This window comes from Abramis brama (assembly GCF_963993115.1).
Source record: "Abramis brama genome assembly, chromosome: 18".
Taxonomy (NCBI): Eukaryota; Metazoa; Chordata; class Actinopteri; order Cypriniformes; family Leuciscidae; genus Abramis; species Abramis brama.
In genome coordinates, this window is record NC_139980.1 from 28,251,445 (window position 1) to 28,323,533 (window position 72,089).

General features: G+C 37.0%; 1 protein-coding gene across 1 annotated transcript in view; it reads left to right on the forward strand.

The window, feature by feature from the left end:
* The window catches only part of man1a1 (mannosidase, alpha, class 1A, member 1), a 104,122-nt gene extending 102,646 nt beyond the window's left edge, over nucleotides 1-1,476 (forward strand). The window contains exon 12 of the mRNA XM_084090961.1: nucleotides 1-1,476. This exon is cut by the window's left edge and continues 1,308 nt beyond it. The gene's annotated coding sequence lies outside the window, so the exon portion shown is untranslated.
* The last annotated feature ends 70,613 nt before the right edge of the window (nucleotides 1,477-72,089 follow it).

Consider the following 72,089-nt stretch of genomic DNA (forward strand, 5'->3'; position numbering starts at 1 on the left):
TTTTAAAGCGAATGCAAATGTTTTGCAAGAGAACTGAAGAATTGAAATTTCATCCCATCTCTTTATTTTTTTTCTTTTTACCATCACCATGTCCCTTTAGGGGATCTGTAGTAAACGGTGATGAAGCTGCTCAAATCCATTGGGAAAGTGTTCTATTAGGACAAGGGCAGCGTCAGTCAAAAAGGGGAGTGAATGTTTGTATGAATGTACCACCAAATGTGAATTGAACATATTTTGGCCTAGTTGTTGTGATTTTATCATTTTATCTGTTAGTGTCTTCTGATTTAACATGAAAGCACAAAGTTGTGAATCAGTATGTTCGGGTTCTCCATGTAGAAAAGAATAGGAATATTACTGTAGGACAATGTGACAGCACAAGTGAAGATTTTCGATGGAAAATGATGCAAACCAATGAATGCAAAGCAGTCCACGGCACTGGATACAACACACACACATACACAGGAGACTAATAAGAAAAATATCTGACACATTGGCGTGCATAGACATCGCTACATCTATTACACATTACATAGCCACATTCCAATTCTAGGAGGAACGGTCCAGTTCCCATCTTATTAATATGTTTTTTGGAAATTGACACCTCAAACTTGAGGTTTGAACAGCAGGACGTGCTCGACAGGTTTGTTCCTAGTGTCTACATTTAGGCAGTGTTTCCAAAATTAAGAAAAGAAAACCCTGAACCACTCTGCTTAACTAGTATGGTGTGGTGCTTTAACCAATATATTATACTGGTGGAAAACCTTTCTACATGGAAAAAAAAAATACCTCACAGAGGTTCCTCTCTTGAGGCCAGCGACTGCAACACTTGACTTGGTATTTCTCTGCTGAATGTGTGCTAGCGAGTAATATATGAAAGTAACGTCACCTCGAGGGAGGCCCGTCATAAAACACTGTGACACTGTAGATAAGACATCGCGTTCACTGTATTCATGATACTGCGAATCTAAACGATGTTTAGCACTGCCGCGGCTTAGCGCGGACTAGCGCTTCGTGCTGTCTCTTTAGTGAAAGTGATTCCTCAAGCTGTGACTAAGAACAGTCTGGAACAGGAATAGGAGTTGTGCTTTTCAGATTAAAATTTGTCGTTTAAATATTGTGTTGATGATCTTGCATAGAAAATGCCTTTTTTCGTTTGTGATTCTTGTCGTTTGTTATTTCTTCATGAGACAACCTCAGAAATGTAACTGTACTATATTGCTGATAATCATTCCATTGCACATAATCTGATTTGATTTTGTTTTTCTTTAATATATATGCAATTAATTTTGTGGGAAATTGTTTGGTTTTATTTCTTTTTCATTAATTTGTTTTTTAATTGTACATATTTCATTCTGGCAAACTGCATTTATATAAATCTTATGATCTTATCATGTAATAAATTATATTAAAGCAAAAGTTTTTGATAAACTATATTTGTTACACTTCAATTGTGAATAAAACAATCTTTTAATATAATATTGAGTTGTTCTTTTTAATGGGGATTTCCATCCATCCATCCATCCATCTTCTACCGCTTATCCGGGACCGGGTCGCGGGGGCAGCAGTCTAAGCAGGGATGCCCAGACTTCCCTCTCCCTAGACACTTCCTCCAGCTCTTCCTTGGGGACACAGAGGCGTTCCCAGGCCAGCCAGGAGACATAGTCTCTCCAGCGTGTCCTAGGTCTACCCCGGGGTCTCCTCCCGGTGGGACATGCCCGGAACACCTTCCCGGGAAGGCGTCCAGGAGGCATCCGGAAAAGATGCCCGAGCCACCTCAACTGACCCCTCTCGATGTGGAGGAGCAGCGGCTCTACTCTGAGCTCCTCCCGAGTGACCGAGCTTCTCACCCTATCTCTAAGGGATCGCCCAGCCACCCTGCGGAGAAAGCTCATTTCGGCCGCTTGTATCCGGGATCTTGTCCTCTTGGTCATGACCCAAAGCTCATGACCATAGGTGAGAGTAGGAACGTAGATTGACCGGTAAATCGAGAGCTTCGCCTTGCGGCTCAGCTCTTTCTTTACCACGACAGACCGGTACATCGACCACATTACTGCAGAAGCTGCACCGATCCGCCTGTCAATCTCCCTTTCCATCCTTCCCTCACTCGTGAACAAGACCCCAAGATACTTGAACTCCTCCACTTGAGGCAGGAGCTCTCCACCAACCTGAAGCGGGCAAACCACCCTTTTCCGACTGAGAACCATGGCCTCGGATTTGGAGGTGCTGATTCTCATCCCAGCCGCTTCACACTCGGCTGCAAACCGTCCCAGTGCATGCTGGAGGTCCTGGTTTGATGAGGCCAGCACGACAACATCATCCGCAAAGAGCAGAGATGAAATCGTGTGGTCCCCAAACCTGACCCCCTCCGGCCATTTTTTTAAAAATAAAAATTATGAACAGAACCGGCGACAAAGGGCAGCCCTGCCGGAGTCCAACATGCACCGGGAACAAGTCTGACTTACTGCCGGCAATGCGAACCAAGCTCCTGCTCCGGTCGTACAGGGACCGGATAGCCCTTAGCTAAGGGCCCCGAACCCCATACTCCCAGAGCACCCTCCACAAGATGCCGCGAGGGACACAGTCGAATGCCTTCTCCAAATCCACAAAGCACATGTGGATTTGTTGGGCAAACTCCCATGAGCCCTCCAGCACCCTGTAGAGGGTATAGAGCTGGTCCAGTGTTCCACGACCGGGCCGAAAACCACACTGTTCCTCCTGAATCCGAGGTTCTACTATCCGCCGGATACTATAGGGGGATCACACTTCTCAGCCTCCCTGGGAAAGTCTATGCCAGGGTACTGGAGAGGAGAATCCGGCCGATAGTAGAAACTCGGATTCAGGAGGAACAGTGTGGGGTTTTCTTGATTTAAAAAAACAACAACAAAAAAAACTATTCAAATTATACATTTTACAGAACATTCATGCTTGCGGGCGGATCTGACTCATACAAGGCTGACACTGCAAGAGAAACAACAACTCATTTTATTTTTCATTTTTAATTGCCGACCATAAAGATGCATCCAACAGGTCAGATGGTTGGCATTCTCAAACTGTTGAATTAAAATGAATCATCTCTGGATTCCATCCATAAATTGTCTTGTCTGTCTCTTTATCATCTATCTGTATATCTGTCTGTCTGTCTATCCGTCTGTCTGTCTTCCTGAATATCTGTCTAACTGTCTATCCGTCCGTCTGTCTATCTATCTATCGGTCCGTCCGTCTGTCTAACTATCTATATCTGTGTATCTACCTATCATCTATCTGTCTATCTATCATCTATCTGTCTATCTATCATCTATCTGTCTATCCATCATCTGTCTGTCTGTATATCTGTCTGCCTATATATCGATAGATAAATCGATAGATGGATGGACGGGCAGACGGATGGATAGATGGATAGACAGATAGATGGACAGACAGATCTAATGTATCTGAAAGATCTGTCTACCTACCTGTCCGTCTTTCCATCCATCCAATATAAACATGCTGATTTTGCTGGATTTTTTTCTCTCCCTATTTGCATTATAGAAAGTTTTGTTTACAGCTGGAACAGTCCGAGGAAGTGTATAAAGAAGACGTAATGGATTCATAAATAAACCATGATAACCAAAAAGGTATAAATATAGACTATGAATAAATAAAACAACTGGACAACCACATGAAGAGAGAAAATGTGTTTTATCAATTTAAAACCAACGACAAGAGACAGTTGAAGCGGAATTGGAAAGGAAACGCCATAGCCACTGGGTAAAGTAAAACTGATATAGACAAAAGTGAGAAGAAATAGGAAATAGAGATAGAAAAAAATTGGAACAGATTTGCTGTTCACACAGAACATTAGAGGAAATGATGTCACAAGGCATGATAAAGCTGTTCAGACATGTCAGTTTGAAGGCTGACACAAAAAGCTAATTTGTCATGGGTTCCCTCGTGAAATCCTAATTAGTTTTCAGAATATCTTCGATGAATAAAACGTATTTTACATATGTTGCATATACCTTTGTTTCCAAAACAAGTCTCTTCGATTATGATTAACCGCAGACCTTATTTTCCCGTCATGAATGATGCAGGGTTTGAGCTTTTGTTAATTGTGTTTTTTGTTAACACCACATTACAATGTTCATGTTACACAAATTGGACAATGAATCAAATAAATTACAAATGCAATGTGTAATTGCAAGCTGCTACACAAACTAATAGCATATTAAGTACATTATGTTCATTAGTATTTCTCATTAATCACACAATTACTTGCATGGTAACATGAACACTAATGTTAAGTAGAATTGTATATTGTTTTTGCATTTTTTTTTTCTCTTTCTCTAGTCATTCTGCAAAAACAAACCACTCTTCACACGGCCAAGTCCAATGATAATGACACTTCATCTGAGCGGTGCGAGGCCTGAGGTATACAGGAGATCATGGCATAGATCAGGGGCGCAGCTGTGTGCCAGAAGCACAGCAAACACCGGAAATGACAATCTAGTCTATCTTTCATTACTTCTCTCTCGCCTGGGGAGAAATCTGAATGGAAGGCATTGTTCTCTTCTGTGACACAGCAAAGGAGAAATGATACAGCACTACAGGCGGTTTCTTCGCTCTGCCTGTCTTATACAGTGTTCGAATTATGTCAAAGCCCTTAGTGGGGACCCCCTAACACCTAACACCCAACACCACAGCTCATCCGCGTTACTGAAGTCAGCAGTGCTATGCGCTTGCTAAGAAAGTTTTTTTCTTTGTGGAAGTTTTGCATGTGGTGAGCTAATAAAATATTAAAACTCAGTCAAATCAATATTTTGAGTACAGTTTTTTAATTATGCCATGCAGTATCGTGGATTCGCTCTCTCTTGTTTCATACAAGCGCAGCTGCTGCCATTTTGCAACTGTAGTTTTGTAACGTTACACTGATTATAAGATACAAATAGGTACGATTTTAAACCGGTTTCATCTCAAATCAATATCTCTTATCCCCTTAATTATTTACAGTGGGTACGGAGAGTATTCAGACCCCCTTACATTTTTCACTCTTTGTTATATTGCAGCCATTTGCTAAAATCATTTAAGTTCTTTTTTTTCCTCATTATTGTACACACAGCACCCCATATTGACAGAAAAACACAGAATTGTTGACATTTTTGCACATTTATTAAAAAAGACAAACTGAAATATCACATGGTCCTAAGTATTCAGACCCTTTGCTGTGACACTCATATATTTAACTCAGGTGCTGTCCATTTCTTCTGATCATCCTTGAGATGGTTCTATACATTCATTTGAGTCCAGCTGTGTTTGATTATACTGATTGGACTTGATTAGGAAAGCCACACACCTGTCTATATAAGACCTTATAGCTCACAGTGCATGTCAGAGCAAATGAGAATCATGAGGTCAAAGGAACTGCCTGAAGAGCTCAGAGACAGAATTGTGGCAAGGCACAGATCTGGCCAAGGTTACAAAAAAAAATTCTGCTGCACTTAAGGTTCCTAAGAGCACAGTGGCCTCCATAATCCTTAAATGGAAGACGTTTGGGACGACCGGAACCCTTCCTAGAGCTGGCTGTCCGGCCAAACTGAGCTATTGGGGGAGAAGAGCCTTGGTGAGAGAGGTAAAGAAGAACCCAAAGACCACTGTGGCTGAGCTCCAGAGATGCAGTCGGGAGATGGGAGAAAGTTGTAGTAAGTCAACCATCACTGCAGCCATCCACCAGTCGGGGCTTTATGGCAGAGTGGCCCGACGGAAGCCTCTCCTCAGTGCAAGACACATGAAAGCACACCTGAAGGACTCCAAGATGGTGATAAATAAGATTCTCTGGTCTGATGAGACCAAGATAGAACTTTTTGGCCTTAATTCTAAGCGGTATGTGTGGAGAAAACCAGGCACTGCTCATCACCTGTCCAATACAGTCTCAACAGTGAAGCGTGGTGGGAGCATCATGCTGTGGGGGTGTTTTTCAGCTGCAGGGACAGGACGACTGGTTGCAATCGAGGGAAAGGTGAATGCGGCTAAGTACAGGGATATCCTGGACGAAAACCTTCTCCAGAGTGCTCTGGACCTCAGACTGGGCCGAAGGTTCACCTTCCAACAAGACGATGACCCTAAGCACACAGCTAAAATAACGAAGGAGTGGCTTCACAACAACTCCGTGACTGTTCTTGAATGGCCCAGCCAGAGCCCTGACTTAAACCCAATTGAGCATCTGAGACCTGAAAATGGCTGTCCACCAACGTTTACCATCCAACCTGACAGAACTGGAGAGGATCTGCAAGGAGGAATGGCAGAGGATACCCAAATCCAGGTGTGAAAAACTTGTTGCATCTTTCCCAAAAAGACTCATGGCTGTATTAGATCAAAAGGGTGCTTCTACTAAATACTGAGCAAGGGGTCTGAATGCTTAGGACCATGTGATATTTCAGTTTTTCTTTAATAAATGTGCAAAAATGTCAACAATTCTGTGTTTTTCTGTCAATATGGGGTGCTGTGTGTACAATGAGGAAAAAAAAGAACTTAAATGATTTTAGCAAATGGCTGCAATATAACAAATGAAAAATTTAAGGGGGTCTGAATACTTTCCGTACCCACTGTATGTGGTGAAATGCTGTGTAATAAGTGGTATGACTGTACCATATCCCTTAAATATCCTTCTCGTTTGAACTTGCCGCGCTAGCAACTGCTCTCTCTGCGGAAGCTTTGCATTTAAAGACCTAATAAGATATTTAGACTCGGATCAATATTTCGTGTCTAATTATTTACTTCTGTGGAAAGTAGCTTCACGTTGGGTCCTGATCACCCTGTCGGGGTTTATTTTGAGATGACAACCGGATGTACATTATCCCTTACTTTTTGACCGGAGCATTAACCGAGGCAGTCCAAAATAGCTTGCATCTTGATGCAGGGCAATCTCTCTCTCTCTCGTTTAAATTGTGTAATTATCGGCATTTATATTTTTCATCTTGTCTTCATTATTGTTGACAAAATCAACAAACATTCTCTTCAGTAATGTGGTTCATGAAATTAACGCTGTTATTGAGTAGGTTGCTAGATTTAAAATTGCGTAGTTTAATTCAGAATGGGTTACAACTTACAAATAACTGTCTGATAGTGATCTAACATTGCGTAAGATACAGAAAGACTACTTGCATATCAAAATTGTAAGTGTCTGTTCGATTGTAAGATAAATGCTTATTCACTAACGTTACCGGTAAATTAGATGTACCAAACAATCATAGAACAAAGAAAAATTATATCTTACCCAGGGCTGGATTTACCTCATATTGTGACACAGGCTAAATAAATGTTTAACTTAATTTAGACCCAAACACACTCATAATATGCTGAAGAAAAAAGTTACTACCACCTGTTACAGTACATCCTAACATGTTTCGACCAGAGATGGAGAAAGTTGAGTGTCATGCAGTGAAACCTGCTCACTCTCTGACTGGTTGATTGTGCTAGTCTCCGCCCAATCCTCCACCAATGAGAACACAACAGTGCTCATTATTCAGTCTTTTCTTCCATATTGTGACATATCTGAGTGACACGACTTTTCGAACAAGAAAAAAATTATAGGATGGAATTTTGTCCATGTGGAATTGACTGGATCATTGGATGGTTGTGGTTTGCCACTGCTGTGATGTCATGATGTGAGTGACAGGTTGTCCCGCCCTCGTGCCGGTAAATACTCAATCAGAGAAGAGATGTCAATGCAAGACGGAGAAGTTATGTTGATTAAAGATTGTGAGGAAACATGACATTTAAAAAAATATATACAATGCATGGATGAATCATTTATAATAAATACTGAAATATTCCATAAATAAGATTCGTTCATTTTGATTTCATGGTGACTTTTTCCTCTCTGCGGTATGGTAATGTAATGTTTCCTGTGTTGATCCCAATTTCTTCTGTGTTGTTTATCTTCTGTGTTGTTTTCTTTATTAGTTTGGTCCTCTTTTGGGGTTCTCCAGGGGGTTTTGTTCTCACATCACCTTTTGGGAGAATGTGTTTCTGTTACATCTGTTTCCTCCAACTGAAGTGTTTTTCCAGGAAAGAGTGGGCTCAATGCATAAAAAAAAAAATTCTCCCTTTGAATTTTATCAAAAGCCCTGTTTATTATCATACCAAATCACCAAGTCATCTTCAAAATACATGTTAGCTTCTCATTGATGAATTTTTGTGTGGGCATACGGGATTGTAGACATGTGAATATCTCTGAGTGTGTTTTGCGGGCGGTGAGTAACCTGTGTATCATCACACATTAAGTATGCACACTCTCCAGGGACTAAATGATGCAGGAGGTGAAGATGAAATGGGAAAGATGAGAGGCTTGTCAGAGCGGCTGTGCTGGTAAACGGTTGTCAGCAGGAACACTGCTTCGGGAACCGCTGCTCCTGCTGTCTGGCCTGCTGCGTGACACTCCGGACTTTGTTCATGAATGTTCTCGCTGCAAGAAAAAACATCTGATATTAACCTCCCAGATCCTAGTTCCGAAACCCCATTAAATCATCTTGCTCGTTTCATCCAGGTCAGAATGAGTCAAAATCTGCTAAGGGGTAATTAAATGTAACAACTCATGAAAAAAATTTATAATCTTTTACTGGAAAATTAAACAAAAATTTAATCAAACTTTGATAATTTGTACTTTTAAACAGGTGAGATGATAGTGATCAAACTACATTTTTAAAAATCACCTGTCAAGTTTATATAGGCCTATACAGTGTATTAGGCTACATCAGCATATGAGAGTCAAATTGGACGACTACAGGGACATCTCAAGATAACTCATTTAACAGTTCATCTACTGCCAAAATTATGAAAAAATATCAGTCAGGAATAGAAAATTATTTAAAATATTCATATCAGGAATGTCAGAATCAGAATGTGAAGTTCGTTCATAAAATAAAAAAAAAGTATGTCAAAAACAACACAAGTTGAATGATGTTTGCTAAACCAGCGAAGTTTTTCATTTTTTATGTTTAGCATGCAGTGTGAAGTATTTTACTCAGTTTCCTGATTCCGATTCAATTTCAGTGAGTGAAGAAGAAAGTTATACTCACATGCGTTATGTATTAAGTACTTTTTTTCAGCATATTGAAGCCGCTCAGGCCACGATTTTTTTCTCCCTCTTCTCGGAAAGCGATTGGTAGTGTTTTCTAGAATAAAATGCGTGCCGTGCAATCGCTGGAGCTCTGCTTCTGATAAACATTACTGTGTATTGTGCACGTTATTTTTTGACAGACATCAATGTTTTGATATTCAAATGATGTGGATTTGAAAACAGATGGATCGTAAGTAACACTTATTTATTTCTTAGCCGGCAAGTATTCAGTGAAGTGATTGATGCCTCTGAGTGTGTTATGCATGTTTTTATTTCTAATATTTCAACTGACAGTTTTTGACAGAATTGAAATAACGTGAGCGAGGGGTGGCTAATCATAAAACGTGTTAGAGCGTTGTTCATTATACTTATTTTACGGAATGAAGTTTATTTCGTGGCTTGAATAAATTATGTTACTCAGAGACTGATGTTTGGTTTGTCAAAAATGTTACATTCAGCTGTCGCAAATTCGTTGACTTTAGAAAATCAAGTGAATTTTTTTTACATGTAGGCCTAGGAAAGTTGTTTTGATTCACAAGTTTGTTGTGATGCAAGATTTGACAGTACATGGCCCCGTCCATCGGCCCCTCAATACAGTGAAGTCGTCCTGTACCCTTAGCAGAGAAACAGCCCAAAAGCATGATGTTTCCATCTTGGGGTTCTTGGGGTCATAGTCAGCATTTCTCTCCCTCCAAACACAGCGAGGTGAGTTGATGCCAAAGAGCTCAATTTTGGTCTCATCTGACCACAGCACTTTCTTCCAAGCCTTCTCTGAATCATTAGATGTTTATTGGCAAACTTCAGACGGGCTTCTGCATGTGCCTTCTTGAGCAGGGAGACCTTACCGGCGCTGTGGGATTTCAGTCCATTGTGGCGTAGTGTGTTACCAATGGTTTGCTTGGTGACTGTGGTCCCAACTGCTTTGAGATCATTAACAAGCTCCTCCCGTGTAGTTATGGGCTGATCCCTCACCTTTCTCATGATCGTCCTTACCTCGTCAAGCCAGATCTTGCATGGATTTACAGACTGAGGGCGACTGATTTTTCATTTTGTGTTTTTCCATTTCTGAATAATCACACCAACAAAAGTCTCCTTCTCACCAAACTTCTTGCTGTTGGTCTTGTAGCCCATTCCAGACTTGTGCAGGTCTACAATCTGGTCCCTGACGTTTGACAGCTCTTTGTTATTGCCCATGGTGGTGGAGAGGTTGGAATGAAAGATCAAATGAGATCAAATAATTATTACTTGCTGTGTTGGAAATAAACCTGAACCTTGAGAACCTTGAGAACCGGTAAAGAATGGCTTGAAGTGATGGAAACACACGGGAAGCCACACAAGCTGTGGACATTTAATTCTCATCCAGCTCGCTGACCCTCATATATGGTTACATGACTGTGACCTAACACAAGGACATCTCGTGTTACGCTTTAGGATACGCTTCTAATTTTAATGCAAAACCATATAATCAGACCCCCTGCCTACGGCCAAGCTGCCATCTCAAATCAAAGTCAGCTTTCATTTCATGAAAAACTTCCATCTAGCCTACAATAATAATGGGAAACACCTCCAAAAAGATGTGATTTATTTCTGTGCTCTCATAATAGGTTAAAATTGCTAGTCTCAATGCTCTGGGCTGTCAGAGAGCTCCAGCATTGTCAGTAAAAATGATAAGAGGTGAGAGTATGGGATGAACTGTAGGGTTCATTGTGAATAAGAATTAATTTGTTCCCTCCATACCGCCTGTTGGACACAAACCTCAGCCCTCTGATTGGTTGACTCCTTCTTTAGTTTAAATTAACCTTTAGCGAGCGATCTGTCCCCATCGCTGTTCTTCACAATGGCAGTTAATGTCATCATTTTTGAGACGGCTCCGATTGCAAAATAATGAACATGAAGTGTGGAGTTTCTAAATCATGCATGCGTGCGATGTCACATCAGGGTCGCCCAGTGACCTTTCTGAAGAGTCCAAAGCATCTTATTGAAAACTCCCTATTTTTTACCTAATCATCAAGTTGATGAGTTTAATCTTTTATGCAGCCTTTCGAAAGGTCACAAGCAGGAATGCCCTCATCTGTCTAGAACGATTCAGGACGCTAGTAGCTTTTTCTGCACCTCTTCTCTATATACAGTGGTTCAACAGATCACAAAACTCACGGTTCGGATCATATTACGTTTTTTGAGTCACGGATTGGATCATTTTTTCAGATCAGCAAGAAAAAATGTATTGTGGGGGTACTTTAAGTATACCACAGCAAAAACTACTTGCCTAACTAATAAAGTTCAAACATTATTAAAGGCAACTTTATTTTTAAGAATGTTGAGGTAAAGTGGGTTTGAACCTTGCAGCTTAGTTCTGTGGCTAAGATTAGGTAAACATTTGGGTTTAAAGGCCTTATTTTTCCAAGTGCATTTGGTAATTACTAGTATTGCAGAAATTACACACATTTGTTCTTTTGGTTAGGTTCCTTCTTACAGTGCATGAATAGTGATGCCGTCGACATAATAGATCATCTGTTGTACTGTGTGGGTTTAGAGCTTTCTGTCTTTATGTCTGAGAGCATTCTGTCTTGTACAGTGTGAAAGCTGACTGAAGCTGAACTCTGACCTTAAAATGGCGGCCACTGGGATGCCAAGCTTCCTGTCCGACTGTAATTACCATGCCAACATCACCTAGCAGGCCGCCCTGATTGGGTCTTTGTGCCAGTGCCAATTATAAAGACAAATTACTGCTTGTCTGTGCGGTAATGGTACATAATCACAGACCTCCAATGACCAGCTAATATCACTTTGCTTTTTAAAGCTTTAGTCGGAAACAGTCGTGCACGTAGAGCGAATTTTTTTCTAGCTTTAAATCAAATGGAACTATATTAAGGTTTGGAAAATGTAGTAAAAATAACTAAATGATCTTGAAGCGTGTTCATTCGTTTGATTCAAAAATATACTGGCTATGTTGCTAACATTGTCGTCACGTGTCACGCCACCGTGATCTGCCTCTGGTTGTTGCTCCTGTGTGTGCGTTTGTCATTCATGATGAACTGCATAGTTCATGATACATAAAAGAGAATGGAAAGAATGTGAGATGAAATTATAAAGAACAGCTGAGCATGACAAAGCCTCTGTATTTACACAGACACTCATGCATGCTGTGCCAAAGCAATTTGTTTTCCATTTTAAGCTGATTAAATCATGTAATGTGAATTAAGGGAAATTAAGGGGAATAACACTGAAAGTACGCCAAAACCTCCCTCTAATCTCAGGGTCAGCAGTATATTTACTGCCCGTTAAACTGAGTGCTCAGACTTACTGTAAATGTTGCGGATAGTCACAAAAAGTTAGTAGTAAACTGGGACGAGTGATCATAATTGGAGGATTTTGGGGTGACCATACCCCCCCCAAAAAAACATTTGAATTTGAGCATCATTTTATTTGAAAATAGAAGAAATGGGCTAAATTAGGGAGCTTTTTAATGATTCACATGGGATGGAAATAGAATAAGGTTTTTTGGTCACACTTTAGATTAGTGTCAAATTATCTCTATTAACTAACTATTAACTATGACTTTTGCCTGCTTATTAATAGTTATTTAGGTAGTTGTTTTAGTTTAGTTATTGGGTAGGATTAAAGGGATGTAGTAGAATATGATCATGCAGAATACAGCATTAATATGTGCTTTATAAGTACTAATAAACAGCCAATATCCTAGTAATATGCATGCTAATATCCATTTTAAAGGCTTTTAGTCATTTAAATAGTTATGAGTTATGGTATTTATCCCATGCAATATAGTGGCAATTCGTAAGTATTTTACGTTTTGGTGAATAGGTGGCTAATTCGTACACTCTCAGAAAAAAAAAGTACAAAAGCTGTTACTGGGATGATACCCTTTAAAAAGGGTCTAATATGTACATTTGAGGTACTTATATGCACTTTAGGTACAAATATAAAGGGGAGCTGCCGTACTTTTTCTTCTTGAGAGTGTATGAAATCTCATTTATACGTTTTCATGCGATCTGCTTATGCCCGATGGTCAGGAAGGCTTCTAATCAACTGAGCAATATTTGGTCAAAAGGATTGATTCTCTCATAATGTAGTTCCCTGTTTTTTATTTTTACCATATGAAGCTGAAAACTCTTTGGTAATATTAAAGGCTATTTATATGTTTAAATATTTTTTGAAAACTGTACATTATAAAGGAAATGTACAGTATAAAGTGATAGAAATTGCTGCAGGTCTCTCTATACCAATGCTAGGTCACGTCTAGATCTATCACAGACATACATGCATTTAGGGTATGTGGGGCCCTTAGACCATGGACCCTTCTGCTTTAAAAACTGTCACAACAGCATCATTTGAACTAATTTAATATGGGTTCAATCTAGTTCTGCTTTAAGCAAGTTTTGTACCCCCACAGCGTCAACAGTTAGCCAAAATGTGAAATGTGTTAAGTCATTTTATACTAGATATCATTTAGCATTATTGTTAATGAAGCTACAGGCTGTCAGTGAAAAATGTGAAAGTGACACTTCTCGCTCTGTCCCTCTCGGGAAGGATATGCGTGATTGTAACTGAGTTGTTTTCACAATAGCTGACTGAAAAGTGATTTTGTCAAAGCTGACAAACTACATTTTCACTACCAGACGAAACACGGGGAGTGGCAGAGGATCATGCAATTCTTGTTTTCATAATCGAAAACAAAGTTCAGTTAACTGTTTAACATAATTACACTCTAAAAAATGCTGGGTTGTTTTAACCCATGTTTGGGTCAAATATGGACAAACCCAACCATTGGGTTTAAAATTTTATTAAAACATTTAAATCATCGATTTGGTTTGTCCATATTTGATCCAAACATGCATAGGTTGAAATAACCCAGAGTGTATGAGAGTGTATGTTTACGATATTAATTACACTTCCCTAAGCTTTTTAAGCCTTTTTGTTGAAGTTTTGTTGCTATGGGAAACTTGCATCTTCTATATTCAAGTGTGGTTGCTTCAAATCACCCCCCAAACCAATGCATAATGCATTATTAAAACAGGCCGGATTACGCTACGTCTATAGTACACCTAAATAATATTAAAATTGATGGCCATCTATTTGGCCATATCTGAAAACTAATTGGTTCATGTAATTAGTCCCACTTGAATCATAAGCATATTCATCAAAGCTCATTCATTCCTGAGATCTTCTGAAAACCATCAGATAGCTGAAGCGTGGGCTCAAAGAGCATGACAGCTCGCTGCCTTTTTGGAAATCGAAATGTGTAGCAAGGTTTAAGCTCACTTTAGTGAAGGACATTCCTTTGAGAATTATCTTCGGGTTGAAATGAGAGATGCTAATTGTATTGTATTGCTAACTGTATGGATTTAAGAAAGGACTCCTGAAGACATGGATCAAACTGAGCTGTTGATGTGTGAGTAACGTGATTTGATAATTCTTACTTTCATTGCTTGCTCTTCTGGCTGCAGTAAATACAAGTTACTTGAATGGTGAAAGTAAATTTAGAAAAATATAAGCTAGTGGAATATTGCGAATGTAAATAACTACACAAAATGCCTGAACCTGTGACATAACCGGGTTGAATTGCTCTAATAGCATATTGCAATTACTGCTGATCTTTAAGAGGGAATTAAACAAAGGTTGTTCTCATAAGATATTCAGTGTGGAAATCAAGACAGGAACAAATAACTGAATCCAAGGGCTTTGGAGAAAGAAAAACATTGCAACACTGCGCTCTCCATAACCCACTGTCACGAATGGATGAAGTTCACACTCTCAGCACAAACTTTTGATTACTTTCTGCAAGGTGTTTAAAACTTTAATCAGTTCTTGAAAATAAGGAACTGACTACAGGGTTGATAAAATGTAGCTTACATTCACCAAGGTGATTGTGGTTTATTTTGCCATCGGTCTTTATTTTACCAGAGGTTTGAATGTAGAATGTTCTGGTTGCTGGTTTTACATGGTTTACATGGATTTTAGCTGTCTTAAACAGGATTAATCTAAATTAAGTTTTTGGTCTGCTACAAGCAACAGAATGGAATTGGAATTTGAATGACAGGAAGAGGAATTGCAGGAATTGCAATTCAAAGAAATATGTCAGTCACACAAAAGTTTTGCACATTATTTATTTTCACTGTTTACGCTTATTTATTTATTCCCTGCATGCTACATAGATTTTTTTTTTCATTTTACTTTTTTTTTCTAAAATTAGTTAAATAATTTAGAGCTTTTTATTTTATTTTATTTTATTTTATTTTATTTTATTTTATTTTATTTTATTTCTTTGATTTTCATTCTATTTTAATACCCTGCATATTATGTTCATGTTGTGTTGTTTCACAGGCACGTTTTTAAAAAAGTTACTTAAATGTCCTAAATAAACTAAGGCCTAATCCTGGCTTAATCTAAGCCCTGTCTGTTAAATCAGGCCAAAATATATTTATTTTAATTTAAATAATTATATTTTTCTTAATAAATTTGTTCATTATAATAGACACTTGGCTTCCACTGATTGCAAACCAAACTTAATTAAACTTAATTTCGGCGTACTGAAAAAATAAGTAAAATAAAATAAAAATTCATTTGAACCATTTAAAGAAACAACAACAAATATATCATCTTATAATCATAACATTGTAGTATATGTTACCCAACTAAAGGAAAAAAGGAAAAGGAAAGCAACAGTATAAAGAAATTTAACTCAATGTAGGACAAGGTCACGGTGATCACGGTTTAAAATTCTGCTTCTCGCTGTTTTGTCTCTTTCTCCTTGCGCTCAAGGGATCATCTCAGAGACGCTGTATAATGAGGTATGAAGCAGGCAGACTGTTCAATATACACATAGCTCGACCACTTCCATGTCTAATGCATTCAATGAACACTCTCTGTGATTTTCAGCCGGCGAAAGTTTCAGGCGGTCTGATGATGACATTTCTGTGACATTCTGCCACTCGTCTCCTCCCGAGACCTCCCGGTACACGGGAAAGTGGGTTAATGCTAATATCAGAGAGTGATCTGATGAAACTAAGAAAGCTAACTGTGAAAGTGGGTCGTGAAGTTCTGATATTGATGATGCTGGTATGGTTTTTAAGGTTAGACATTTGGGTCTTTAAATCAGAAGAAGTTTTATGTACCAGATGCGCTTTGCAGGTTGGGACGCCAAGAGACCGAGCACTTGAAGGGGTGACTTCAAATGCGATGTAAAAAAGGACCAATATTCTGTGAACTTGGCCCAATATTTTCTTCCCTGGGCCAAAGTAAAGGTCCTGGGACCTAATGATGACAGTAGAAATCTTGATATTTGCTGCCAGTGAAAGAAACACAACACCAATCAATGCAGCAAACTCATGAATTGTCCAACACTTCTTTTAGCAATTACCAAAATATCAGTAATTGCCAAATATATATATTAACTCTTTCCTTGGCAGCATTTTTTTTTTTAAATCATTTTCACTAAATTTTCATGGCCCCCAGAATATTTTGTCATGTGAATATCTGAACATGTAGAGTCTATGCTTTAAAAAAAAAAACTTTTTATTCTAGCTTCATGCACTTGAATGTGGGTAAGTTTCACAAAAAGAGCAACATTTTAAGCAAAAGCTGAGAAAAATCGTGTTTTTGTCAAAGACTACATCCAGATAGGATTCAGAATGATGATCAACACATAGATGGAGTAGACTGAGTTCATCAACTTCACAGTCGCTCATCCTGGGTCGACATTTCATTCAGTAACATATTGTGGCAGTTTTGATTTATATGCTGTTTAATGTTGATGATCGCGTTATTTTACATATGCATCTGCTAACATGCTATCGCTTGTTACTGCTTCTTCTTCACGTCTTTTGATCCGGAGATTCAGTACTCTTTCAGAAGATGTGTCATAGCGCCCCCTACCTTATGACTGTGAAATCATGTAAAGCCAGAAATTGCTGTTAATGGTGGGGAAAGAGTTAAGACTTTAATGGTTTTTAATGGTTTCTCCATGGGCATTGCTCATGTGGGTAATGGTTGTCATGGGAAACAGCAACTTGAACTGTTTTCAATAACCGTATGATGATGGAGGCCTATTAAGTTGCCACCACTGAATAAAACGAATTTGTTATGTAGCCTACTTGTAATTTGTTACTCTCCAGCATGACTCTCTCCATGACAACCTGGGATTTAATTAATATCTGATGATGGCTCAACAGTGCAGAGGCAGTTGAACAACCGCGCTCACTGTGATCGGCTTGCAGTTAGACAGCAAGGTTTATGTTTGTCGTCAGTGAAGCAGACAAAAGCAGGTTAGAGTCGAGTGAGAGACATTGAGACTAATAATAGCATTAATGAAGGAGAAATGGTCAGAGGAGCTCATACTGACACATACCTGATGTTGAGACATGATGAAAAGATCATGTTTGAAAGCTCAATAGAGTTCTATCTATAGATCTATCTATAGTTCTATCTATCTATCTATCTATCTATCTATCTATCTATCTATCTATCTATCTATCTATCTATCTATCTATCTATCTATCTATCTATCTATCTATCTATCTATCTATCTATCTGTCTGTCTGTATCTATCAATAAAAAAAATCATATTGATCTTTCATTATTTTTATATATTTTGTTAAAAATAACTTCATTTATACAGCTTGATATTTAAAATATTATATTGATTAGTATATGTATAAATTAATGTTAAGCATGATTAACAAATATTGTAAAGGTGTCAGTTTTTCTTCTAAGTTCATGACACTTAATGCATTAACTAATGTCAAAGATTTGAATTTCAAAAATATATAAAAAAAGATTAAATCTAAACTCAGGTACAGGTCAGCAGGTGTGTGTTGGTGTAACTCTCTCAGTCGAAGTTCAAGTCCCGTGTAAGATGGAAAGAAACAAACCTCATCAGTCATCCAGCAAGTATGAAATTTATCTTAGTCAGGCAATACCTCAACTTTCCCACCTCCCCATCGCTCACGAAGCGTCGCATCCATTTGAAATCACTCCAATTTCAGTTTATAGCTGATATTACTCTTCATTCTTGAACTATTATCATCCACTACACCAGGCTCAGTTCCTGCCTTCAAACGTCTCCCTATCTGGTCAATAAAACTGTCTGGTTGCATAAATATAATGGCTTATCTTCAGGCATAATGCAAAAAATAACTCAAGCCCTGGACGAGACAGGTAATTCATCATTATTATTATGAATACGAGTTTGATTTTGTCAATGCACAGCGTTACCGTTAAAGATCATGTTGGTGCCGTGACCCGAGTCCTCGACGTGCCGCTCGTCTAACAGAAGAGGCTCAGTTTCTTATTTCCTATCAAACAAACTGATATTGACAAGAGCGGAGCGATAGAAGAAAGATTGCCATTGTTAGAGTGAGATTTAATCTTGTTCATCATCATTCCAGAGCAGAAGTGTCTGCTGGCGTGATAGAACTGTCACTCCATCTCTGAAGCACAGCAATGTGGCGTCCTATGAACCAGCCTTGTCGGTGTTCACAGAGCCAATCACTTTAAAGCAGTGCCAATCGGGTTTGTCAGCAAAGACGCTACAAAAGCTGCATGCAAATTGGAGACTCTGAGAGCAGGATTTATTCAAGACCTCCTTATAATCCATCCAGTGTGTCAGAAATGCAGCACAGAAAGCTAAAGTCCCTTGAGGATGACCAGTGAGGAATAGAAGTGTCTGAAGAACTCAAGGCTGTGAGAGGGGAAAAATGCTTGTCAAAATAAGGCAGAATGCAAGAGACGGTTCATCTGAAATGTATCAGAGAGAGAAATAGCAGCAAGGTCATGATATGAAAATGATAAACATACAGAAGGCTGCTAAAGAGAACAACATTTTTCTTTTACATCATTATCAACTTGCATACCAACAGCATGAAGGGTCAACAGCAGTCTTAAAAATTATTTGGAAGCTTGCTCTACAGTTGATGTATAAATGTCACTGCATTCATAACAAATATACAGTGCAATGCATAAGTGAATACACCCATGCTAAAGTTGACTAAAAAGAGGAATAAAAAATCATATTTTGGAAATTGAACTTAATGCCTTAATTTAAAAAATTAGGAAAAATCCAACCTTTAAGGACACCAATTTTCTTTGTGAATGAATAATGTATCGTAAATAAATAAATGTTCTTCCTTAAAATACATGGTGCATAAGTGAGTACACCCCTATGTTAAATTCCCATAGAGGCAGGCAGATTTTTATTTTTAAGTATTTAAAAAAAAAAAATTGTAGGATACTATGCATCCTGATAAAGTTCCCTTGGCCTTTGGAATTAAAATAGCCCCACATCATCACATAGCCTTCACCATACCTAGAGATTGGCATGGGGTACTTTCCATAAGATCATCTCTCAATGCAAATCAAACTAGCTTTTAGGCTAACTGAAATAAAATCATGCCAGTCTCTAGGTATGGTGAAAGCTATGTGATGATGTGGGGCTATTTTAATTCCAAAGGCCAAGGGAACTTTATCAGGATGCATAGTATCAAAAAAAAAAAAAAAAAAAAAAAAACTTAAAAATAAAAATCTGCCTGCCTCTATGGGAATTTAACATAGTGGTGTACTCACTTATGCACCATGTATTTTAAGGAAGAACATTTATTTATTTACGATACATTATTCATTCACAAAGAAAATTGGTGTCCTTAAAGGTTGGATTTTTCCTAATTTTTTAAATTAAGGCATTAAGTTCAATTTCCAAAATATGATTTTTTATTCCTCTTTTTAGTCAACTTTAGCATGGGTGTATTCACTTATGCATTGCACTATATATATATATATATATATATATATATATATATATATATATATATATATATATATATATATATATAAACATTTAATTAAATGGAAGAGGCACAGTTTTTAAATAAAATAAAAAAAAATAAAAAAAATTTTTTTACAAAAGGATAAAACAATAGTAAGACTCTTAAGACAAATATTTTGGCACTTCCTTCACAAACTTGGTGGATTGTGTCCATAGATAATCAAAACGTTTTCTATATGATTCTGCTGCTTCTATTGAATGAATATACAGTACACTTGTACAAAAGTTTGGAGTCTGTAAGTTTTTTTTTTTTTTTTTTTACGTCTATTATGCTCATCAAGACATTATATTAAAAACAGTAATATTGTGAAATATTATTACTTGCTGAATTTTCAGCATCATTACTCCAGTCTTCAGTGTCACATGATCCTTCAGAAATCATTCTAATATGCTGATTTGCTGCTCAAGAAACATTTTTTATTATTATCAATGTTAAAAACAGTTGTGCTGCTTCATACTTTTGTGGAAATGTTAGTAGTATAGAATGTGCGCCAGAATCTAGTATTCCACAGAACTTTATCAAATATACTGTATATATATATGCGTATAAATAGTTTAGTATGTGTCTTTCAGTATCTGTAATCTAATATAGATGTGAGCTCTACATATGTTTCATCTTTACACAAACACTCATATGCATTTGAAAACGAATGTTTTCTCCATACGGTTGATCGATCCTATGTGATAACACTTATATGTAGCCTATTAAGTCAATCCGATATGTTTGATGTAGTAACATGAGCTAGTTCAGAGATGTTTTCGCCAATACATTGAGAAACCATGGAATTCATTGCCTTTCTTGATCTCCATAAAGTTTTTCAGTTTTATGCATGCATGCATAATCCCATGAGATGCAGTTCATGTGATCGTTTATGCATTTATTTTTAATGCTGACTCCTCAGGGATGATGTTTTGAGCACTTGAAATCTCTGCGAGCAGCACTCTGTGTTTTTCCCCCAGTACTGAGACTCGATACTCAACGTCTGTGCTGTGTGCTTGTCCTTGGTGTTTCAACACAAGGTGAGCTGTTAACCTGTCCCAGTAAATTCACTCCTGTGTTCCCTCGCCTGCCACTTAGTCCTCACTCCAGAGCTCTGGGCCCGTCTGTTGTGTTTTTTTCCCCAGCTGGAATCGGTGTCGCTGCCGCCTCTAGCCCAATACTTTCATTAAATTAGTCATTTATGGCAACTTGCAGAGGTGATGAGGGATGCAATATGGGTACCCCAGAGCTTGTAAGCCCCCATTACATATTATTACATCGACAGCACATGCACAACTTGGGATTATGGGTGAGCCGATCACTCAAAGCGTGCCATCACTTTGATCAATGTCTGTAATAAAACCCCTGCGCCCAGAGTAAATAAACTTCTCTCAACGAAGTCATCAAATAAACTGTGTACAGTAGAAATCTAATAAGCTTATATTTCAAGCTCATGCATCAACGTTAAACATCGACTCGTATATCGTGCTCAAGATGGATGCGTGAATATGAATGATGATGAATGGTAGAGAATAGGCAGAACAATGATTGACAGATAATCAGAACACAACAGGACTGTACTAATACAAATGCCTGGTGTATAGTCTTATAGTTCTTTCTTTCTTTCTTTCTTTCTTTCTTTCTTTCTTTCTTTCTTTCTTTCTTTCTTTCTTTCTTTCTTTCTTTCTTTCTTTCTTTCTTTCTTTCTTTCTTTCTTTCTTTCTCTTTCTCTCTCTCTCTCTCTCTCTCTCTCTCTCTCTTGCACTGTAGAAAATGAGTCCATTTTATGCTTTTAAGAGTTCTCCAGAAAGAAATATGTCACTGGTAAAACACATATTGCTTGAAAATTTTATTTTGTCAGAATAACCTTGACTTTTTTTTAAACAGTGCACGGATGTTCCTTTGCAAGTGTTCCTCAGAATTAATACTTTTATTCAGTAAGCATGCATTAAATTGATCAAAAGTGACAGTAAAGACATTTATAATCTTAAAGAAGGTTTGTATTTTAAATAAATGCTGTTCTTGTTTTAACATTACATTCATCAAAGAATGTGGTATCAGAATTACCACAAAAATATTAAGCAGCACAACTGTTTTCAACATTGATAAAAATAAGAAAAATAAGGAATGATTCTTGAGCTGCAAATCAGCATATTAGAATTATTTCTGAAGGATCGTGTGACACTGAAGACTGGAGTAATGATGCTGAAAATTATTTGACATTACAGAAATAAATTACATTTTAAAATATATTTAAACAGAAAACAGTATTTACTGTTTTTGCTGTATTATTATTTTATTTTTTTTGATAAAAAAAGAAGAACTGTCCTCTAACTTTCGAACGGTAGTCTTTTTCTGACATGTAATAATATATTATTGAGCACAGACAGAAGAGTTTCTGTGCAAACCTCTGATGGTCGGTAGCATATAATATTCATTATGCAGGCTGAAGTGAAGACATCTACAGGAATCCTCAGAAGTCTGTTGAATGTGCCACCAGGGTGAGCACAGTCAGACCTGAAATGACAACTATAGGCTTCTTTAATGAACAATAAAAGAGGTTTATTAAGCTTAATTGCCTCTACAATAAGTGTTGTTATTAAACTACCGTACCTGGCAAACACGTTCTTAGGTTAGCCGTTAGCATAATTTACGGCTACTTAAGCATGATGCTGATACTTTGTATTTAAAAGCCCGGCACAATAGATCACGCACCAGAAGTATCAGGAGACACCTTTGAAAAGGCCATTTCACAGCAATTACCCTGCTCATTTTGTAAGGATTTATCTGAAGTCAGCAAACTGCAACTGCTGTAGGGAGAGAGCTTCGTCTTTGCACTTCTTTAAAGGGATGGTTCGGAGTAATTTCAACCTAGGGTCCTTTGCACCATGACCCCGAGCCAAACACCCCCCCAGAAGCCTTGTTTTCCCTTGGTCCAACATTATTAAAGTTAGAGCTTATTTAGAGATATCAGCCGGATGGCTTAGTGCAGGCGCTAACGGATCCAAGGATGTATCCCGTAAATTACCCCACTGATAATGCCCAGAATGGTACCAAACTTATACAGTAGTAAAATGTTAAGTGTCCATCCGAGTCCGAGTCCGAGTCATAATTGCAGTCCAAGTCCAAGTATCCCAGCTCTACCAGTTGCGAATGACACATTTTTACTGCGGTTCAACCAAGCCGCATAGATATCTGATCGTAAGGGAGGCGAAAACAAATAAAATTGCAAACTGAAACTTGTGATGCGCTTCATCTGTGAATAAAGAAAAGGTCTGTATTGCTCAGATTTTCAAACCTTCATTTGTACAGAGAGGCCAGACAAGGTTATTTTATAATTCCTTGAGCTTTTACTGCTTTGCCTTATTGCTCCTATTGATCTGTTTTTCGAGGGTTTGGAAAGGTGGCTCTTAAATACAAAATGTAGCGTAACTGACATCAAATTGATTTCTTTCACTACTGGACAGGTATCCTTTTTTCTTTCTTTTTTTTTTTTTTTTTGATACGTTGCAGTAAACATAGTGATAGGAGCTAAGTTTGCTCTGTCCATTTGTGAAAGGGGAATATTTCCCAAACTTTATTTTACCATGGAGAATGCATTCAGGCACAGCTAGATTTTTACTTTCGGTGAAGAAATGTTGTGCTTGTCTGTAAAACTGATGCTAGGGTGTTGTGGGTGGTTGCTAAAGGTTGTTTTGAAGTATCGAGGCTGTGCTTTGGAGTTCTAGAGTATTGATAGATGGTTGCCAGGGTGTTTTGACTGATATTCTGACTCATGTAACTCTTTCAGTTACTGAATTTAAGGACATTGAGTTAAAAATGTTGTAGGCTATAGAAAATGCAAATGAGAAACGTTTACACTAGTTTAAAGATAGACATTTTTTTTATTAAGTAAGAAGACATGAGCTTAAAGTATGATGGGAACACATTTAGTGAATACATTTTTAGATGTAAATAAAAACATTACATGACTTTGTCATGTATTCATTTCATTCAATATAAAAAAACACAATGGCTTCCCAAGTGACTACAACTTTTATTGCCATTTCTAATTTGCACCAGCTTCCCTGGAAGTGATGGATTTTGTTGATTTTTAAAAAAAAATTTTTTTTTTTTTTTTTACATGTTCTGTGAATCATTTTTGCAATATTCTGACTGTTTTGATTATATGCACTACCATTCAAAAGTTTGGGGTTAGTAAGACTTTTTTAAACGACTTTTTTATTCAGCAAGGATGCATTAAATTGATCCAAAGTGATAGTAAAGACAAAACATGTCTGATTCAAATAAATGCTGTTCTTTTAAACTCTTATATTCATCAAATAATCCTGAAAGAAGTTGAATGGTTACAAATGTCACTTGAGCAGCAAATCAGCATTGAAACTGACTGAAGTAATGGCTGCTGAAAATTTAGCTTTGTCATCACAGGAATAAATGACATTTTAAAATATATTTTGAAATGTGTTTTAGTACAGTAAGTTTAGTGTAATAGTACAGTTTTTACTGTACAAGTATATGCAACCTTAGTGAGCATAAGATAATTGCTTACAGAAAAACTTACAAAACATGCTATTTGAATGGCATGGTTGGGAACATAATTTCTATGTTTCATATTCCAGCCAAGCACCTGTTCTTGGTGAGATGGCAGTAGCAACACATGGGTTATTCTCATAGGAAACACTTCAAAATGTGATATTTCTCTAGCGATCTACTGCCCGAAGCCTCGTCCAGCTCGACTGTGAGGCTAAAATGAGTCTGATTCTTCCATCAGTCCATCTCAGCACAGCAGTTGAGCCTGACCTTAAATCCCAACACTGCCGCCTGTAGAGCTGATACACGATAACAATACACCATACCAAGCACAGGAGGACCGTCATACAGACCCAATTTACCCACTGTGGAGCGACGAGTTGCAAGTTGAGGAAAACACATTTCTTTTTTCTTTTTTTATATCAAGTCTTGAATGAATATAAATTGGGACATTTGTTGGCCTTTAGGGCTTGGCACCATTGCAATGTTTTCCATCCCATTGGCAATTTGGCCCAGATGTGGGCATATAAGTGCCAATGTTAATTGTGCCCTTATTATAGAGCCCTAGGGTCAATGATTGCAATGGACAAAGGATTTCAGGGACGTGGCGAAATATCCAAAAATCTCTCGAGCTATTAAAACCATTTATAACTGTAAACAAAGCATTGGCAACACACTTTCCATTTCAGCACAGAACGGGGTCTTGTTTGTCACAGCAAGATTTCTTTTCAATATGAGGCCAACACAAAGCATCATATTTGTTTTCATATCCTTCGATATTGTGATCGCTGACTGATGTAAGGTAATGAAACTGTCTCCAGCAGCTGTACCTCTTCCCGCTGTCACTTTCTATTTGTTTCCATTCAAACGCTAGACAAGTCAAAGAAGACTGAAATGATAACACACTGCGTTTGATTTCATGCTTGTTTCCAGGAACGACAGTTTTAATTTTATCTAGCCAAAAATAGGATGCGTCTTATCAGGTATAATAGAAAGCAATTTTTGTCTTGCTCTATAAGTGCATGGTGTAAACATAAGAGACCTGTTTTGATGACTGATAAGTGTAGATTCAATGCATATTTATAATTTGTGGATGGAAAGCCATCTGAACTGTGTAAATTGACTTTTAATTGCACTTGTTGACATGTTGGCTTCCGATTAGATTAGCTTCTACCAAGTGAAAGATGAACTACTGTAGTTAAATGTTTAATGTGCAATCTTATGCGGAAAAAATGTGACCACAGTTGCATAAATAATTACAAAATGTTAATGATTTGTTTCAAAAGCATTAGTCCTGCCACTGCGCGTCAACATGCTAGTTATTGTGCAGCCTAATTGGAGGCACAGGGGGGCTCTTATGTTTACAGTAGAGTTATCTCCTGACAGAAACAAACGACTGCGGGCCCAGGGTGAAGATGATTAATTTATTTTCCAACTCGCTGAAAATGAACAATATTTTTTTCTCCCATGGACGAAAACAGTAATAAACATAAGTTAACAAGCTCTTGGCCCAGTGTTTGCTAATGAGCTGCTAATGAAGGATCTGTGTATTTGGTGATCAGAAGCCACCTGGTGAAGAGTCAGAGAAACAGTCAATGAACAGCACTCAGTAAAACACTTAAAGGAACAGTGCCCACATAAATGAATATTCTGTAATCATTTATTGTTTATACATTTATGTTCATTACGTTGTTTGTGTACATCATTCGGAATTTCGGCCATTTTTGTTCCACAAGAATTTCACACAAAAAATTACACCGAACGTTTATTTTTAGGTTAAATACTAGATAGGCTACTTAAATTTTACAAATGTAACGATATCAGCCTTTTTGAAGTACCGGTACCTGCTGATAGACGGCTGCTTTTGTGAGATATTTGTGAGAGCATCAAAGGTTTGTATTTACAACATGTTTTGTAACGTTGCGCATTGTAGCCAATCAGAGACATATTTGTTGAACTTGTGAAGGCAATGGCCAATCAGAGCTATTTAAGTTCCACTCGATACAACAGATTTTGTTCAGCATGAGCTCTGCACACTCGTGAATCTTTATAATCAACAATGTACACTGCCCAGAAAAAAAAAAACATGAAGGGAGCATGAAGAATCATTTTCACACATGAATTGGCACCTCTGAGTCCAGACTTAAATTCATTCAAAGTAATTGGGATGTGCTGGAGGAGACTTTACAGAGTGCTTGTACAATTTACATTGTCAATAAAAAAGTAATCTGATCTTAAATGATCAATTTTGAAAGTAATGCCGTTTCTCACTTGAAAATCAGGCAGTGAATAAGGAAACATGCTGACAAAATGCCTGGTCATGAGCAGCATAGATTACATACACAAAAGAGAGATGCATGAAGTGCTTCTGTGCATTTATCATTTTGATAGAGTGTGTTAATCCAGCTCTGAAAGCCCACACAGAAATAGCAACCATCCACATCATTACAACCGCTTCAGCTGTTGCAGGCGTACCATGAAGATAAGAAACATGGCCCACTCTTACTGTAACTGACAAAGAGATCAAACATTCACCCAGCAGATTTCCCTGTGTTCCCCATTTACCGCATTACAGTAGTTATTTATGTAAAGCCATTTATACACTGTGCAGTATTTTTTTCTGTCTTTTTAGAATGGTTGCTTCTTTTTTTCTTTTTTTTTATGTGTCATGTGACCCAAGTTTGAAGTTGTTTTGAGTCTTGAATTGTCTGGTCCTGTTGACTCTCTTTCTCATTCGTCCTGGTTAATTTAAACAATAAATCTAAACATAAAAGGCATTTGAAAGATAGAAGAAATAAATGAAGGCATGGTCATGACAGTTTTACTGTGACCTTATCTGATAGTTTTAATAAAATAAACCACTGGGACATGAAAGTGCCTGAAGTTGAAGAAATATCCTTTTATTTGTTATAGTGTCGTATCGTATTTCCAAAACTGTGTGTGTGTGTGTGTGTGTGTGTGTGTGTGTGTGTGTGTGTGTGTGTGTGTGTGTGTGTGTGTGTGTGTGTGTGTGTGTGTGTGTGTGTGTGTGTGTGTGTGTGTGTGTGTGTTTGTGTGTGTGTGTGTGTCTGTCTGTGTGTCTGTCTGTGTGTGTGTGTGTGTGTCTGTGTCTGTGTGTGTGTCTGTGTCTGTGTGTGTGTGTGTGTGTCATACCATACATGTGACGGCCAAATTACTCAAAATATTCTCACATATATTACATAGACACTTAAATGTTTATAAAGATATATTGCTCTTGCCTGTGTGACTGCATTCGCTGAGTTTTGTTTAAGTTTAGAGACGTGCTTCAGAAAAAAAGTTCACGGAGACGGAGAGGCAGAAAGCAAACCTGGTTTATTTTCTTTATTTTAAAAAAGTTCATAAAGTTTATAAATGTTCTCTTTCGATTGTAAGTGGACACATAAAAAAGTAGATATTTTACAGTTTATTTTTTCATATTTCTTATGCCTGTACAACCATAAATGACAGAGTATTTTAAGTCTATTTTGCTGCTATGTGAAGAAAATCCAGCAAAACACGCCGACGTGTTTGTCGACCCCAGAGGGTTAAACCTCTTAAAACACTTTGTGAGGACGTCCCTCAGTAGTGAAACAGGTTCGTAAATGGGCAAAATAATGTCTTAATTAAAATCTAAACATGGCAGAATGTGTAAGGAAAGTGCTATGGGTAAGATTAAGGTGTAGTTACATAATTACTCTCATTAAGAGTGTGTATTGACTTGGTGAATAGTGATTCATTTTAATAATAAGGGCTGTTTCAGCACAGCACAAAGTGGGTGTCATTTTCCTGTGGCTCATGTGGGTTTTTTTACAGCTCAGATGATAAGCTCAGAATCAGTGCTAATGCTAATTTCCAGATTTAAGTTGTCTAACATAGTTCAAGTATTACTACTTGTTTCAGAATGTTTGGAGAACATTTAAAAGTAACATTCTAATGAAGTTTGAAGAATGATTAATTGGAATTTTCCCTTAACATTTGCATTACCAATGAATAAAACTGAATGCTTTAAATGTTCAGAGAACATTCAGAAATAACATTTTCACAACTGAATAGAAATATTGGCAAAACATTCTTAGTACATATTTTTGTTAGCTGGCTTGATCCAGTCAGACTGTGTTTGGCAACACTTTTGCTCTGGTCTTTGTAGTAACAGCCTCTCACTGGTCTGGATGAAAAGAATCTGAAGTGGAAGTGTTAAAGATTGACTGAAACAAAAGCACAGCCACTGGATGTTTATATAGTTCACAAGCCAACAGAAAAAACTGCATTGATTCATACGTGTGTGGAAGGCTAATAAAAATCTCAACTCTGAACACGTCAAACCAGTGTTTGTTCTGGTCTCGGTCATATAGATATTCCTATAAACATATCTACGGAAGCGAGCCCACTCACCATCCACATATGTGCCTTGCAAGCAGTTATATAAAATGAATTATGGTACAGAAATCGATATGTGATCCATCTAGGAGTTAAAGTGCTGGTTTGTGTAACACGGCTCCATCCCAGGCTGCCCACGTCAGTGACTGAAACCCAGCCTGTGTAAATAACATTAGACTAGATCTGTTCGAGATTCCTTCTCTCATCGTTCAAAAGAAGAAAACAAGGCAGGGACTCAAACCTTTACTTTTTTCAAATCTGAAGAAACTTAATCGGATTGCTCATTTCTAATGTGCTTTCAAGAGCTCAGTGGACTGAAAGATTATTAGCAAATTACAGTTTAAATTTCAATCTGTTACTCAATTAGATACATTAATTGTTACTTAATATCTCAGGAAACGTCCCGTGAAGAAGTGTGGCTGGGCAAGCAGAGGGAGTGAAGACACACAATAGCTGGCACTCAGACTGTGGCACACGGGGCCCTTTCAGACCCACCTGAATGCTGGATGGGAAACAATACGTTGTGCTTTGAGCCTGTGGGCACTTGGGATTGCCAGACTCTGCCAAAATGGCTTTCAGTGTAACCTGCTGAAAAAGACCCACACGCCTTTTTGTTGTGAGGACAAAGACTTTGTATTTGCAGTCTTCTGGAGTATGGTTGAAGCAGAAATTTGTTTCACTTTAATTTGATGGCCCCTTTAACACATTCTGTTGACTATGAGTAACGCTGCACCTACATGTCTACTAACTCTCATTAGAGTGTGAGTTGAGTATTAGTAGACTATAGGGTTAAAATAAGTTGACATGTACTTGCAAAGTTACTTATAGTCAGTCAAATGTCTGTTGGAGGACCATCACAATAAAGAGTTAGCAGATATTAGCCTACAGTCTACTGATTCTCTAATGACAGTTAGATGACATATAGGTGCAAATTTGCTTATAGTCAACAACATTTTCAAAAGGGACCATCAAAATAAGTCCATTTCAAATTTGTGAAAATTGAATTGTAAAAACATCTTTATGCATAAACATGTACCCTGAGGTCATCATCCCCATCCTATCAATAGCCACTTTTCTACTATCGGGCCAGTGCGATCCAGGGCTAACAGCGTGCCGGGCAGGGCCAATAGCCTTTCACCGCAAGGCCAAAATCAGTAGCCCCGCAGGGCTACCCTAAAACCTAACACCCCTCCATAGAACAATGTCATACAATCCCACAATTTCCCCAGCATGGGGAAGCTAGGTAAATGAAAACTAGCTATATGCTAAATGAAAATGACAGACTTAAGACTCCAGCAGCTATATTTAACCAAAGATTTATGATAAAAATGTTAAAGTGACAGTCATTTGTTTGGGAAAATGGTGTACATCAATCATTCTGAATCAAACTGGTATTTGTCAGTATTTCACATAAAAAGAGAACACGCATACTTATTCTGCTTCCATTTATTTCTGATCACAGGAATGCACAAAACAACTCAATTAAGGCTTTTAATTACAAAGGTTTACACATTTAGAACAATTTTGATAAAATATCATATGTTTACATCACAATTCTTTAGAAAGAATGAGCATTTCTATTATTTTTTTCCAAGGAATTATGTGATCTGAGGAGGTATCGGCGATCTCTCCCGTCTCACCAGTGTTGTCCTTTCAGCAGAGCAACAGAGGGAGTTCACAAACAGAAAACAAGAGTTAAATTATAATTAACCGGAGAATATGTCATTTATGACGTATGTGGATGCAGAAGTCCGGTATCAACCAAGGCATAGGGAAGAGACAGATGAAATAAATATAAATATACAATTATAATCATATATGATTTGTCTGAGTTATTCAAGCAGTCTCTGGTATTTTCCATAATCATGTGTATTCATTATGGCATTGGTTAGCATAGCCTTTAGCATCGCAAATAGGCCTAAATATATTTCTGCCTTATACAGCGAACAGATTGCAGTCTGAAGTTCTTTTTGAGACTCTCGCTGGTGTCTGAAAGTGTGTTTTGAGCTGAAAATGGTTTAAATGTTTATGTTAGCCTGATATGATAACCCTGGAAATGAACAGGGGTTATGACCCTATCCTAACTCACGACTGGCCCTGTCACGCTAGCTGTGGAAATCCGTTTTTTGTGTTTTGTTTTTTGGGATTTCTCAAATTTTCTCAAAGTTAATTGTATTATTTGTTACACCTCCACTGAATAATTCCCACAAATATCTTTTACCGTGCATAAATGTGTCTGGGTTCATAATCATCAACAGCTGAATTTTAATAATGTTTTATAGATTTGTCTCTTAAGCTGCATGATTATATCTCAATTTGTAGTTTTTCTCTAAAGTTATAAATGGTGATGTCTTCAGAGAGCACAGGACTAGGTTTTTCGTAAAACAAATGTTATAATAAACCTTTTTGAAGTCTATTTAGACATTAAGATATTTACATATTTTTTTATGTTTCTCACAACAAAATATAAAAGTGTCCAAACTATTCACTGTACAATCTTTCAGTTATCAGCCCATATAATTAAGCACTAAGCTAAACCACCGTGTACACTGCAACATCCCACCCAACTGAGAAACCCCATAGAAATCCACCAACATCCACACCTCATCCCTGAAAGATTGTGACTGCCAGAATCTGTGACAGATGCTCATGAAGCTCCAACCAGCTGGATTACCATTCAACAAGCAGGAGAGTGAGTGGGCAAAAGTGGGAGATTCATTATCCGGGGTTTCGTGTCAGAGGGATGTCACAAAAAAAATATTTCTTTCTTTCTATCTATCTATCTATCTATCTATCTATCTATCTATCTATCTATCTATCTATCTATCTATCTATCTATCTATCTATCTATCTATCTATCATGCAAAATTTCATTTTACATGGTATTGTGTCCACCGTGTGTGTAAACAACCAGCCTATAATAGTAAAAATCCACCCGCTCCTTTTTTATAATCCCCATAAATCAGAAGCAGAGACTGAAAAAAACACTCTTCCAGATTCCAAACAAGCCCCATCCATGACTGGAGACGATCTGACTCCCGGCATCTGAGCCACTGAGGGCACAGTGGATGAATTTCATTTATGAAGTAAAAACAAAGGAAATGTGCCAAAGAAATTAGGCAATGTCTTATGTTTGTGCAAATCATTTTATGGACTGCTTCGCAAACGAGGGTCAGTTCAAGGCTAGATTTGCTTTAAAGTTGTTTCTGAAAGATGGGTCGATACCAACTGTTTGTGCTCAAACTTCATATCCATAACAAGTATCGCACTTCATATTTTGTGAATCGGCTAAGGTGGCTAAAGATGATTAAATAAATTATAACCGTATTTAAACATGCAGCATATATTCTCTGGCTCTGTAGGCATCCTACTACAGTTCCCACATGAGCACAACAATTTATAGATAATCATGAAGGAACATGTTAATCGATAAGTTGAATAAAGTTAACTCCACAACAACTACATAAATTCATCAACTAACCATTTAGAAACTTCCTGGTGCATTCTAAAAGTTGTAACTTCTTCCTGAGTCTCTCCATCTGTGTCAACTCCGGTTCGAACACGGCTGAACACCGCTACTGACAATTTCTGACATTTTGGCTGTGTGAGATTCTCCAGTTTTGTTGTTGTCAGAGAATCAGAAGCTCCAGCTGTAAAGGCTCCACCCTCTTCTGGAAAGGGGGCGGGGAGCATCAGCTCATTTGCATTTAAAGGTACACACAAGAAAACTGTGTGTTTTTGCTCACACCCAAATAGGGGAAAATTGGACATGCTATAATAAATTATCTATGGGGTATTTTGAGCTGAAACTTCACAGACACATTCTAGGGATCCCAGTGATTACAAAAAAATAATAAGATAAAGATAAAAAAATAAGACAAAATCTATATCTATAATCTTTAAAAACTCATTAAAAGTAAATATTTGTATTTTTGCACAACTTCTGCTGGACTAATGAAATTCCTCTATTTTATTTTTCAATGTATACCAATTAAATGTCCTGTAGAGCCATATCAATACAAATTCATACAAATTCATTGCCCAATCCTGCTATCTTGTATTCCTCGCTCTTAGAAAAAAAAAGGTACAAAAGCTGTCCCTGGGGTGATACCTTTAATATGAATATGTACCATTTAGGTACAAAAGTGTACCTTTTGAAAAGGTACCACCAAGGTGACAGCTTTTGTACCTTTTTTCCTGAGAGTGTTGGAACAAATAGCCTTGCAGAATATTAATGAAGCACAGATTTCACTGATGGTGTGTATTAGAGTAATAAATGAACAGACTTCATGTATGCAAGCAAACGACTGTGCGTCTGAACATGAGATTAAACTAATTGCATACAAGGGGTCATAAAAAGGGCTCTTGAGTGACTAGAGTCAGCAAGAGCTATACAGACTAAACCCAGAGAGGCTGTTAATAGGGAGGTTCATTTCCATCATTTGTAATAGCTGTGAACATTAACACAATGCAGCATGTGCAAGCACAGTCTGGCATGAGCACAAGCCTTCTGTGTCGCCAAGGAGGAGATATGATCACTACAGCAACTGGAGTTTTATCCTGTTCTCTGCTATATATGTTTGTCTAATCTTGTGATTTACTGATTGATGCATTAATTTATTTTGTGCACAGGACCTTATGAAACACGACATCATAGCGTAAAAATCAAATGTTGCATTTGCATTCACAATTATACAATTACTAGGGCTGTCAATCAATAAAACTATTTAATATTTAATGATCCAAATGAATGCACTAACTTTGGCAGCCTTATAATTACCAACATATATTTATATTACATATGTTTGTGTCCTTTAGTGCATTAGATGCATTCTTTGATTTGCTTTATCTTTAAGTTAACAGAAAATTCATCGGTTGCAGCCTGGAATAGTACTTATGAGGTAAAAATATAACTATGCTTTAGAACAGCTAGTCTCTCACCACTAGAACACTAAAGCTAATCAGATCAGAGATTCCAGGAAATGATGAACCTTCCAATCAAGTCAGTGGCTTAAAGAGCAGAAATCTGTGTTTGTGAGAGTGGCAGAGGTCAGAAGGAATTACGAGCAGAATCGAGAGGAAAGCGATGTGCACACCCATTATAATCACATGAACTACAACTACAGAAATTCAGCTTTTGATATGTTCTGTAAAACCTGATATTTGAGTGACTGCCGTCAAATATGAAATGCAAGACATAAAGATGCTCAGTCACAGTCAAGACTTCACCGAAGTATGTTAAGTTATACTTAATTTCTACTGCAGTTCACATGATTGTTCACATAGAATTGTCTAATTAGTACACAAAAAGCAATTATTTCATCCAAAACATAAATTGACTTTCATTGTGTCTACAAAAACAGTAGACAGAAACATTCTTAAAAAACCTGCCTTTGTGTTCTTCAGAAGAAAAAAAGTCCTTCAGGTTTGAAACAAAATTAGGCAGATCAAATAATGACAATTAAAAATAAAATTGGTGAACCGTCCCTTTCAGATCTAAGTAATATCGATCTATGTGTTGCTTTGGGAATTAGGCATTGCTTTATCGTAAAATAACAACGTAAGTCATAACGATCTTGATTCCTTGGATTAACAGGAAACCCAGCCGAAGTTCACTGGATAATCTCATCCAAAAGATTTACTTGACAAAAAACACTCAGAAATTCATCCAAATGGTCGCTTTAAGAATTCATAAGGTATACAGAAAATCTTTTGTGCTTTCTGCAGTTCTCAAAGAGTATTGCTCAAAAGCTTGTGCCAATTACAATGCAGCTGTAGTTTTGGCTGTCAGCAAGTCTGTAATTCAATGATACATTCAGCTAGCCTTTCTTCCACAAAAGAGCTAGTTGTTCTGCAGAGGTACTAAATATATAAATAGCCTCTAGATATATAAAATGCTGCAATTTTTGTCATTTCCTTTCTAATAACAAATCTCACATGTTGCTTTTCCTTGTGGCTCACTAATGAAATAACTTTAATAAAGAACCTGTAATACAATTGAATTAAATCATAGATTAAGAGTCAACACACCCCTGATTGCTATAGGAGGTTTAAAATGGATTTTTCTACATTTTACAATCAAATTATTCTGTGTTCCAGATGCGAGATTAAAATGAATGCTTGATGAAGTGAGACTTCAAAGGACGCATTTATTTTCAGAAATGCTGGAAGGAAGTTAAGCAACATAAAAGTTGGTTAATACCCCTCTTCGAGCCTTCTGATTGATATTTTGGGAGCTTGTGTCATGCAAATGAAAGGATGCTGAATGTGTCCCACAGTAATGGAGAGTTCAATTTATTCTGTCATTAGCTCATTTGTCATTCCAAACCTGTATGCATGGAACACAATTTTATTAGATTTATTAGATTTTTCTTCTATACAAAACCAGTTCATAGTGTCCACATCTTTTCTTAAAGGAGCTGTATGTAAGAAATGTATTTCAATTAATCATAAAATGGCCCTGATATGTCACTAGACATTAAGAAATCATGTTCATTTCAAATACTTATATCACTAACAACAGTAGTACGGCCAGGATATTGTCATTTAAAAAGTGAAGTTGCAGCCCTCAACTGATGTTGATGTTGTCATGTTGTGTTTTGGCCTGATGCGCCACCCTCCACCCATCTACCAATCACGAAGTCAGTAGTGTTTCGGCATCCGGGTTGCCAGCTCAGCTCTAGTTACCACAGCTGCAGCTACAAACGTTCCTGCTGGATCCTGCAGCCTATCTGGCAACCTCGAGTCAGGGGGGAGGGGGAGGGGATACACCGCTCTACAGTCATTTGAAAGTGATTGCAGTACCAGTTTTGGCCACAATCTTACATACGGCTCCTTTAAATGATACAGAATAACCAACAAGTGCCATAGAAGTAGGCATGGTAACTAGAACCACTGGTTTTACCAGATCATTGGGAACTGAATCAGTGAACGAATCATTATTTTGAATTGGTTCTTTTCTAATGATCTAGTTCACCTTGGCTGTGTTTAACTCCACTTTTAGACATTCACTCACAGACATTCCTAACCACTTCTCCTAGGGGAATCCACCATTTTTAGGTGCGTTTAACTTAAAGTGGGTGAGGGAAGTTTATTTGGACAGACCCCCGACCCCTCGATTTTGACAGAGTGGGCGAGTCTAATCAATAGGTACACTTCAGGCAGATCCATAGACCACAATGCAACATGATTGTGATGTCACAGCAGATCGCGCCTAATTTATCCTCAGCCCAGACAAATCCAGTGTATGATATTGGAGTTATTTTAACATTTAACTGCATAATACTTGTAGATACCTTAAGCTGACTGTTTTTTTTACACAGTTATAGTTTATTGTATTGTTATTTTCATTTCTGTTTTTTTTTTTCTCCAACAGCCGAAGAATACATACAAGACCTATAGAGAGGTGCGTAAAACAAATGTAACAAATGTAAATAAAAAATCACCTCCATTGTGGATTCCAAGTGATCAAGGTCTTAGGGTGTTCCATTTAAACACATTGCAAGGTTTCCATCAGTAGTGGGCACTCATGCAACATAAGCAATGACGTATATTTAAGTGAACAAGACGGAGTGAAGTTAGTGAGGGAAGGGAGTAAAAATGGACTTAAACGCAGCCACGAACTGACTTGTTCACAAGTCTGAGTTCAACTCATTAGCTGCTTTCCAATTCAGAGGCTGCATTGGCGAAGACTGTCCCAATCTGAAGGCTCCTTCAAATGCAGTACAAACATTACTCTCTCTCTCACCATTTTGGAGCTTTTATGGCCATGGTCATTATGAAATGTCCTTCAATATGACAAATGTTTCTTTGTATTATGTCAGAAACAATGAGGAGCACATACTGTAGATATAAAACATTAGAACCAGAAATAAATGCAAAAATAAAATGAAAAGACATTGTAAAAAAATTATTAAATCTCTTTAATGACTAACTCTTTAGTCATTCCTGCAGGAAATGGAGGTGTTTCCCATTATTGCAAGGATCAGGAAAAAAAAAAAAGTTATATTTGATGAAAGATCTTTGTTCTTTTCAGCTAAAATGAAGCATTCTTTCGACCCTCTCGTAATTACCATCTTTGACATTCATTTCACAGATCACTTCAGGTAATGGTTTTTTGGCTGTCTGCTATCCTGACTCATCACATTTCATTTGGCCACTTAAATTCTGCTGCACTTTCCTTCCAGGTCTCCCAGCTCCACCAATCACGGCGTAGTTCAAAGGATTTGAAACAGTCTGATAGTTCTAATATTCAGCCTGTATGGCGTGCAGCGCAGCCTTTGACATTATGGAGCAGAACAAAAATTGACAGAGGGAAACAAGCCAAAATTCGGCCTAAGAATTCTGCAGTAATATTTAATTTTAGTGATGGAAGCATATCCCATTAATGTGCATCTTTTGTGACCTTAAGCTATGTGTGTGTTCATAAAGTGAAGTAGAAGCTGTTTCAATGACAGGGCTTTTAATGTGAATAGAGAGAGCAGAGTTATGGAGAGTGGTATTGTTGGCTCTGATGTGAAAAGTCTGCTGATGCATTAACGGCAGACTCGTGAGTCACAACCCTATTGGCTGATCAACAAGCGCCGACGCTGAGAGCTCCACCGCCCTCCCAGAAGAGCGAAGGTCGCCTCATTCTGTCGGCGCTAGTGAGGAGTACGACTGAAGAGCCATTACTGAACATTAGCTTTTCCCTGAACACAATGACAGCTAAAATAGATGTGTGAGAATCCTCTGGAAGTTAAGGTCAAGTGTGATCTCACTGTTTCACACTATACATGCCTATAATGTGGAGAGTTTCCAGCGGTCAAAATGATAGTCTTTTCGAGTCAATGGATTAAAGAAAACTCCCCCAGACAGTTTGAGAATATATTATGTAACGGTTTGGGCTGAAATCCTTTATTCTCTCTAGTCTTTATAAAGCTCAGTAGATGGGGTTCATGTAGCCCAAAGTATCGAGCCAGATAAAAGACTCCAATTACATTATTATGTGGAGTCTGACTGAATTAATTGAGGCTGCACAGTCACAGAATAAATAAACAGCAGGGAGATGCGACTGTAATTTTACCCAAAGTGCTTGTTTGGGTTTAGTCTACGGGTTTAATCGGATATTTATTTGAGTATTAGCTCTACATGCACTGTAATATGATGTAAAATGTTTATTATTTGTATGTTGCTCAGATATTTGTTCCGGAATATAAGGTTATCCTTAAATGGTTCTCAAAGAAGAAACAGGCTTTTTGCCCCCTAGTACAAATAAATACAATTTAATAATAGGAAAATAAAGGTAGGCTATATCTTTATATGACAAATACAATTATTTTTTATTTAAGTTTATTCCTGAATTTATTTTTGTATTATTTGTATTATTTCCCCCTTTATTTATTATTTTCTTATTTACTTTTTAACTTTTTACTATTGTTAAATTTATTTTTTATTTGTTCATTTATTTATTCATTTTTATATAAACTTTTTTATGCATTTGTAATATATAGTTTGGTATTTTTTTATTATTATTCCTTTTTGTTACTTTTATTATTTCTTTCCAATCTCTCGATGATTAAACCACATTTTTTTATGTTTATTTTAATTCAGGAACTACTAAATATCAGAGAGGGGGGACTCGAGTCGACTCGAGTCGCAAATTTAAGGACTTGAGACTTGCTTGACTAAATTAAGAAATTGACTCGACTTGACTTTGACTTGAGATCCAATGACTCGAGACTTGACTTGACTTGAACTGTATGACTCGAGAATGACTTGATATACATTTTTATATAAATCATCGCAACATCAATTGATGAACAAAATGAAAGCAACGGAACCATTGACGCCAGTCATCAGATTCTGCGCGATTGCGTGACGCTGCACAAGCCCGGAAAAAACATACATCGCGGTGAGCGCGCTAAATACAAAAACATCTCCTAGCATCGTTTCTTTTTGGATATAACAAGCACTAGAAATTGACCATATTCATACAAGAATATTTGCTGTAGCCTACGCATAATAACAGGCAAGGGATGTCAGACGACCATCACAACCTCGAACAGTCGAACTTCATTCACCACGTCTAAAAGTAAGCTATGGCTTGTTTAACCTGTTTGTTATAGTTAATTTGACTATCTTTAAATCTAGAGAGAATATTGGTCAAAACAGCATGCCTCTTTATACACAATTATGTTTTCAAATGTAGCGTAATGTTGTCAGATAATTAATGATGGCATACGTTTTGTATAACATTTGCCACATTTCTTTCAAATCATGCTTTAAAGCCAAATATGTCGTTCTTTCCAATGACAAAAAACAACATAGAAAACTGTTAATGTTTTGTCGTGTTTTATGTTTCTCTTAAAGCAGGGTTAGATGTTATCAGGGGGTTGGGGGCAAAATGCCAGCAGAATTAATATGCACCCAAAATTCAAAATGTGGTGGAAAAATTGCCCTAGTATGAGTTATTTTTATAATTAGCCTATAACATATGATATTAAAAAAATATTTTCAGAATATTGGCGCGATTGCAAATGTGATAATGATTTTATAAAACAGTTCAGTAAACAAAGAGTGAATAGCCTATTGTGATGTGACATTTTAGACATAATATTCCAAATATTCTCTGTTTTTGCTCTGTTTCTCCAATGACAATAGTTCCAAACAAGCCACAGAAAGAGTTATGCGTATTTGTGATTCAGTGACCTAGTTGCTTAGTTCCAGAACGAATCTGCCGTTTTGAACAAATCAGTTGAATGAATGCATCTAAGTTCTATGACTCGTACATTAAGACGGTGATTTGGCGCCACCTATTGGCGGTTTTAACTTCATAATTAAATATATAACTTATACTGTATAAAGGGGATGCCAGTTTGAAGAATGTCATTGGGTGGCATAGGAACCATTATACTTGAATTGTGAATTGTTTAATACCTTTTAATGGCCTTCTGCAATGTTTGAGGCATATTTATTTTTTCATGCTTTAATGTTGGCCTAATTTCAGTTACATTTACATTTTAGGCTATGTAGTTTGAAATTTTATTTATTTTATAGATTTTTATTGTAGTAACCACTCAGCTGTATGTGAAAATGCATATTTATAAAAAAAAATGTTGCAAATAAAACCATAGTCCACAACTTATGTAGTTTTAACTTATTTTAATATATAAATTCAGTGAAGTCATCAAACGTTTGTATGACTTGCCAGTGACTTGTGACCCAAGCTACGACTTGACTTGACTTGACTTGCTTGACATAAAGCAGTGACTTGACTTGACTTGCTTTTCACAAAATTGACTTGGACTTGCTTGAGACTTGCACATGTGTGACTTACTCCCACCTCTGCTAAATATAATAGAGTACATAAAATAAATATATGAGTGATATTTGACCCATTTGCAGCTTTTTACACCTAGAAAAACACAGTCAGGCTCAATAAATGATCCCATGGTAAACATCCAAACATCTTTGTGTGAACACCTTAGCACTCGACCTTGTGGTTTTCTGTCAAATCGAGATTCATGGCAAACCCAGAGGGCAAGCTTTGACTTGCTCGGTATCTGTCAGAATTCTGTTATATGTGCATTGCAGTGCAAGCAAGCGGAACAGGCTGCAAAAAGGACAGCTTAGAGAATGACAAATAAAAGCTAATGAACGTAGCAGATACCATTAAGGTTCAATTCAACAGATGGCGGCGAAGAAACCGTTTACCTAGTGCACTGAAATATGGGTCAGAAATATGAAATGTATGGATTTGATTACAGGCAGCAGGAGGGCGCGATATTTTCTGAGCTGTAATTATTGAGGAGAGAGCTGAAATGCAACCAGCTGTTCTCATGGATAGACCTGATGATTGGACCTCCTTCTGAGAACAAACACACAGGGGAGGAGAAAGAAAAGCTGCCAGCTGGGAATAAATTAATGTTCGGCCTATGGAACGACTTTTATTCACCAGAGCAAAAATCTCTGGAGTAAACCCTCAGCTACCAAAACTATCCACCACACGTATTCAACATGAAGGCGTGAATTCACTAGACGCTCACTGCATTTCAACACAAATCTTATTCGCAAACTACCCATAATACAGTTTAAGAAGCCACAAAATGCAATGAAATCAAACTGTGAAATGCATATTTAAAGAAATGAAGCAATTGACATGTTTTCTATTGCAAATTCCTTTCTATGCGAATTAGTCTTATATAGACAATGGGCCCTATTTTAACGATCTGAAACGCAAGTATCAAACGCAAAACGCAAGCAACTTTGTGGGCAGATCTAAAATCTAAAATGGGTTGGTCTGAAGTAGCTACATTACTCATAGGTGTGGTTTGGGCGTAACATGCAATAAACTAATCAGAACGACATCTCACATTCCCTTTAAGAGCAGGCGCTTTTTCCATGGCAGATTGCTATTATAACGGTGGATTTGCCAGGCGCACGCCAGTGGTTCACATCCGAGGAGACCAACGTTCTCGTCAGGGCCGTAAAAGACAGAGAAGTGACATTGTATGGGGATGGGAGAAACCCACCCAAATAAGCTTCGGTTAAACAGCCGTATAATAATTTGTGTAAATGTGTAAGCTAGATTTATGCCTATTTTTTCACATCTTCATGGACACCACAATGATTTCCCTCATGTGGAATATTTTTCCTTGTAATTATGTATGGTTTGCAAAAATGTCAACTGCTGCATCTGTGTAGAGTAGAGATGCGTGTTGTGCACACGCTACATTATGGCCAAGCACGCGCCCTTAAAATAGCATCTGAACACGCCACTGAAAACACACCACTGACTTTAGACTAGGTTTTTCCTGGTCTGTGGCGGAATTGTTTTCTGGAAGTGGAAAATAGCAACAGGGAACGTTTGCGCTGGAACACGCCTCCACTTTTCGCTGAACCACCCCCGTGAGCGCAAGTTCATTCCCTAATTTACCGACGTGCGTCTGTGGAGGGAAAAGTCCGCTGTGTGTCGGGTGCAAAATATGAATGATACATGCATCGGTGTACAAAGTCAATTGCGCTATAAGTCTTATGGAAAATAAATGTATGCAATTTTTGTTGCAATCTTAAAGCATGGCAAACTGCTATTTTAAAGATTTGATATACATTTACTGATGATAGAAGCAGTAATTCATCAAATAATCATCAAAAAATAACCGAATTCAAGGTACGTTCATGTTTTTTCCATTCCACTGCAATTTTCCATAGTTTTTCAATGTAAACACTCGCTAGACAGATGTCTTTAACCGCTGCGCCTTCGTCTTTTGCAGAGTCTCGTGCATGAGAAGGCATTGCATCACTGCATTTCAACACAAATCTTATTCGCAAACTACCTGTAATCCAGTTTAAGCAGACATTGACATGTTTTCTAGTGCAAACTCAAACAATCAAACATCAAACAAATGTACTAAATTCACAAAAGAAATGTATGCCATTAATGTTGCATTCTTAAAGCATGGCAAACTGCTATTTTAAAGAGTTGATTGTTTACTTTTTCACAGATGATGGAAGCAGTAATTAAATAATAATCAAATTCATGCACTTTCAACTTTCAGGTAGGCACTGTTGAAGTATAGTCTCGTATAGTCAGGCTTTTAAAAAACCCATGGATGTGACTGACAACTTTGTTTGATTGAAACAAGTTTATCCAATCAGACTGCAACAATGTTTTGCTTTTGCAATATGCATTAGATGGTTCTTCAAGAGTTTGGTATGCATGTCGCCTAGGGTTGACTATACGGCCTAAGACTGGGACACAAGGCAATCAGTTGATACCGTGTACCCCGTCTATATTCCCACAGGAAATAAGCAAATGAAACGGAGGAGTTGTTAGCTCATACTGTAAACAGCCTGCTGCAAGCTAAAGATCCTTATTAAATGGACAGAGACATCTGCTATTACAAAACGTTGTGCACTGTGTCTTTTATTATATTTGCTCAGATGTAGTATGGCATTGCAGAGATGTAAATGTAAATAAAATGTAAATAGATTCTTTTGAACAAGTTTGTATTGAGTGAATCAACTGATTTGTAAAGGGCTTGTGAATTGACAGTAAGAATCGATTCAGCTGATTAAGTGTGAACTCAGTTCACAGGTTTTCAGTTTGGTTTAAAAATGTATTTATTTTTGCTTCAGTTTGATTCAATAGCTGAATACTTCAGTTCAGTATTTTTATAGGATTATTTAGATATTTGTAGGCATAAAATGAAGACTTCAGACTGTTTATCAAAGTAACTTTTAATAAGTGCATTGAAAAAAGTGAATTGTTACCCCTAGAAATGGTTTCACATTATAAAGAAAGGTCTTGGTTGGAATTCTATCAACCATACATGTGAACACTTTTACATCACCTTTTCTCAGACTATACCTGCTTGGCTCTTTGATTCGATTGGCTGGGTTCCGAGAGAGCATGGCTTTGTTCTGGTTGGCTGTTTCCAGATCTGCGGGACCTGAAGCCCAGGTGAGAAGCAGTGTGGAACTGCTCATAAATCATTCCATGTGAGTGGAGGAAGTTTTTAATGAAAGCAAGAGGACATGGGGCTCTGGCACAGTGCTTGACTAGCCAACCATATCCCCAAATCGCCTTTCATCATGCCGTTGATTTAGACCTCTCTAATGCAGTCTAACCTGAGATCAGACCACATCAACCAGGAGAGTGAGAGGACCATTGGAGACGTACGTGTTATGCATACCTATCACACACGGCACAGGAAGTCACCGTCATGACTGCAGAACATGGAGAAGAGTTGGCACACATTACTTTCTATAAACGGGGTAGAATTGTTTTCTTTTTCAACATATAGTCAAAGGAGGGACTTAACCTTAAGAAGATGTTGATTATTAATCTCAAGGGTAAAAGGGTCTGTGTACTATTTTTTCTTGAATTTTATTTTATATATTTTTTTATTTCATTTTATAAATGCACCCTCAATTCCTGACTGATGATTTTCCAATCTTAAAATATATATATAAAAAGGAAGGCATATTTGGGTAAAAAAGGGTTTCAAATTTACATTAAATTAAGCTGTGACTCAGTATAGCCACTTACTAGTTTGGGACCAAGTATTGGTTTACAGCTGTTGAAATTATATTTAAATTATATAACTAAAGAAAAATATTTGTTTGATAATATTTTACCTATAGTCAATGAATGCCGACTTTTTTATTTAGTTTGATAGACCACGGTCACTATGAACTGTCATTGTTAGCAAGAGCATAAATATTGTTAAATGTCTCATTTTTAATCTGACAGCATGCGGTAGGAGCTAGAAGAACGACGTGTGGGTGAGTAAATAATGGCAGAATGACAGGTGGGTGGTTATGCTGAATGCAGATGAATCAGTGTCAAAAATAGAGCCTAACACAAAGCAATGAAATAGATTCTTGAATAGAAATGAACACAATGGTAGAAACCATGATTAGGGGCTTCCTTTGATTAAGAACTATGCCTGCAGTAAAGATGGATTTCAGCTGTCTGATGTATAGTCCCTCTCTTCAAGGCCAGTCTGACAGATTCCAGAATTCATCCTATCAACATGCTGTTTGAACCGCATCTAACTCAAGCCATGGTTTATGCAACAAAATAACATCTACAGTAGTTCTTTATCTGTTTTTGAGGTGTTGGCATCTGCCATGGCTTGCTGATAACATTTCTGAAAGTCTCTTTCTACCGCAGTACCGAAGGTGTGAAGGAACACAATCCTCCAGGGAAACGTTTTGACAGTACGGGGCTGCATTCGTTTATATTGCACAGGAAAATGTGCTGGGTCCCCAGAGAACATGCAAACACCGGCTGGTGAAATGACCTTTAATTTTTTATTGCTTTTTTCAGTCCTGGGTAGTAACTGATTACATGTAATCTGGATTACTTAATCAGATTCCAAAAATTAAGACCTTTTAATAAGATTTTATTACGTTTTCAAATACTCGTAATCAGAATACAGTTACTTACATGATATTATTCTCACAATGGCAGTAAATTATTTATAATTCATTGATTCTCCCGAGTGTTTTATCTGAACTGTTTTTATTTTGAAATTATTTTAGTTAAAAAATGTTATGATTTAATTAATTTATAGCTTTTCATTAAACTCACAAACCCCCTACAGTTCAATGAGAAACACCAGTCTGGGAAACCCTGATGTAATGTAATATTTAATGCATTCCATGTTGTTGATAACAAAGAATGGAATATATTTTCTTTCTCTTTGTATTTTTATATCAAAATGGTTTCAAAAAAGTTTATTCTACTCAAATCAATGTGATAAACGAGTTAGGTCAAAAGTAATCAAAAAGTAGTCTGATTATATTTCCTTAAAGGGTTAGTTCACCCAAAAATGAAAATTATGTCATTAATGACTCACCTTCATGTCGTTCCAAGCCCGTAAGACCTCCGTTCATCTTCGGAACACAGTTTAAGATATTTTAGATTTAGTCCGAGAGCTTTCTGTCCCTCCATTGAAAATGTATGTACGGTATACTGTCCATGTCCAGAAAGGTAATAAAGACATCATCAAAGTAGTCCATGTGACATCAGTGGGTTAGTTAGAATTTTTTGAAGCATCGAAAATACATTTTGGTCCAAAAATAACTAAAACTACGACTTTATTCAGCATTGTATTCTCTTCCGGGTCTGTTGTCAATCCACGTTCACGACTCCACAGTGACGCTGCTGACGTGTTATCTGGTGCGCCCGAGCTTCGTGTCTCCCTCAGACTGTAAACGAAGCGGAAACCGAGGGTAACGCGGATATGACGCCATTGGCGACTCCCTCACACCTGCTCACACGTCCCCGGTTCCTTGTTAAAAATCGCAATTTTCTAACGATTTACAAATAGTTGGAAACATTTGGGATATTGTAAGTAATCAACTAAACAAAATATATAACACTGGCCTAGTGGTTTTGGGATATTTTACTGCAAAAATCTTACATAGTTAACCTTTAAGTGAACTTCCTTTAAGACAAACTCGCAGAATCAGTCAAAATAAACACAAACCACACAATATCTCAAATGAATATAGAAATGTATTTTAGTATTAAAATAAAAATATTATCTTTAACTATATATGGATGATTATGAGAGAAACATCAAGATGTCTTAAAACACTCGTGGGACTGACTCAATGGTTTCCAGTTCTCTTTTTTCCCCTCTGGTTCGGAATAGTTGATCTTTTCTGTGGGGCATAGATGCAGTTTCTTCAGAGAAGTCTGATGTTTGCAGTTCAAGCAGAAAGTTCAATCTTGCTCAGCAAGAAGTTGCAGGTAAACACGTCTCAAAGCAAAGCGAGTGGAAGCTCATGGGGCCTGAGAGGCAATACTGCTTTAAGAGACGATGAAGAGAAGACATTCAATCAGACTTTTCTCCTCATATATGTGTGGTCACCACTTCTGGGCATCATGTAGTGCAACTTGAGTTGTAATTGCGTTTCCATGGCAGAGATGAAACTAGCTGAGAGAAGCCTTCTATCTAGGGCAGGAGTTGGTAAATTTAGGCTAGAAGAGTGAGAGAAATGATATGTGCTTCAGGGATGCATTTAATATATATATATATATATACACACACATATACACAGTATAGTATATAATATATAAAAAAGTAGAATTGTGAAATATTATTACAATTTAAAATTAACAGAAATATTTGAGGTGAATCGGAAACCAAACATTCAAAAGTTTGACAATAAAAGCCAAGCGGAAAGTGCTGTATTGTAAAATGTCCCCATTTAATTGTTTCTTTTGTTTTCTTTTACCCTTCAAATTAAGCAAAAAAAAATATATATATATATATATAATATAGATACATATAAGAGATACATATAAGAGGCTAAAGAAGCCTGCTGTGAATACAAGCATTTCACTGAAAATATAAGAGATTCATGTGATGAGACGGTGTCAGGTTTGCACACACGAAGCAGATAATATGGTAGGTTTGATATTTTAATAGCAGAATGGATTGGACACAGCGTGAAAGGTGAGTAAACAGGAAGTAGATAATCAGATGAAGCTTAACTGAATGATAACCAAGTCTATCTCTCTTTTGCAGATGAAGATGATGAAGTTTCTCTGAAGACGGAATGAAGACAGACTGAAGAAGATCGGGATCGACGGTGAGTATGCAGGTAGGTAATGTAGAAGGTCTGAGTGTCATGAATAAACGAGACCAGACGATGACTGAAGGGTGAGTGCTGAATATAAAGGGTGAGACTGATGAGGGAGTGCAGGTGATGCTGATGATTGATGATGAGAGAGTGCGCCATGGAGGATTCTGGGGAGTGTAGTGCACACACACAGGTGAAGGCAGATGAACGTGACAGACGGAGGCATTCCCATCAGACTCCAATTATTTATTATTTTAGCTGTAATACAGATCTGCATGCACGTTTATATGTGAGATTACACTTCTCTTATTATCAATGACAAAAAAGTATGTTGACTTTTTTCTTTTTTGATTTAAAGGTACACTATATAACTTTTTTTGCTCATAATTAACAAAATTAAAATAAAGCATTAACACATCATCACTCCTTCTTCCAAAACAAGTTTTTGTTTATTCACTATGGTAAGCCTATTATAAGTGTTTATTTTTTAGACCTGATGCAGGAAATTGCGTACAACACTCGCCCCCTGCCGGTCTCGTCATTTCCGTAAATAGAGAAAAGTTGCTCTGGCTTTGACGCGTGTATGGTGTGGGAGTAGCATATAGGTTAGTAGAGCGAGAAAAGTTGACATGGAACACACTCCAACCTCTGGAGAATCACCCATTTTAAACAAACAGCAAACAGAGGAGAGTCTGCTGGCAAAAAGAGAAAGTGACAGAGCTCGTAATAAAACAAGAATCAACACTGGCTTGGCTTTTTGGAGATGGTGAGAACTGAGGGATCTGAAATGTAAAAGCAACGTGGAGATGGCATTTTTATTACTCAATAGGGGCCAACAAATTTTATAAAACTTTCAGTAGTTTCTAAAAGTGTGCGTACGCACAAAAGCAGTAAAAGCTTTTGTGCGTATGCACAGTTTTAGGATGAAAACTATCTCACCGTTTATAGGGCCAAAAGAAAAAAATTACATAATTTTCATGTTATATTTGCATAGAGATTAATGGTGTAACTGTTTCTGAAGCTTATGCTTTGCAGGTCACATTTGAAAAGACTTCAGCAAAGGATGAACATGTGTATCCTCACTGTAAGCTCCTCTGGAAGCATCCTATCTCACCTGACCTTCTCGTTCCACACAGTGCATTTAGAGAATTGATATGTCCGTCACTGGTTGGAGGAAGGAGCAGGGACACATGTATACCGTACTGTTGAAGCACTTTTTTTCGGCTGTGCACCACACAGTGTTTATATTATTCAAAGAAACCAACATGCTTATGTTGTCTCTATGTATGGGATGCGAGATGCATTTTAACATGAATGGTTTTAGAAACTGTTGCTATGTGTGGTAGATTTTTCTCCTTACGCACTTGACTCTTAATTACCTGGGGCATGTCCAATCGACACCCAAGCGTCTACAGTCGACACTTAATATCTATATCTGGGGCGTCTCCAATCGACACCCAAGCGTCTACAGTCGACACTTAATATCTATATCTGGGGCGTCTCCAATCGACACCCAAGCGTCTACAGTCGACACTTAATAATATCTTTATACTCTAGCTCTGCGTTTACAGTCGACAACTGGCTTCGAGTTCGCAATCCCTAACTTGTTCCCCTAACTAACTTGCTGCGTAGCAATAATAACCGACAGACAATGCCTTCGAATATGCTTTAATCATGGCCGGAGGATCTCAGACAAATTTCAGAGAGAATCCCACCCGCAAAAGGAATACAACAGTTTTTATAGAATAGGAGCATGGTGAAAATGACATGATACATTACATAAATTAGATTGGTTCTTCATAGGCAAACCATTCTGTTACTAGGTAGAAGCAAACTCTGTTTTCTTGATTACTTCATTGTTAATCACAAGTTTTCAAACCTAGACATCTGTCTAGTTTCATTTCCCCTATTTGTTATTTATAAACTCACACACTCAAAGTCACGAGTTTTCGACCAAAGGGTTTGGAAACATTTAAGATTCAAAAGCATATGAATGTTTTTCCTGCAAGAAAAATTAATTTTAGCTAAGATTAATTAAAAAGTCCATCACATATGTCAGTAGAAACAGTGGAAAAATTATCTCAGAAGAAGCCTTTCCCTTCTCTTTCCTTTTTTATCTGTGTTATCCATCCATTTCAATGCTCTCTCTTTGTTTTTCTGTTTCTTATTTCCCGTCTCACCAGGAGAATTGTGTTTGAAGTCACACTCCCATTTGGAGCAGATCAATTCACATCAAAAGAACAGGTTTTTATTTCCTTCACTAATGTAACGTGGGATGACTCTTTTGGTTGGCCACTGATTTGTTCTATGGGTCGTTTAATTTGGTGCCATTTGGGTTTTGAAAATGTGAAACAATTAAACCTTATGTTTCTTTAAGTGATTCATGATTCATTTACAACAATTTTTTTTGTAGTTGTTCGCATGTATGTAGGATAGAACGAGGAAAGACTACAAAATTAAGTTTTAGGCACAGAAATATGTAATTTTTTATGTAAATAGTCAAATCTGTTTCTGTTTACAGGTGCTGTTTGCAATGCAATGTCATGTACTGGACTTGAAAGACACTGTCAGCTTGCTGGAAAACAAGGTGGAAAAGACACCAAGGCATTGAACTATTTTCTGCTGCCATACAATATAATTCAGCACTAAAAAACAGATTTCTGTGAGTGAAATTGAGCTCTTTCACCTTGAGCATGTCTATTTCCCATTTATTGAAAGTAATTAAACTTTGGAAAAAATTGCAGTGCTGAGGAAATTGATTTTGCAAGTGGCAAAATTTGACCTAATATACGAGGTATAGCGCAGAACTGGGTTGAATGAAATTATTTCTGGCTCTGATGAGAGATTGATTTTGTAGTACATTAGCAGTAGTTTGATCATCCCTGTTGTAAAAATGATGATGGAGTGCAAATACACACAATGTGGAACCATTGATACAAGGCAGGATGGATCCATGCTTTCATGTTGTTTACACCAAATTCTGACCCTCCCATCTGAATGTCGCAGCAGAAATCAAGACTCGTCAGACCAGGCAAAGTTTATTCTAGTCTTCTATTGTCCAATTTTGGTGAGCCTGTGTGAATTATAGCCTCAGTTTCCTGTTCTCGTCTGACAGGAGTGTCACCGGTGTGTCTTCTGCTGCCTTAGCTCCTCTGCTTCAAGATTTGACGTGTTGTGCATTCATCTGCTCTTCTGCAGACCTTGGTTGTAACGAGTGGTTATTTAAGTTACTGTTGCCTTTTCTAACAGCTCGAACCAGTCTGGCCATTCTCCTCTGACCTCTGGCATCAACAAGGCATTTTCACCCACAGAAAAGCCACTCACTGGATATTTTCAAATTTTCTGACCATTTTCTATATGGTTGTGCTTGAAAATCACAGTAGATCAGCAGTTTCTGAAATACTCAGGCCAGCTCGTCTGTCACCAACCACCATGACATGTTCAAAGTCACTTAAATCATTTTTCTTCACCATTCTGATGTTCAGTTTGAACTTCAGCAGATCATCTTGACCATGTCTACATGACTATATGCACTGATTTGCAGCCATGTGATTGGCTGATTAGATTAACATGCAGGTGAACCTAATAAAGTGGTCACTGAGTGTATATTCTATATTAAGATATACTGTATTAAACATGATATCTTAATGGGTACTGCTTCATCTGACAGTAAATGTTACTCTGTTAATAGCTCTGGCGCCGGCATGTTTCCAACACCGGCCCGCCTTGATGCAGTGATTGACAGGACGGGGCTGAGACGTAATCAGCTCGGTATGCATTTTCAAATCCACATAGAATTTTGCTATATTGATTATGTAATATTTAATGAAAATGCAATCGCAAGTGTCTTAACTGTGTAAATGCAATGAAGAAAAATAACATTTAAATGATAATTGTGCAACAATTTTGCTTGAACATGTTAAACATATCTAGTTATTTCTGTAATACATTTTCATTTTAATTTTGAAACTTATAAAACATTTAAATATATGTTTCAATTATAAGTTAAAACTAGTGTAGGAAAGAGCAAATGTACATTATATTATTGAATTTGAATTATCATTTTGCTCCAAATGTACATTTCATTGGTATGGAAAATGTTAATTTAAATACATATTACATTTACATATTCATTCATACATTTACATATTACATATACATTTCAAATTGAATATTGCTAACCATATGCTTCCATATCCTTACTGGAAAACAATACCAAAATTCTGATTGAGAATTTTTTATTTTATTTTTTGCAGGCTATTTTTGTAGCAGAGGATCATGCATAATGCAACACCGACAACAGAGAAGCAATCTGAAGGTATACTTAGATGCAGATGCTGATTGCAGCCCACTATATATCACTGCCCTCTTCTATTAAACTGTCCAAATCAAATATTTTTGCTGTGACATGCATGGTCTGAAACCACAGAGTTTGTGAATATTTGCTTCATTGTGTGTGTGTGTGTGTGTGTGTGCGTGCGTGCGTGCGTGTGTGTGTGTGTGCGTGTGTGTGTGTGTGTGTGTGCACATGCATACGTGTGGGCTCCATCTGTCTGTTAACTGAACTCCACATCTGCCATTGTCAAAACTCAGAAAAGCATAACAAGACAAAAAAAGAATGGCTGCCTCCTTTCAGATTTACCAGGTAAATATGGTTTCACTGAGCAGACATCAGGTCATGTTTTATTCAATGCCAAGGGGCTATTAAGCTTATAAAACAGAAATGCACATTCCAACTTTCCCGAAACTGCAAATGTTTACTTGTGGTTTTTCATTGTCTATGTTTATGAAAAACAATGCTGTTCAAAGATTAATGATGTTTTTAGGATCTAAAATATAAAAAATATCTTACTGATTTTTGTAAAAAAAAATAAGAAATGGAACTTTTTTCAACATTGACAATAATAATAAATGCTTCTTGAGCAAGCAAATCGGCATAGAATGATTTCTGAAGGATCATGTGACTCTAAAGACTGGAGAAACTTTTTTAAATATATTCAAATAATATTTCACAATATTACTGTTTTTCTTTTTTTTTATCAAATAAATGCAGCCTTGGTGAGCATAAGAGACTTCTTTTAAAAACATGAAAAATCTTACCAATCCCAAACTTTTGAACGCTAGTTTATATGTGATGAAATATCTAATATGATATGTCTGTGAGGAGTGATTGACAACAAGTGAACATGTGACCTGACTAGCCCCTCCCTCCAGCCTAATTTGGAGAGTGTGACAGGGATAATTGCGATAAGGAGTGAATGTTCTGCTGGCTCTTCCCACGCTAAATCATAAAGTTAATCAAATTTGAGCTGTAAATGGGCCGGATCAAACCTGCAGATAAAAATAAATGTGTAGAGCAGTGGGAGACTCCTCTCAGCTTTAACTATGCATACAAAACAAGAGGGGGCTGCTTAATCTTTCATGGAGTACAGTCTCAGACCTCACATTTGACCTCAGCTTTTCACAATTTCAAGGGCACGACTGAAGTGATGGAAAACGAGAGACATCCATCCAGACAGCTAGGGCTTTGTTCAGGGGTTACGGAGTGGCACAAGCCGGAGTTTCATATCAAAGTGCACAAAGTGGAGGAGCAGCTATAAAGACTGTCCAAAACCTGAAAATGGCTCCTCCGCAGGCTGTGTATGAAGGGGCGGCATCAATGCTTGTATGAATCCAGTGTTCAAGAAACACAGGGCTGTAACCTCCATGAATATTCAGATTAGCGGCCAATAAGGAGTTATTTCAATATTTAGTTCTTAAAAAATTATGTTGGCTTGACAATGCCAACATACTGACCTACTATTTAAGCTTATTATTATTGCAACAAGTCTCAGACTTTCAATGAGGGGGTCAACACTTTTGTACAACAAGACTTATAGAGTATTTAAGCTATCAATAACAAAGCTAAATGACTATCATAGAACAGCATGTTAAAACATGCTATCAATATGCTAATCATGCTACCAACATGTTAAAACATGTTATAAACATGTTAGCAATATATTAAATCATGTTATAAACATGTTAATCATGCTAGCAACGTTTTAAATCATGTTAGCAATGTTAAAGCATAAAGCTAGAAACATGCTAGCAATGTGTTAATTCATCTTAAAACTTGTTAGAAATGTGTTAAATAATGTTAACAAAATGCTGAATAATGCTAGCAACATGTTAAATCATGATAGCAACATGATAATGCATGATGTGTTAAAACATGCCAGCAAAATGCTAATTCATGTTAGCAAACTGTTAAAAAACATGCTAGCAAAACATGGTAATTTATGATAACAATGTGCTAAAACATGTTAATCCATGCTAGCTCTTTCTTTCTTTCTTTCTTTCTTTCTTTCTTTCTTTCTTTCTTTCCACTTCACTAAATTTAAAGCTTATAAAACTTTCAAACTTTCATTCGGCTTTCTCAAGCCAACATCAAAGTTTGTCCCAATGAACTTTACTTTCTAGTTCCATTTTGATCTCCAGTTTGGATTACTGACATGATCCTGGATTCTTCCTTTCTTGAAAGCTCCATATAGGCTTATCGTAGCTGTCCAGTATGTTTTGATGAAGTTCACTAGCAATCTGAGCATGTGAACTCACTTTTTTTTTTTATCTGATATATATCTGATATATTCAAACTGAGTTTGAAGAACCAAATTAATCATTGAAAAATTTGCACGACTATATAAGATCAAGCACAAGTCATAGAATATCAAATGCATTAAGGAGATGTATCCTTTGATAACCCACAATCCTGTGCTTGCAGTTTGACTATTCGTGGAAAGAATAAAGTTGTGGTTGCAAATAATGCAATTGAAATAGTACATAAATTTCTGTTTTTCTCAACAAATTGCATGACTCCATTTCTACTGAGAAATAAGCACTGTAGACATTACATCAGTATTTGTTCTTGGTTATACGTTATGATGTCTTGTAAGTCTGTCTATAAAACAGACTATGAATGACGTGCCTTCATAGAAAAACACGGTCTGAAGTCATTGACTGGGCAGTGAGGCAGCTGGCTTCAGTTTCACGGCCAGTGTCTGAATGTGTTCTCAATGATTTCATCTAAAGCACACTGTATGCCTCACTGCTCCAATAGTTACACCAAGAAAGGGAACTGTTCAGCTATCCTGTCAAAACTGTGGAAATCTTTGCAAAAAATAAATAAATAAATGAAAAAGACAGCTTAGAAAGTTTGTATAGAATTGTTTTTTGTTTTGTTTTTTAAGTACCTTGAACCATCCCAATGCATTTGTATTGGACTTATGAAGTAAGCAATTCTCTTTCAGAATTTTTTAGATATTTTTTCTTTTCAGATATTTTTTTTCCTCAACTGAACTATGTTGCCAAATATGCCAAAACTATTCACACAGATATTTAAATTTTATGCAGCACCACAAAATAAACCACACTGCTTTCAGCTAGAATTCAAACGGATTTTTTTATTGTGTCTTTAAAGCTTTAAAATTGTACATCCAGAAAGTATATCTGCAACCACAAAAGACATAATAGAAAGGCATAATATAAATAATAAATAGTAGAATTAGTATTATATATATATATATATATAACTGTGTAAAAAAAAAAACTGAAACTTTTATGCAATACAAAATGTATGGATTGTCTGTGATTGTACACACTCTACAGCAGCCAGGAGGAGCACAGATCATGCTGACAGCACTGTCAGGCCTGACACTGTTCTCAGATGCAAACTCAGCGTCTTCATATGACTGATGCACTGTACCGTTGCCTACAGCTGAGGCATCTTAATAGAACTGAACAAACAGCATCATTGTTTGAGTTTAATTTAGTTAGGGAAACGACAATGAGCAGGAGATTGCAGCAGTCACGTTTCGGTCGACACATTTCCTTTTTAATTAAGCACCTCCAGTCTCAAACCCCAACTGCCCCCCCCCCCCCCCCCCCCCACACACACACACACACACCCTTATACACCCTTAAAACATGCAAAAGGATATTACATGACATTTGAGTGCTTTTCATCAAATATTAAGGGGAATATTTCACATGAGCTATTGTGTACAAAGCAGAATTGCTTTATTTTAATTCAAAGTGGAAATTATCAAAGAGAAGAATCAGTTAGTTCAATTAATAATAAAATGTTGGCGGCATTTATAATTAATTCCCTCAGCTAAAAAGAAAACCACAAACTACTAACAGAGCTGCTTAACTTAGGTTATATTCAACAAACTCTAATTAGAAATGCTTATTGATGTTGAGTTGTAAGAGAAACTAGATGTGTGTGTGTGTGTGTGTGTGTGTGTGTGTGTGTGTGTATGTGGCAAGCAGAGATATGGATGATGGAGGGAAAAAAACAATGTAGAACAAAATACTATTGTTTTGTTTTCTTCAGTACAGGATGTCTCTCAAAGAAAAGCATATACTGTACCATTGCCAAGCATTGATGATAATTAAGCTTCATGTAGTGAACAAAGGTATACTTGATTGAAAATTTAGAAAACAAATCCAGGAGGAAACACCAAAGGATTACAGTCAATATGAATCACTTTTTATCTGTTGAAAAGTAAACATGAAATTAAAAGCATGAAACGTTTGCTTTCTTACTGCAGGTTCCTGCTAAATATTATATTACATTCAGTAAGTACATTCAAGGAAGTAAATCACACACACAATATTATATTATTAAAAATATATAATAATTTCCTTTGAAATAGCATGCATAACTTATTTCTTAAATTTGTTTGAACAGATTTCTTGCTTTGACAAACTTAATCATTTAATTAATTAATTATTTACTTACTTACTGCACTTATTTATAATATTGCCATGAGTTATTCATTTTAAGTGTGAACTCAAATCCTTTCAAGATTTGCCCAGCACATTCTTCAGTTGTGTTGATTGTAGTTATAGAGGAAAAGCAAAGATATTTATTGCCTTGTTAGTTGTTTTTCTTTTTTTCCTGCAGTCTCGATAGAGTTGAAGTCCCCTAGAGACATAAAACACATTGGAACTAACGACTGCCATGGAACCTTATTGATTAACAGCTTTGACAGCTTACCAATCTGACTGCGTGTTGGAAATCAGGACTCTCTGGACTGCTGGAGGTGTATGAATCACAGTTTCACGGTCAGAAACGACTCGGGCCAGATAAACTCACCTGACGGATTACTGGACCTGCCTGGAGAGACGCCGCGGGCGAATTACAGCCTTCCAGTGCAAACTGCATCACCTGCAGAGAAGGTGACTTCATTTAAAGAAGGTGAATAATTCTGGTGAATAATTTTATGCAGTGTTCTTGCAATTATTTCACATCAATAAAAGGTTGCAATTGAAAACTAAGAGAATACAGCATAGCAAAGACATTTTTCAATATGTAGTAGACATCATTTGCATTAAAAAAAAGATCATGAAGAAACTTCAGATTAAAGTTGGAGATCCATTTTAACCCAAAAATTCACGTTTATGTCCTTGCAAACGCTTTAGCTATTGTTTTTGGTCCCATGTCTCATAACCAAAGGTCATGTGCTGGTGAATATTATGACTTAAATTTCTCTGTTTATCACACACACACACACAAACTATTGTATCAGATAGACCATGGTCACAAAACATCTAACTCAAAATAAATGCAACTGGACATTGTGTTTCAACAGTTCTGAAAGAAAAATTATTATTTTTTAAAAAGGAAAAAAGCAGAAAAAGTATCAAAGCATGTGCTAATGTCATCCAGGGTAGAGCAGACAAAATAGTGCCAGCGTTTCTTTTCCTTCATTATTCACAATGACAGTGTCACAGTTTGTTTTCATTAGTCACATGTTTTCCTTTGTCCAGTTTTCCCACCACTCCTTTGTTGGTCACCATCATTATGAGTTCATTTGGTTCAGCTGTGTTTGATTAATCATCCTCATTTGTGTTTGCTATATAAGTTGGTCCCTCATATCCATTCTCTGTCTGATTACCGTTATGTTAAGTGTGTGTGGATCAACTTGTTTGCTTGTCTTCTAGATTGTAATTAAAACTTTGTATTTGAAATGTTCGTCTTCTTTGTCTGCCTTCCTGCAACCCACCGTGACAGACAGGAGGACGGCAATTATGCATTAGACAGAATGATTTAAGCAATAGGGTGGATGTATTTAAACTCGACTGCTTGTTAAATGATCCATTTGAAGTTTGCAGTTCAGTCTATGGGTCTTAAAAGGAGTTTGAGTTCCCAGAATTCTCTTTCTTCAGAACCACCTGCTGGCCTGTAGTCTAGAGAAGGACACATCCTTGTCCTCAAAGCCCCTTGAAGTCTGCCACAGTTAATGGCTCAGCATGGACTTCAAATGTGCTTGTTCTTTCTCCAGCACCTCTGAAACTAGAGCACTTTTCTCCAACACCTGGTGGGAGAAAGACATGTCTGCACTCTCAAACCCCCATCTCTAATCACAAAACTCTCTCAACAGGATTCAGCAAATGTAATAGACGAGAATTGAGAGGAAAATTGAGACGTATGGTGAGTCTAGGCTCCAGACAACTACTAGTGGAGGTGTATCGGGTCTGGACTTTGGATGGAAAGGTGGTGAGTCTGGGAGCACGGACTGTATTGATTTTGGTTCAGCACCAGGTAATGTTTGCAATACAAAACATGAAGGTTACCTTGGATACTTGTCACCTAGTTGATACTCTTTATCCAAAGTAACCTACTGTAATAATCAGCCTGGATGTCTCTATGGAGCAATATATGATGTGTTGTGCTAAAGGGCAAGATGAAAGGGCAGAAGGGGTTCCTGGGATTCAGACCTGCTGAAGTTCTTATATTTTCATAGTACATTTAATAATGCATTTTTAAAGTAAAAAAAAAAAAAAATGCCAACAAGAAACATTACATGTGTAATGCAATGGACATAATGTTGTATCTCGTTTGGTTTTCCAGTTTTATTATATTGTTATAAATATCTTATCTACTTTCACAAAGTAGTCAAGGTTTGGTCAAGTTTTCCCAATGGTACTGTATGCAAAATGGGGTTATGCATTACATTTATTTTACACACACACACACACACTGTATATAAAATACGATTCATCACTGGTGCTACATTGTGTTTGTTTGTTTGTTTATCTTAGCTGTTTCCTGCATATGGAGGCTTGTTTCTTCCATGGAATAAAAAAGGTAATTGCGACTTTTTATCTTGTGTATCTTTATCTTTATCTTATGAAAACATCTATTTCTCAGCATTGCATCATATAAACACGCAATTGCGAGTTAAGCTAGAATTGTGAGATATGAACAAGATATTTTTTAGATATAAGCTTACAACTGAAGTCAGAATTGAGACAAAAAGTTGTGAGAAAGTCACAATTATCTTTTACATTTTCTATTCCATGGTGAAAACAAGCTTCCATACTTGCACCATCAGACAGCCACCATTGAAAACGGAGAGCTTTCCAGGTATTGACTAGCATTAAATCTAATCTCATGCAACTGTGCTGTTTTGTGGCTGTTGTTCTGTTGAGTTTAATTTAGGGGCACAACTCTGAAAAGAGTATCAAAGGAGATATCAAAGCCCTTTTCCCCTCCGCTTGGTTGTAGTTTTCTTTCTACAGCCATAGCATCTTAAGCAGCTTAAGGTTCTTTAAGCTTCTTCTGCAACATACGCAATCTGTTCCCAGCATAGTCTCCTTTCCATTTCAACTTGCAGTGAACTGTGAGCTTAATGTTTTAGGCTGAACTGTAAGCTCAGTGTTACTGGAACTGACGTTGCTGTCTTGTTCCGGTGCAGTGTGTTGCATTATGCATGCTGGGACAGATGCTTAGTATCTGCTCAAAACTACAAATGGCAGTACTATGGCGTAGTGTGTAAAGCTTGTAGTTTCAAAGCCCCCGATGAGCTATTTTGACCCAACCCCCCTTTTAAAAAACACAGAAATTGAGGTTACAGTGAGGCACTTAGAATGAAAGTGAATGGGGACAATTTTAGAAGGATTTAAAAGCTGAAATTCTGAGGTATATCAATTTATTAAAAAGTAAAATAATTAACTTAACATTTTTTATAATGTGAGATGTAAAGTTGTTTTCATCATCTGAGTAGTTACGTTATCGTGGTGAAAAAGTTGTAAAATTGAATATAAAATTACACAGAAAAGTAACTAAACCGAATCAACACTGAACTGAAAAATAACATGTCTTCTGTAGAGCTGCTTATAGCTGAATTGAACTCGTTTCATAATTGTTGAACTTTATTGTTACTGAACTGAACTAACTTGAGCTGAATAATGACAGTATTGTCTTTTTAGAGCTGCTTCATATAGCATCATTTGAATTTGAAGAAGTCTGCATCATTGATTGTATATTGTATTGTAACAGAGGTAGAAAAAAAAAGGTAAAAAATTTAAGTGATTTTTAAAAAAAAATCATGTTAACACTCATAAACCTGGTTTCACAGACAGGGCTTAGATTAAGCGAAGATTTATTAGACTTATTTTAATTAGGACATTTAATAGCTTTTAAAAACGCAGCCCTAGAATAAAAAAGATTACAGGTGTGCATCTTGAGATAGAACAATTGCACTGATATTTAAGGTTGCTTTCAGTTAAAACATGCATTTTAGTCCAGGACCAGGCTTAAACCTTGTCTGTGAAACTGGAGGATATTGTTTACATGTTGCTGCTACACTTTTGAAACGGTGAGTATTAAAACATTAACCGATTACCCCTTTAACTTTTATTGTAAGTCCCTCACTGTAACCCATATTTTTATATGTGTGGTAATCAACATTATGCCAAATGCTGTTGATTAGGCTTAACTTCTACTGAAACTGGGATATTCCTTTAGTTAAGTATGTTAAGTCTCCCCCTGCTGGCAGTATAGAGAATCGCATGTGGCATCAGGCACAAGAAAGCATGAACAGAGGTGTGATGCACCATACGACTACCATCTTTCATGCTGCTCTTGTCGTTCAGTACTCAGCGTTGGCTCCTTCTATCACCTGCATCTACATGCAAATGAACAGCTGAGGCCCAGAGCAGGAGAGAGAAGGACAACTCATAAATTAATCATTTTCCTAACACTGCCACCCCTGTTACTGGCTTAAACTGCAGAAGAGGGGGCAGAAATGCCATGTTACCTACTGTGGTGGACGTAAAAAAACAAGCATTAGAAACCGTGCATGGAGCAAAAGTTGTGGAGGGAAAAGAAATGGAGGCAAAAGTTGTGAAGATCATTTTCTTTCCCAGACTGAATTGCTCATTGCATGAGGAAGCTCTCTGGTTTTTATTTCCCTCTGGTTCAAGGCAGTAGCAAACAGTTCAAGTTCCATATTAAATTATGCAACACTGTTGTAAACTCACTGAGTTAGTCTCGTCAGCGCTGTGCATAAACAAGCAAACATTGCGAAATAGCTGATCGTTGAAGCTCAAAGGCAGAATGGAAGAAAATGATGCTTTCACTGTTGCATGTTTACAAGGAGGGTAATTAGCAGGGTTAGCGAACAAATAACACCTGTTTGATTCAGGTCTCGAGAAAGTCCCTTGTGCGGAAAACAAAGGGACTGTGTGAGTGTCCGTGAAAAAACAACAGAGTGCATGATAATGAGATTCAGGAGAACAAAGCACTTGAGGCGAAAACAAGGGGGCGAGGAGGGTGGATCAGAAAAACCTCTGAACAGAATCCTGATGTTGTTTGTGGCCTCATGAAAATGGATTCTAGAAAACTATCATCCATTCAGAAACAACCCCTTTTTCGGTTGAATGAAAAATTTATTCAGGTTATTTTCCATGCAGACAGCACGGCAAATGTCATTAATGAGCATCAGTAACTGGTTGAAATTAAATCACAAGCTTTATATGTATAGGTCTATGAATTTTCAGAGGAGAGGGATTTTCTCTCTACTCATTTTCCTAGATGGAAGAGCAGAAAACCATATGAGAATAAAATTAATAAGTTTGGAACCTGTTTCATTAGCTTCGGCAGTCCAATTATGCTTCTGTGCACACTTCCTGCATATGATTTGCATGATTGTAAATTTGTCCCATAAGGACTGCAGAATTTAGTGTGTTTAGCACCAATTAAAATTTGGTGGTTTCAGTCATTTTATGTTAATATGCAGAATTACAGCGTGGAAAGAATGTGAAATAAGTTAGAGCAGAGGTTAGTTGTCACTTTACTAGCTTTCATCAAAAAAAAGAAAAAAGCTGGCTTTATCATAAAAAAGACAACATGCCCCATTAAATGTGTTCAACACTATCTTTTTTCATGGGCAATTTTAGTTTTTTTTTTTTTTTTTTGTCAAGACATCAACACAATAGGCATATATGCAAATTAACTCTCAAAAATAAACAATGCAGTTAATAGTATGACAATTAGCCCTGGTCTCCTTTTTGTGGTTCGTCTGGAGGGGCAACAGCATTGGTTTAGTCTGTGTCTAATCTGGCATGTTACAGTATTTTAAACTTGAATATTGTGCTTTACTTTATTTCTCATAGTGATTTTTGTTGCTCATTGTTCACTGCTATTAATGTTGCATGAAAATAGAATAGCTTTAAAATGGGAATTTAATTAGAGCATAAATATATTTAATCATCTATTTTTCAGAGTGGATTCGACCACGTGGACTTCCAGAACCCCAGGCGCTGTGCTATATTTAACACACGCTGCAACCTCAAGAAGTAGGAACATTTTCTGTCTCCATAAAGGTTTTCCGTACATAATCAAAGTTTTTTTGCACTGTGTGCTAAACTGAGGTAAAATGATGCGTGTCTATGCTACCAAGCTGTTAAATGTAATCTTCTGATAATTTGGTCAAACTTTTATTTTCAATAATATACAATGTGGTGTTGTCAAAAGTACCGGTACTACCGGTACTAGTCAGTACTAAAAAAAGAAAGAAGATTGCACCAGCATTTCTGCATTACCGGTAGTACTAGTTGCCAACCAGCCGTTTCGTATAATATGGAATCGTCCCATATTTAAGGCATCAAAGAAGCATTCCATTTTGTCCCGTATACGCAGGCAAACGCTAGAGTCTAGACCATACGAATAACAAACTTCAAATTGAGAATCAATTGGAAGAAACTGAAAGGTTTTTGCGATTGAGACAGTCCTTATAATGGCCTGATCAGTCCCCTGACTACTGAACTGGGAGATGATTGAAACGCACCCAAAGTTTCTATTTACAGCTTGTGTTGAGCATTGTAGCCAATCACTAGCATATCTGTTGAGCGCATGAATGCAATGGCCTATCAGAAGTGCTAGTAAGTCAGAAAGTTAGTCAGTTAATCTGCTTAACACCGCTGAAAATGCAAAAAGTTTTGTTTGTTTTGAATCCTTTTATTATAACCAACAAAGTGTAAACACAATGCAAATAAGAGATTCATTGTACAACACTGATAACAACAGACAAAACAAAACTTTTCTACTTAAAGTACTTAAACAGTTTTTGCTCTGGTACTAAAATTGGTAAGGAATACTGAAATTCTGGTACCGTGACAATCCTAATACAATGATATACTGTATATATAAAAGGAACCTTAAAACTTTTAAAAAAGGACTGGCAAGCCAATGTTTAAAGCCAAATTTTATTTTTTATTTTTATTTATTCCTTTTCTTGCTACAGTTATTGGGGTTTATATATATTTTTTAATTTCAGTTTCATTTTAATTCTTCTTTAAATTCAAAATTTTAGTTCTAGTTCCTGTTTGATATCTGAATTCAAATATTCCCCATTCTGAATGGTGCACAACCTTTCTGCACATATATGTATAAAAGCTTCATAAAAAGTGTTGCCAATCATTTTTGTCCAAACTAGAATCATAAAATGCTGTAAAAGTGTCATTTCCACCATTTCTCTAAAATCAATTTCCTGAGACCCAGATAATGGGCTTTAATGATTTCACATCCCATCAGAAAAGGGATCAGGGATCAATCAGAGAAGGGATCACCACATGACTAAAGAAGAGAGTTTGACTGACTGACTGACAAGCAGGATAAAGGACTTCTGCAGTCTCCCGTTTGGTAAATCTGGGTCAGGCGCTGCTGTGAGATTCTCTTTAAACTCAAAACCAGCCATAACCAGGTCTTAGTGCATTTTAGCTTTGATCAAATGCTGTACGGTGTAACTGACAAGGCCATTTGTGGCTATATTTAATTCACCGACTACAAAATATGGGACGGCCGGTGTTAAAATACTTGAATAGAGAAGTCACTGAACCTTTTTTTCATCAGTAGATGTTCTGATGTCCCTGAAGACTATATTTAGATCTTTAAAGGAAAGAACTGAGCTGATTTGGTAAACCACAGTGGACCGAAGTAAATCGGGGGCGCTTTTTTCGTAGCGCCACTTGCCTTGCGCTAAATTATTTAGCACCTCAGAGCAAACTGAACTGAGAAAGATGAAGTGCAATCAAGTCCAGCTTGTTCAACCTGAATGTTCAAGCCAAATTACGAACCCAAATCCAGAAAAGTTGGGACATTTTGTAAAATGTAATAAAATCAAGAATCTGTGATTTGCCAATTCTATTTAACCTTTATTTATCTGACATAGTATAAGTATAAAGAACAAAATTCCAATGTTTACACTGACCTAATTAATTGTATTTTGTAAATGTAAAGAAATGTTGATTTTGATGGCTGTAACACTCCAAAAAAAAAAATAAAATAATAATAATAATAATAATTGGGACAGAGGCAAAATAAAAGTGAAAAGACTAATATCCAAGTTAAACTGTTTTGAAACAGGTGAACTGGTGGGATTGTGTTTGGGAATAAAAAGAGCATCCACCAAAGACTAGGTCATGATGGGTCATGGCTCACCACTTTATGGCAAATTTCATGAGAATTGTCAAACAATAAAAAAAATCACATTTCTCAATGCAAGAATGCAAATTATTTAGGTCTTTTGCCAACTACCATACATAATATTGTGAAAAGATTCAGGGAATCCAGAGGAATCTCAGTCTGCGTTGGCAAGGCAAACCTCTGTTGAATGTGAGTTTCCTTTGATGCTACTGTGTTAAATATAGCCACATGGACTCGGGAGAACTTTGAAAAATGATTGTTACTTAACACAGTCTGACGCTGCATCAAGAAATGCAACTTGAATATCTGTTACTCAGTGAGAAAGCTATACATCTGTTCGATGCAGAGATGCTGCTGAGTTCTCTGTGCCCGGGCTCATCTCATGGTCTTAAACAAAGTGGAAATATGTGATGTGATCAGATGAATCCACATTTCAGCTTGTATTTGGGAAAAACTGACTTTGAGTTCTCAGTCCCAAAGATGAAAAGGACCATCCAGACTTTCATCAGCGACAGGTACAAAAGCAAACATCTTTAATGGTATGGGGTGCATCAGTGCAAACGGTATGGGCAACTTGCATATATGTGAAAGTACCATTGATGTGGAGGCGTACTGTATATTGGGATTGTATAGAGACATACTGCCATCAAGATGACATCTTTCCTGGGAAGCAAGACAATGCCAGGCCTCATTTTGCACATGCTAAAACAGTATTTTGACACTCTACTCCATAGAAGGGACGTGTCTGACTGCCTGCCTGCTTTCCAGATCTGTCTATCATTGAAATTATATGGCCCATCATGAAAAGGAGAATCAGACAATGATGGCCACAGACTGTTGAGCAGCTGTTTTGTATCAGGCAAGATTTGGCAAAAATTCCACTTGCAAAACTTCAACAATTAGTATTTTCAATTCCCAAACATTTAAGTGTAATTAAAAGGAACGGTGATGTGACACAGTGGTAAACTTGTCTCTGTCCCAACCTTTTTTGAGTGTGTTGCAGCCATCAAAATCAAAATGTGTGTATATTTACACAAAAGAGGATCAACAAATTCTTGATTTTATTGCATTTTACAAAATGTCTTGTGGTTGTATATTAAGCAGACATGCAACTTTACAGACTTGTAATTATTCAAATATATTGAGATGTCTTTACATACAAAATTTTTATGAATAAAAGATGACAGTTCAGAAATGAACTGAAATGAATGCTGTTGTTTTTCATGCCAACAAGCTGGAGACGTCAGTACACAGGGGATGTCTGAACTTAAGAATTAATAAGCACTCTTTTTAAACTCCTCTAAGTCCAATCAACAACATACCACTCGTTATTGTCATTGATTGCACAAGAGTGTGTGATGCAGGAGAAAATAACTTGTTTGCGAGAAGCTTTGGAAGCCCATTTTGGTGTAAGTGTAAAGCTTTGCTCAGTTCATTTTAGAAAAATCAAAGGCAGATGATAATCTTTGCCGTATCTGTATCATATGTGGAAATAGTACATTCAGTATCCGAAGTCTAGGAAGAGGCATCAGAATATGAGCTTTATTGTGGATTTAACGGCACATGCATCATTATTGAAGCAAAAAAAAAACTGCTCAGATCTGCAGTCCAATTTTGAATGCAAAGGAACATCCTTTTACTTGCCAGACGGTGCAATTAGTGACCCTCATAATTGTAAGCATTAGTAATGAGCATTGCAGAGGCGCGTAGTATGATCAAAGTGAAAGTACTGCAGCTTCTATTATTTATGTATTGCTGAACAGGAAAAACATTCACAGAACTTATTTCAGAATTTCACTCACAATTTTTTTTTTTTTTAAGATCTTCACTGGAGATCTTTCCTTTTGGTGCTTGCACTGTGAAAATAAAATAAAATTAGGCAGAGCTAAAGTATCATTATTTAGAACATAAATCTAATAAATCTGGGTTGAGAAGTTACAAAAGTTCTGCTACTGCAATGGTTTAGTTTAGGTTTAGGGTGGAGCTGATAGAATAGCAGTTCTACCAGAAAGACTCGGGAGGCAAAATAATGTAACAAGTATGCATTTATTAATAGCCCAGCAAGCAAGTATTATGATATAAAGTTCTTTGGCGTAGGCCCCGTCCGTAGCTCGCAATCCGAGGGTATGGAATCTGCATTTCTTGCCTGAAGACGAAGGCAGGGGCGCAGCCGACCCCCTGGGAGGTATGGGAAGGGACCATCCTGGTGGAGGTGGGGAGGATGGAGGGGAAGGGACCATCCTGGTGGTGTTGGGGAGGATGGAGGTGAATGTAGGCATCAGCATCTGCGCACTCAGACGTGTAAGTACCGATCTTTTATACTACAAGTATTACAACACGATTGGATAGATGAGAAGGTAATAAGTGACGTAACAATTGAGTCTTCCTGGCAGAACTCATGCTAAAGCTTTAATTTTCTTTCTTTTTTTAACCTCCATTTGCCAAAACACTGTTCGTTTGTCATTCAGTTTGAAATGTTGCAAACACTGAATTTTTTGGGCGTTTTCTCCATATTTACGATACTTTGCAGCCTATAGCCACTGCTTACAATGCACTGGATCCTTCATTAGAAACTGAAAATAACTCACCTCACTCACCTAAACATTTCATCTTTGAATTCTTGCACCGGAGAACAATACAAGTCGACACCATTATGACTAAACGTTTGCTAAGAAGTATTTCCTACTAAAGCAAGGTGCTATATGACTCTGGTCAAGCGTATCCAACACCGATGGGAGTGACCTTGGGAAGGCACCATTATCATACCTATTTGCAAAAGGGATGACAACAGCATTTGTTTTCTGTTTTCTCTGTTATCTGAGAAAACAGAAAATAGCACTATTAACGCCCATAGAAAGCAGGAGGTAAATGTAATTTTAAGAAATTGTTTGTTTGCATGTTGTATTGATTGTGGTATAGCAGTTATTCATCAAATGATAAACGTAGAAATCAGCGGGTGCAATTCCTATTGAATTTTTAGTGAATTCCCTCTTGAACGATAAGGAGATAATCAAGCATTCTAAGTGGAGCAGGTTCACTTATTTCTCTAGCTTCCCAAAGACAATAATCTGAATTTGTTTCAGTCCACCAGGAGTATCAAAATTGAAAATCACTTTCTGAACTCATTAAGACCCCCAAAGACCAATAGATGATTATTTCAACCACTGATGTATTTAACCAGCCAGTAATCTGTTTAACTGATGCTAGTCTGATACAATTGATTTTATGGCCAAAAACCTGCAGCTCCTTAGGCCTTTTCAAAGTAATCTGTTTTCCTGTAGGTATTGGATATATTTAAGCATTTTTTGGACTAAAGAGAGCAAACAGAAATTTACAGACCACTAACCCCATTCTCATGGGGATCCTTTCAATTCTGTTAGTGTCAATCTAGCTGCTACAACAAGGGCTGTCATTATTACCCATATGTGATTACTGGCATGACCTTAGTCAGATATAAAAAAGATATGGTTATGAGTTAAGATGTAAAGATTTTTGTTTAACGGAAGAGCTTTTTAGAATGAGAAAAATGTCCTTCTTTGCTATAGCTCCTTGATTCCATATGTCTTATTAAGGAGATTGGAGAACTACAGCTGAATTACTGAGTCTGCACCATATTTCTGTCTTAGAATAAATAAATAAATAGTGGTACCTCGCAAGGACCGCCATATGTAGCCTGAGCTGAAGCATTAAAAAACACAACACACATTTCAATTAGAGGTACAGGGATTGAAAAAAAATAGTGCCAAACCCTCTGAGCAAAATTAAGGGGTTGTGTAGTATCTAGCAGGGCAATTTGAACTGCATCTCATGCATTAAATTATATAGCATTTCTTTAAGATACATTCAACAGATCACCTGGGTAATCAGTCATTTTGCTGTTTTGAAAGTGCTATAGACAGAATTGAATTGGGATTTTTTATGTTGAACAGATCAATTCACATTGTTTCATTCCAGTGGAAAATAAGTTATAAAAATGCATGCCCATTTGTTTCCAACCATTTGAAGTGGACTCAGAAAGACAAGGTAAATATAGCCTGAGACCACCGTTGAATAAGATTATACTTGTTCCCATCAGAATGGCCAAAAAAGTTGAAGTGGAAAACTTAAAAGGTACACTGTTTTGGGGGTCAGTAAGATTTTTTTATTTTTATTTTTAAAGAAAGAAAGAAATTAATAATTGACAATTAATCAAAATTGACAATGTTACAAAAGATTTATATTTTAAATAAATGTTGTTATTTTGAAGTTTATCAAAGAATCCTGCATAAAAATAAAATGCATCACATTTTACACAAAAATATGAAGCAGCATTATTATCAACACTAATAATACTAATAAATGTTTTTTGAGCAGCAAATCAGCATTTGAGAATGATTTCTGAAGGATCATGTTACACTGAACACTGTAATGAGTAATGATGCTTAAAATCCAGCTTTTCCCATCATATAGGAATAACTTACATTTTAAAATAGAAAACATTTATTTTAAAATGAAATATTTCACAATATTAATGTTTTTACTGTATTTTTGATCAAATAAATATATTGATATATTGACCCCAGACCTTTGAACAGTACTGTAGCCTTACTTATAACAAATGTGACTTTTTATCTTACAATGATTTTATAAATCACAATTATTTCTCACTTTATATGCTTTATTTCTCAAAATTGTGACTCAATTTCTCAGCATTCGACATAACCTCTCATCTCTTTTTACTTTGGTGACTGAACAGCCTGAACAATATTAATCAGGTGATATTCATGCATGCTAAATGGGAAGTCTTTCACTCTGAATTTGTCAGAGTCCTGAGGTCAGACTGACCATAATCATAATTCATGACACACAGACTCATTTAATTTCTGTGTTCCCAAGCCATGGGCACGATTTCAAGCTTCCTGTCTAGACATCACTCTAAGTAACATCGCCCCAAAAGAACAGGGAAATCAAGGATGATAGACCTGCGACGTGGCGCCAAGGGAGCGGTACGTCCCACAGTGGCTGTTTGTTCCTGTCTTGCTTCTGATTAGTGGGATTAGATCCTGCCACCAATGTGTATTCAGTGATCTGGATGGTGTTTGGCAGCCACATAGTGCAGTTTACGGGCATTAACACAACGGCAGTGCCATCTATCCAACGGGTTGGATAACTAGAAATTTTGTTTATGGATTGTTTGGTCATGTAACATCTGGAATTGAGCCTGTTTCACACATCCTTTGTCTGTGGTGTGTATTTATTTGAACAGATTGCAGCGTGCGCACGTCCCAATAACACAACTGAGAGTAGAATATGTCCAATGAGTCTATTTTTACTGTGCAAACCAACAGAATCTTGAATCTGAAAAAATATGTCTGTCAGCTAACACACAAACAACACTATTTATTCAGTAAATCTCTCTAAATATAAGCAGTTTAAAGCTTTGCCATAGTGTATGGGTTGCATTCTGTGTATATTCATTAGCATTTAGATGTAAATGTCTAAAAACGCAAGCCTGCTTTCACGCTACTAAAATGCTCACATGCCACAAATGCAGGATAATAATTGGCATACTATGCAAAAATAACAGTGAAGCAGAGCACTTGGGGATCTTATGTGGGTGAGTAGACCTTTTGTTTGTCTTGCACTGGAAAGTACTGAAAAGTGTGTTGCTTTATTAGATTCTCCACATTCGTTTTTGTTTCTGTAAAAAAAACGAAGGTAAATGTTAATGGACAAGAGCACTAAAGCCTGAGAGGTATTTAATTGCCATGTTCAGAGGCCTTAGCATCTTTGTTTTGCCCCAGTGAGTGCAATCTGTGAACTTTCTTAAAATGAGTGCAATCTGTGAACTTTCTTAAAAGCCTTCCTCAGAAGAGACAACAGTAGGACATTGTCAACGGGAAAGCAAACTAATAATTAGAAAGTTTCTGGCAGTATTTTATTTTATTTTTATCTCAGTAAGCATGCAAACTTCAAAATCAATACATAATCAATCCTTCCAAAAAAAAAAATGTTGTCTTACCCTGATTAACCATGGTAGACCTGTGTTTATATTTTAGACCTGACGGGACGGTTTTCGTGGGAAATTGCGTACATACAGTACGTCACTCACCTGTGCGTGTCTCTTCATGTCCGTAAATAGTGAAAAGTTGCTCTGGCTTTGACGAGTGTATGGTATGGCAGTAGCATAGGTTAGTTGTGACAACGAGCGAGAAAGGTTGACATGGAAACATGACAAACGGCAAACAGAGGAGAGTCTGCTGGCAAAAAGAGAAAGTGAAAAAGCTTGTAATAAAACAAGAATCAACATTGGCTTGCCTTTTCAGAGATTGCGAGATCTGAGGGATTTGAAATGTTGTAAAAGCAACGCGGAGATGTCGCTTATATTACTCAACAGGTGAGTAAGGTATTTTATTGAACAGATGAATTGCCATGAGTAGCTCTCTAACAGAGTTCATAGTAAAGCATTCTCTATTGTGAAAGGTCACTTCATTATGCTTGTTATAACACTGTGCAGGAATAACTGTGTATATTGATGGGTACAGCTACAGTAACTAGTCAGCTTAAGATCCTTTCCAGCTAAACTGGTTATATCTCTTAAGCCTAGTTGTGGATGTGTATGCAGTGAATGCAGTAGGATAACCATATTCATTCAGACAGTCACGCAGTCGTGCAGAGCCGAAGCACAGCCAAAAGTTACTTAGCTTTAATTGTTCCACATTTGACAGGAGGTAAAAGCATTTTTTGCGTGTTTAAGTCAAATGAAGTTCTCTCACTAGTATTTTCTTGTATTCTAGAAAAACGTATAGACCCATATAAACACAGCAACCATACTTAGGATAGTAGATCTTTTCTGTCCATCTTTTGATGAAGATTGAGAGGCTTCACACTGAGCTGTTTGCTCCGTTTGCCAAAGCTCAGTACCTGCTGCAACATTCCATCTGTTGTTTTCTAGCAGTCAGGTTTTCCGTCTCCAGAGACCTTCGATCGCACTTTACACTTTTCGCCTCATTACTATTGCATTTATTTATTTATTTATCTATTTAATTTGTTAATTAGTCTAGAAATTTTAATGGGATATCCAAACAAGCATTGATTCACAGTCCTCTTGCGATTAAGTGGAAACGTGCCAGTTCTGGAAAAGAATCTCTGCAGTAGCAATGCAGCAGTATAACTTGGTTTACTTATCATAGTGACAGTTAGGAGTCTTTAAACAAAATAAAGTTACTTTTAAGGTTCTTTGAGCACTTTAGGTTCCACATAGAGCCTTTCAAATGTTCCTGAAGCTAAACTTGTAGAGGACAACACAAGCAATGGCATCATATGAACAAATAATCATAGCAACAAAAAAATAAAAAATCCTTGTAGCATCAGCAGCCCTGGGCAGAATATGTGTTTGTGATGCTGACAGTACATTTATTCTGCACTAAACAGCAAATGTATTCTATGTGTATTAAATGGACATTGCATTGTCATGGAGCTGGAAACAGAGGAGTATTAATAGAACTTTTGCAAAATAAAAACAAATATGGTTGATATGAAAATATGCCTCAGAACAAAAGGCCAATGGAAATACTCTGGTTTTAAGTAAAAGATGTATTTCAACAACAAAAATCTGTATCTTATTTACTGTAATCCAGTTAAACCAGGAGTGTAAGCCATAGTTCTATGTCATAAATATTTAAATTAAGTCATTCGCTGAGCCCGAAATCAAATACTTCTCTAGTATGTGAAGAACAATATACCAAAAGAGAAGTATCTAAATACATAGTTTTCGAAAAACAGTAGGTCCTCAGTCCTCAGATGACCTATACTTCCGCCGAGATTCTGAAGTGTGCATTTGATGGATACTTTACTATTCTTTTTTAATGTGTCTCAAACTCACTTGAAAGTTAACAGTTTGAATCCGACTTAATCAGTGAATCGTTCATAGCCATTACTGAGTTCACAACTGATTCCCTCACTGAACTGATTCCCTGAATTTTTTAATTATGTCCATTTCGAAGTGGAAACTGTTACTGTTAGGTATCTATAGTAGACCGGCTTGCTCAAATGAAAGTGTAATTTATCCAAGGATGCAATAAATTGATCAAAACTGACAGTAAAGACATTTACAGTTACAGTTACAAAAACGTTCAAATATATTCTGTTCTTTTAAACATTCTATTCATCAAAGAATCCTGAAAACATATTTCTTGATTCCCACAAAAACGTGAAGCAGCGCCACTGTTTTAAACATTAATAATAATGAGCAGCAAATGATTTCTGAAGGATCATGTGACACTGAAGACTGGAATAATGATGCTGAAAATTCAGATTTGCCATCACAGGAATAAATTACTATTTAAAATACATTAAAATTAAAAGTTAAACGTTTTTTACTGTATTTTCAATCATATAAATGCAGCCCTGGTGAGAATACGAGACTTCCTCAAAAACATAAGAAAATCTTACC